This window comes from Nuphar pumila, chromosome 14 (assembly GCF_984573655.1).
Source record: "Nuphar pumila chromosome 14, dmNupPumi1.hap1.1, whole genome shotgun sequence".
NCBI lineage: Eukaryota > Viridiplantae > Streptophyta > Magnoliopsida > Nymphaeales > Nymphaeaceae > Nuphar > Nuphar pumila.
In genome coordinates this window covers 91747901-91819989 of record NC_143262.1, presented here as the reverse complement: position 1 = coordinate 91819989, position 72089 = coordinate 91747901, and the positions used below count along the sequence as shown (strand labels likewise).

General features: G+C 37.8%; 1 protein-coding gene across 2 annotated transcripts; it reads right to left on the bottom strand.

Moving 5' to 3' along the window:
- Positions 1-29397: 29397 nt before the first annotated feature.
- Positions 29398-57218, bottom strand: LOC149817419 (uncharacterized). Of its 2 annotated transcripts, XM_089986552.1 has the most exons (6): positions 56658-57218; positions 55014-55089; positions 31162-31292; positions 30993-31063; positions 30604-30685; positions 29398-29647 (listed from the first exon to the last, which is right to left on the bottom strand). In XM_089986552.1, the coding sequence occupies exons 1-6, from the start codon at positions 56961-56963 to the stop codon at positions 29627-29629; spliced, it is 687 nt and encodes a 228-aa protein (XP_089842678.1). In that variant the 5' UTR covers positions 56964-57218; the 3' UTR covers positions 29398-29626. The 2 variants fall into 2 exon arrangements, with proteins under 2 accessions (XP_089842678.1, XP_089842680.1); XM_089986554.1 differs by lacking the exons at positions 29398-29647; positions 30604-30685; positions 30993-31063 and adding an exon at positions 52902-53150 and having other exon boundaries at positions 31161-31288.
- Positions 57219-72089: the final 14871 nt, after the last annotated feature.

The window sequence follows — 72089 nt, the reverse complement described above, 5'->3', positions numbered from 1 at the left end:
CTTTCTCGGAGGTGGAAGGAAGCCTCATCATGCCAACCGACCACCTCACGACGTTGGAAGCTCGACAGCACATGCATGGTCGGTTTAATTAGTATTACCTTCTTTTGACCTTTTTGTTATTTTAACATTTCTTTCATGTATCTGTCGCTATTATTTAGCCCAAATAATAACATCCAACTTCTTGCCTAAACTGACAAAAACAAAGCAAAGGCTAATGCATAACTGAAAGCACCTGATTGAAAAAACCAAAAGAAAAAGCAGTAAAAGCATGATATTAGCTTCACGATGGATGCTTTGTTTGTTTAAATATCAAGTTAAGTTGGATGATAAGAAGAGAAACACTGGTGGTAATAAATGAAACGCTGAACTTAGCATGTGATATGTTTTATTTTTTTATTTTTTGAAATATAGAAAATGTTGAAGAGCTAGATTCGCACAGTGGAGTTCGGCAAATATCCGCCTAACGTCTCTTAGTACTTTGACTAAAAGTCCCCATCAGCCTAACGTGCATCCCTCCAGAATGGAACGGAGACGGGTCAAATTTTACTTCGTGGCCAATTGAAAATCCACGGACCAACTGAATGAATCGGCATGGACTCCCGCGGAGAGTTTCGTACCAGACCTTGGGCTGGAGGATCCAAGAGAAAAGGTGGGGGTTTGCTGTAACGCGTGTATATGTATTAGCTGAATAAAACCCAAATGCAACATACGACGCTAGCTTCATGACTTTTTAATATTCTACTAAAGTTCTTTCAATCTTTACTTCCTTTATTAGCTAATTGAATTTTATTAGGTTTTGAATAACTTATAACAAAAACAAAATACTTTATCAACATCTTTTGAATAAATTAACCATTTTCTAAATTATTGACAATTTTCTCACTTTCTTTCATTCCAACATCTTTCAAATTTTTCTCATTGTAGGTAATAGTATCATCATTCATTCAAGTAATTTATATTTTTCTTATTAATAACAAACTTATCAAGAGAACCCTATTGAAAAGAGACTAAATTTTTATTTTTTTTGCATTTTTTATATTTAGATTCAATATTTACTAAAAGACATAATAATTTTAATAAGATAAAAAATATAAATATAAATAAAAGAACAATAAAATCTAATAATTTTCTGAGAATGAATGCAACAATTGTTAGGCACACCACACATGTGAGAGACCTAGTAAACCTGGATATGGAACACATGAGATTAAAATTTTTATTTTTAACATGAGCATCAAATTAAAAAAAAACACCTTATGGTCTTGTATACATGAACTGATGAACAAAAAATTTTGCACACTATTAAATATTAATTATTTAAAATTAAAATTAGAGAAGAATATATTATAGGAAAATTATTTGTCTAATCAAATCACTAAGAAACCAATTTTTTTCAAAGTACTACTAAAAAAGATCATATTAATTATTTCTAATAGGTATTTAACAAATGAATAAGAACTTGAATCAATTCAAATATTCAAGATATGCAAAGTGAAAATAATGAAGTTTATAAATATAGCGATAATGATGAGTCTTGCTGATATAGTTTTTTAGAGCCTTTTGATAAATGAAGTCCCAAGTATAAAATACCAACCCAATGTTTATATTGTAAACATATTGATTAAGCATTCATTATTGGTTGCTACATTTATGCTAATTGACAATGTCTGCATTTATGCTAATTGTTAAAAAACAAAACCCTTAATATTTTAACCAAAATCAAGCATTCATTATTGATTACTCATGGATTTATGTCTAATGGTAATTTAAAAAACATAAAAAAACCCTTAAACTATAACTAAACATTTATGCTATTTTATAAAAAAACAAATCAAAACCTTTAATCTTAATAAGCATCATTCATATATAGGCTAATTAAAAAAAACTAAAATTCTAACCAAAATTAAGCATGTGAAATCATGCTAAATATTAATTAAAAAACACATAAATACTTAATTAAATATTTATCTTATTTAAAAACAAAATAAAAGAACATTGGAAAAAGTTTTGATAAGGATTATTGCCATTGTTAAGACTCTTGCAAAAAATAACCTAGCATTTCATGGATGTAACGAGAAGATATATAAAAAAAACAATATAAATTTTTTAAGTTTAATTGAAATGATAGCAAAATTTGATCCAACAATGTAAGAACATATGCAACATATTAAAAATAACGAAATACAAAATCATTATCTTGAACATAACATATAAAATGAATTGATATTATTGTTAAAAATGTTATTATTTCAAAAATTAAAGAAGCAAAATATTTTTTCAATAACACTTGATTATACACCCGATGCCAGTCATCAAGAACAAATGACACTTATTTTAAGATGTGTTGATGTTTTCATTATTCTAATACAAATAGGATAGTTATTTTTAGATTTTTTAGATGCATTTTTTACATTTGGACAAGGTCTTTTTATTATACTAATAAATACAACAAATGGTCTTGGACTTGGTATTAATAATGTAAGTCTAAACATCATATCAATTCGTTTATTGTTTTTCTTTTCCGCCTTTTATGAATCAGTCATTGTGTAAATTATGATAGAACATATCGTTCACTTAGACAAAGCTCATAAAAGCAAATCACGATCTGTTCACATAGACAAAGCAGAAAGCAGGTTATATGTTCGGCCCCCGAACACGTCATTTATAAAGTAAACATTGGTTCGTTTGTTCCTTACTCACGAAGCAAAGGGAAGCAACACCCTCCTGAACTTGTGTGACGTGTCATTCATTTATAAAGAAAATGTTGTTTCACATCCCTCCTGAATGAAGGGCGTGTCGCGACAACGATGTCTTTGTGAATGATATCGATATGTAATATCGTGATTTACTCATATCGATTTGCAACTGTTACTAAAATATTGTTTTAGTATAAAACTTAAATCGGTATCAAGTTATAAATTGATTTGTATTTATGAAGTTACCTCGATTTGTATCATTGAAGTTACCTCGATTTATACTTTACTAAGTCTAAACAACATGTCAATTTGTTTATTGTTTCTCTTTTTTGCCTTTTATGAATCAGTCATTGTGTAAATCATGATAGGACATATTATTCATATAGATAAAGCTCATAAAAGCAAATAACGATCTGTTCACATTGATGAAGCAGGTTATATGTTTGGCCCCCAAACACGTCGTTTATAAAGGAAATGTCAGTTTGTTTGTTCCTTACTCACGAAGCAAACTGAAGCAACACCCTCCTGAATTTGTGTGACATGTCATTCATTTATAAAGGAAACACCGTTTCACATCCCTCCTGAACAAGGGGCTTGCTGCCAAAATGGTATGTCTTTGTTTGTCTTTATGAACGATATCGATATGTAATATCGCGATTTACTCATATCAATTTGCAACTGTTACTAAAATATTGTTTTAGTATAAAACTTAAATCGGTATCAAGTTGTAAATCGATTTGTATTTATGAAGTTACTTTGATTTGTATCATTGAAGTTACCTCGATTTGTACTTCACTAAGTCTAAACATCGTGTCGATTTGTTTATTGTTTTTCTTTTCTGCCTTTTATGAATCAGTCATTGTGTAAATCATGATAGGACATATCGTTCACATAAACAAAGCTCGTAAAAGCAAATCGCGATCTGTTATAGAAAGAATTATATAATTATAGAATGTTATGTTGCAATAAAGAATTATAACTGGTTGCAAGCCAATCAGTATCAAGCAAATCACGATAGCACGTAAGCTTCATACGTACAAATCGTTTCAGCCTTTTATCAATCATTGTGTAAATTGCGATAGGAAGACAAAGCTCATAAAAGCAAATCATAAATTCCACAGTACACAAAGGGCAAGAAGAAAATCTCATTAGGACAACCAGCCCAATCTGCATCCATGTATCAGTCTCAGAGTGAACTAGGTTTTTTTGGGGCTAACATCGCCGAGCTTGCGAGACTCGACGATGTTTAACTCTACGGGGTGCCATTCATAAAGAATGTTCGCCCTGACACTATGTAGTGTAGCATAAAAAAGAATTTCTACCTGCTCGTCGCTTCAAAAAAATCTATCTAACAAGGCTATACATGCCTTAAGAAAACATTCATCCTTCTTATTATTTACGCAGGTAAATGAAATAAATAACTAACTGCGGACGGTTGAGATCGACAATTCCACGAAATTTCTTTCCTTTCCACTCAGGATTTTTTATTCCTAAGGGGTAAAGAAAAGGAACTGTCGAACAAACATAGTCGTACAACTTGAACATTACACCTTTTCTAAATAGAATCTTTTCTTTGGCTTTCCTAGAGGGCTTAAGAGGAATGATAGGAGGTCTGATTAAAGCATCAAATGACAACGAATAGTCTAATAGCGCTTCCGCTTCAGAGTACCTTTCTATTTAAGCCACATACAGAACCAAGGTCCAAGGTCCAAGTATGCAAGACTCTTTTAGATAATCTCTTGGTACATCAAATTCCCGTAGATAACAAAATCCGTTGGTTTCATCTAATCTTATGTAACAAGAAATACCTCGCCAAACCTTACCTATACGGTGATCCCGAACATCGGGAAAGAACCACTTGGAATGCCAAAAGCCTTGGAATGCCACCCAGCTCGAGCCATGAACTGGAGGGAGGACCATCCGCTTTTAATGCATTGCTCGAATCATCAGATTGGGTGCCATAGGCCAGGAGATAATCAATATGAGGCGGTAGCCAGTCCCAGTATATTGGAGCATCACCACATCTTCGATGTCAAGATTATTAAGGATAAGATAGAATCTTCGGTCGTTCCCTTTCTGCGTATCGCCGGATCAAAACAAGGAATGAATGGAAATATCTATCGGATGGAGCAGGGCATTAGACTAGATAGACTGATTAGAGGAGTTACGACCACTGGACGGTCGATTGCAAGAGAGATCAGCCTCTGCAGACAGTTGACAGATAGGAAGGCCTTTTTCAGGAGATTGGCCACTCCCTCCAAAAAGCAAATGAATCCATAAATGAAATGGATCTTAACGAAGAGGCATCAACGTCATCAAGGAAGCTCTTCCTTTTTCCAAACCAAAAAATAGAGGAGACATTGATTAACTGAGGAGTGGGGCCGTCTACCGGTTCATTGAGAAGTGAGAAAAAGGTTGAATTGAGCCCTACCTATTAAGTCATCACGTAAAGAGAGTGACTGGTCAGTCCTCCACAATGGGTACCCCCTTCGGGGAAGCCCAATCTCTGTTTCCTCCCCTCCCTTCAATGGTCAAAGGGACCGTACTAAAAAAGAGCTCAAGTCATTCTCCTTCTGGGCCGGTGATGAAGGTTTCTCAACCGTCTGGATGGAAGGGTGGCGTAGGTTCGATTGAGGGTGATTTCACTGCTCCTAGTCTGGGCTCTCGGTCGATAAAATCTTTTGGATTGTTTCAGAATCAAATGAGGTACTCTTTAACTCTGTCTCTGGAGCCAACAGATTTTTTATATGAGCAACTTCTCAGGAGATAGGGTCAAAATACATACCAAACAATGTCTGGTATACTGCCACTTTCTCATCGGGACAATGTCATCACCTAGGATAGCGTAATTAGTCAAAGGGGCAAGCCCAACTACTCGTCTTGCTGCCATCCACACTAACATATGATGTTTTAGTGGGAATATAGGCCAAGAGAAACCCTCAAGGTTGGCCTCTAGTAAACATGTTCGGTATTCATTTTTTTCAGGACACTGGAAAAGTTCATGAGTAAGAACGACCCTCCAAGCCTGAGCAAACCCAATGCCAAATCCAATAATGTTTCCATGTTGGCAGCGAAGGCAGCTATTGGAAAATAAGATTTTGCTTCAAACGGAATAAATTCTTTATTTTCTTTAAGAACCTTGATGTGACGAAGCGGGTCGATCAAATGTACCATCGGTAGTCTACCTTCGACAAATCTTCCAACCCTACAAGTCCATGATCGGGTTTCCATTCCAATAGAAAATCTTATTTAGCCTATCAAGTGGTCTACACTTGACTAACTCCACATGTTTTCTTTTCACCCAAGCTTCCCAGTAATCGGCCATGAATGGAAGAGGCCTTTCTTCTGCAGCCGCTTCACACCAACCCGCCAAAAAAGAAAAAGAAAGAGCTCCAACATGGTTCCATGTTCAGGAAAACGTCGTATTTCTTCACCAACATAAGCTAAAAATTGACCACAGAGATCAGATCCCCAGTAGTATGACATCTGGATCCATTGGATGTCATGCTAAAGCATCAAGTGGGATGGTGTGGAAAATTTTCCATTAGTTGGTACTTACCCGACGATTCTCTAACACTAGTGTTGCTATTTCTAGTGTTACGACTAGCTTATTAGGGGCCCTGACGACCAAGAAGGTTTTTTTTTTTATTTCACATAAAGAAAAGAATGAATAGGAATATCATTCCAAATCGGGGACTTCCGGATGTATTCATAAGCCTTAAAGCTCATGAATGAATTGACGAAAAGGATTACCAAGCTCCGTAAGTGGACAAAGAGATGAATAGTCTCTTTGGTCTACCTTAGGCTTTTTTGGAAAAATAGTTAATGCCATTTGGTCTCTTCTACCTTTTCTATTACGGTGAAAGGTAGGTATGATGCGAGGCAAGGTATTCCCAAAGCACTCACTTCGGAGCTGCAGGCTTTGCTTATACGCAAAGAAAAAAGCAATTCAGGCTTTGCGATTTCTTTAAGTTGTTTAGTTTGCTTTGCTTGTTCCGCTACCGAGCTTTGCCTTCCGCTTTGCGAGGCTTTCTTTATAGGATGATCGGACCTCAAAGCTCTTTTCACCGAGCATTTCACCCTCTCGACTTTGCTACGCTCAACGGCTCGCCAATAGTTCCAATTTCTTCTTTGTTGGGAGAATAGTTCCAATGGTAGAACAATGGTCTCCAAAACCACAGGTTAAGGGTTCGAATCCCTTTTCTCCTGATCCAGAAACTCTTCTTCATTCCTCTGGGGGGAGTTCGCAACCAAAGAAGTGCTTGGACCCGACCCCTTTTTTTGTTATGTCTGAAGCCCTACCCTACATACAACTAGAGCTACAGAGTTCTATTTCCAATTCTAGAAAACAAAAATGTGTTAGCTACTAGCCATTTTAAAGACCGGGCGACCACCCAGGCTAGGCTTATGAGGATCTCAAAAAATAGTCTTTTTGGATAGTGCGGCTACTTGAGTACGCAAGCCCTACAAAGTACGCAAGCCTTTTTCATTGAAGTAGGGTGACCAGTTTGATAGTGACTTATGTAGGGCAACTACTCTTGCTAGGGCTTCTTACTTTGATTTTATTTATCTATGGAAGCCTGCCTGTTATACAAGAGGCGCCCCTTATTCAAAAGGCGCTACTGTGCCACTATCTAACACCACTTATAGACTATGGAAGATGAAAAAGTGCTACTACATCTAATAGAGTAAACCGAAGGTTCCCCTTCTAGCTTGAATCCCAGACCCCTATGGATAGTCAATAAATATAATATATATCGTGAAGCACTAGCCTTAACTAGTGAAGTTCACTCCATTGGTTCTTTTTAGCAGCAGAAATTGCCTTCTTCTTTGCTGCTACAATGGAAACCCTATGGAAGTACCAAGGGCGAACAACCCCTCTTCCAATCAGAAATGGAATACCGACGTACTACAAAATGAATTCCTTCCAACCGGTCGCTTTGATAGCACAACTTGGAATGCCACCCGGATTGTGCCATGAACTGGAGGGAGGACCATCTGCTTGCTTGTATGAACGCCCATTCATACAAGCAAGCACGATAAAAAGAGAAGTGGAACTAGGGGAACTACCGGTGAAAAACGTTGGCTCATTGGCTTCGTTGGCTCAGGTTGTTAGCAAATTAAATTCTTTATCATTCACAAGCAAGTAAAAAGAGAAGTGGAACTCTTGGAACTACTGCTGCTTAAACACACCTTCGTTGGCTTCATTGGCTCCAGCGGTTAGTGGGGTAGAGTATATAATAGGTTTGCCTAGCCGAATAGACCGGGAAGCGCAGGCAAGCATGACAAATATACTTTCTGACAAAAGAGAGGAAAGGATTAACCTAACCAAGAGAGAGAGACTGACCTACACACCAGGCTAGAAAGATTGATCCCATGGTGAAGACGGCTCAGCTCTGACACCGCTCCCTTGCTAGAACCAAAACAGACTTACTTACCGGAACAAAGGAAGGAGATACTGACCAACTGACCGAAAGGAAAGAAATAGGATATCTTCTTTATGATAAATGCATGTGAACAACGCATCGTTACTCACAGGTTACTCACAGATAACAACTGCTCTCGCATTATCCTCAACCCAAGAGTAGCAAAGCTACCGTACCGCTACTAAGACATATGGTTAAGGTACTAACCTTTGGGAAAGAAGCAAGAAAGGAAGGATAGACTGACTTACCTTAGTGGAAGGAAGGCAAACAAAACTTATCGCAGGAAGGGACCTCTCCTTTCGCTCGCTCGCGGGGGCCACCAACACGCCTTCAACATGAGTTGTGACGAAACAAGACACACACACAACAAAATCAAGCTGGTTTCGTGTGTGAGGAAAAACATAGGGTGGGAGCAAAGTTGATGACCAATAGTTGGCGCCCCCTGATAAACTCGCATTGCGTGAGAGGTTAAGGGGAAAGAATCCTAAATGGAGCGCTTTGCGCCTCAAGACCATGATAAATTGGGGCTAGGCTTTGCTGCTTGCTAGCTAGTATCGACTGTCAAGATCGCTGGGAGCAATTTTAGTATCTGCCATTGCTGGTGGGGCGGGACTGACACAAAAAAAATGAACTTAAAAACCCGAAAGCAATGACTCAGGCCCTTTCCATCCATCTTGTGGTTACTATAGTAGTTTTGCGAGACCCAACGAGCAAAGCCCTTACACAACCTTTTAATAGCTGCCGCTTTTGATAGCTGCGAGTGCTTCTATTAAAAGTTTTGGGAATGCTCTCAATAAGCTAACGAAAGACTACAACGTAGTCAAAGAAAATGCTCTGCTTTTGTTGGCTGCTCGTGCTCGATTAATGGGCTCGCTCACTTTGTCAAGTGCTTGCCCATTAATCATGTGTAGATGATCACTTGTAGCTCGTTGTCTACTCTCGAGCCTTGTCTATGAAACTCACTCTTACACACAGAGAGCGAGCGAGCAAAGACAAGTCGCGAGCCATGAGCCGCCTATCGGTAAGGCTCCCTTACTTCACTGAACTCATTCACGTAGGTCCAAACCAGCGCTAGCTCAACTATAGCTCCTTTACGAGATCTCAGCTCTTTAGAATGGTTGGAGAGAGCCCTGCCCCCTCTTGTCAGGCACCGGGCCCGAGGGGGATTGGACTACTTCCTGAAAGATCGTTTTGTTCTGGCCGACAAGAGGGCCCTTGATCTATCCAATGAGGCAGCAAAAAATGGGCTTTGCTCCTTACAATAGGAAGAAAGAAATAACAGTCGAAGTTTAGACCGCTCACAATAGTTCTACCTATAGAAAAGATCATGAAAGAGGCGATCAGAACAGTACCCGAATCCATTGTATTTCCCGAGTTTCTAGAGACATCAAACTTTCGCCCAAATCGAGGCTGCCACTCGGCCCTAAGATGGATCAAAGAAGAGTGGGGAACCTCTCACTGGTTTTTGGAATTCGACATCCGGAAGTGTTTTCACACCATCGACTGATCCCAATCCTTAAGGAAGATATCGACGATCCTAAGTTCTTTTACCTCACTCAGAAACTCATTTCCGTCGGATGACTCATAGGAGGTGAGAAGGGCCCTTGCTCCGTCCCACACAGAGTACTACTATCGGCCCTACCAGGCAACATCCACCCACACAAGCTCGATCAGGAGATAGGGAGGATCCAACAAAAGCACAAAATTTTGATTGTTCAGAGAATCAGATCGGTTCTATTAAGGATAGGTCGTATTGATGACCAATCAAACTCTGGAGAAGAAGCATTCACTTTTTGTTGGGTAAAGAGCATCCAACGCAAAGCGGCCTTTCATTCCCTTGTTTCGTCGTGGCACCCCCCTCCTCCCCCCCCCCCCCCCCCCCCACACACACACACAAGCACCCTGCAGCGAAGGGGGGAACTAGAAAATTCCTTTCATCCCCCCTGCCCTTCGTCAGCCCTTGCCGCCTTCCTTAACAAGCCCTCGAGCCTCCTTTGCGCCGCCTTCCTCATAGAAGTCGTCGGGTTGACCCCGAAGGTTGAATTCTATGGTAGAGAATGTTGTAATAATAATAATGGGGCCATGAGAGACCTTATCAAGTATTGCAAAAGAAGGGGCCATATAATAGAGCTGGGCGGAGAGGCGATACTAGTTCTCAGGTCAGAGAGACGCCTGGCCCGTAAGCAGGCCCCCCTCAATTACTCATACTTAATTAGGATTTCTTACGTGCGATATGCTGACGACTCACTATTGGGAATCATGGGTGTCGTAGAGCTTATCATAGAAATACAAAAATGTATCACCCACTTCCTACAATCCGGCCTGAGCTTTGGGGTAGTCTCTGCAGGATCAATAACCATAGCTGCACAAAGTACGATAGAATTCCCCAGTACGGTCATTCAGGAAGTCCCTCTGAGGATGACCCCCATACCATTTTTTGCGAGAGCTGGAGAATCATCTATGGGTAAAGTACCATATCCATATAACTGCTTGCCACCTACGCTTTGCCATCCATTCCCAATTGAGGGACCTAGGTTTAGTATCCTGATCCAACAACTGACGAAGGGGATGAGCGAAACAGGGAGTCTACTGGATGCGATTCAACTAGCAGAGACTCTTGGAACAACTTGAGTAAGAAGTAAAAAAGTGAGCGTATGTTGCGTCAAGCACATCCGGCAAGGATCAAGGGAGATCGAGTTCTTGCATAGCCCAGGTCGGAGTAACGTGCCATCAGATGTTCAACAGGCAGTCTCACGATCGGGCATGAGCGTTCGGAAGTTATCATTGGATAATCCCGCAGGTCAGAAGGCAGCAGGGGAAGGAGGGGGACACTGGGCGTGATCTTTCTGTAGTGAATTTCCCATACGGATAGAGGCGCCTATCAAAAAGATACTCTGAAGGCTTCGGGATCGAGGTCTCATTAGCCAGAGAAGACCCTGGCCAACCCACGTGGCTTGCTTGATGAACGTCAGCGATGAAGACATCTTAAATCGGTCTGCAGGCATCGCGATAAGTCCTCTATCCTACTACAGGTGCCGCGACAACCTTTACCAAGTCCAAACAATTGTCGACCACCAGATTCGCTGGTCTACTATATTCACCCCTGCCCACAAGCACAAATCTTTGGCACGAAATATAATCCCAAAGTACCCCAAAGACTCACATATAGTCAATCAAGAAGGTGGTCAGACCCTTGCCGAGTTCCCCAACAACATAGAGCTTGGGAAGCTCAGACCCGGTCAAGATCCGAACAACAAGGAGCACTCAACTACTATACGTCAGTCTATTGAAGTAACATCTAGTAATTTTCTTTTTTAGTTGAGTTACATCCTTTGGAAGCAAAGCAGATAGTTCACAATGCTCATTCTATCTCAACCTTTTCAACCAAACCATGATAATTCACTTATGATAATTCACTTGGAAACTAAAAAAGAAACAACTACTATAGCTAGTCCTACGTTCATTTTTTTTACTAAAAATGGAGGGGGAAACTCTGTACTCATGGAGGGTATTTCAGACATAGCCTTCTCGAGTGTAGTGACCCATGTAGACAACTCAGAGTTTACGGTGTTGGCTAGACATATGAACCACTCACAACATAGTCCAAACCGATTCAGACTATTGACACAAGTATTGCAGCTACTCGCCAGTTGCAAGCCGGGAGCTAAAATGCTCAATCGTTAGCTAGTCCAAGAGCTAGGGTGACTATACCTACCCCCAAGGTACTCAAAGAGTTATACCTGCCCCCAAGGTGTCTCAAGGACCTATAACTGCCCCCGAGGTGTCAAGAAGCTACACTTACTCTCAAGGTTTTGTGGTTCATGCTACATCTTATATGTGTCTAGTGGGCAATATTTTAACCCCTAAGGGTAACCTAGAAATGTCTTAAATATTTTTAAGGTACACACGAGGTACACACCTCAACAATGCCCTATACCATGCCTCCTAGGTAAATTTTCTTATTAGGCTTTGTGTGGTTATCTTATACACATCATTCTCTCAATATTCATATCTTAAAGTCAGTACGTTATACAATCATCAATGTATGTCTACTAACTACTTTTTAATATGTATTCACATGTCATAAATTTAAGGATAACATCTCACCACAGACTTATTAAATCACGACACTTACAATGCCCCTCCCAAGGCATACGCGTGACATTCTGAGGATAGTTCTTACCCCGAAACTCTGGAACTCTACTCTCAATTCTCATCATCATACATCAATCTTATACATGCAGAAAAGTTATGATTTTTTTCATACATGATACATTTATAATTAAATCATGTTATGAATCAAGAAACATGCAACATGTATCATCATATTTAAGCATCATATTGAACATCACAATTCATGGATCCCTAAGCATGCTAAACATTATTTTATTCAAGATAAATAAACTAACATACTTAAAACACATGGAATCACATTGAAATATGCAAAAACCAACTAACATGTATTTTATTTCACTAATGAAGAATTTATAAATGTTCACTTACCTGGAACGCTTAAATTCCCACTCTAAGAAAATGCCTTAGCCTTCTCACAAGTTTTGATATGAAAACAATGAATATAATGTATTATCATTTACAGTCTCGTCTTTATAAAAATAATCAAAATACCCTTGAACTTAAATGCCAAACTCTAACTCCGTTCTTTAGAAGTTTGTCATCACATCCTCTGCTAATGGATCCTACTTAAATAGAAGAATTCAAGGATCCAAAAATCACTTGAATCCGACTTCGGGGTACTAAATTATGCCTTGTTTACTAATCAGGCATACGAATGGTAAAATGGTCTTTTTATTTTTTGTGTTAAATTCCGGATTCAGATCCACCCTGATTTCAAAACTGATAACTTAGGTTTTTCAATTATCATTTCGACTGGATCTTGGATTCGGTACACCGATCCAAACCTTTTTATGATGATTTGGCACATGTATATTGTCTACACTGGACAATCTTAGATTTGGACTAAACTCCACTAAGTCCACTTAGTTTTGAATCCACTTAGGTGTTCATGATCCGATTTGCATTTTGGATCCAAACTTGGATTTGGTGCATATTGGAAAATTTGAGATCTTCACTGTCTCTCTCTCTCTCTCTCTCACACACACACACACACACACACACACACACACACACACACACACACACACACACACACACACACACACACACACACACACACACACACACACACACACACATATATATATATATATATCAAAATCTGATTTGACTCGGTCTGGATTGAGTCAGTTTGACCAACATCGGGCTTGACTTGGTCTGGATCAAGTCGATCCACAGAAATAGACCCGACTCGGTATGCCCTTAACATAATTCAGGCTCGGTCTGTTCAGACTGAGTCAGTCTGACAAGAAAACAGACTCTGCTCGGTCTGTCCAAACCGAGTCGGTCTGTTACAACCAAACAAACCTGACTCGGTCTAAACAAACTGAGTCAGTCTATCAAATTACACAGACCTGACTCGATCTGTCCAAACCGAGTCAGTCTATCAAATAAATTTTTTCCCCATAGCTTGGCTTAGTCTAGGCACACCCAGACCGAGTCATAGCCCGATCTGTACATTACCCGGCTCGATCTGGGTCATGCCCAGACTGAGCGATATGGCTGACTCAGTTTGTTTAGACCTACAAGATATGTTGAAATCTACAAGATATGATGAAATCTACAAGATATGATGTTAACAGAATTCGGCCATACAATAAGACTCGCGTTCATGTCCATTTCTTAAAAAACTTAATGGTAGTTGTTCCAGTTGAAAAGAATTAAAATTTATAATATAAATAGAGTTTAAGACCATTGTGTACATTAAAAATTGTACAAAGTTGTTCAACGAATACCTTGTCAGCTTCATAAAAAGGGTATAACTCATTGTTTTCAAAATACCCAGTTGTCCCATCTTGTTGCTCTCTAGTTGCGATCATTTAATATGAACAATCAATGTTTAGTAGTTAGTTTTTATAAGTCAGTAAAAAAATAGCAGAAACATCGCTTTTTCAGATTGAGAGAGAAATATAGGTAAGGTAAAGGGTTCTTGGCAGTTTCGCTCATGTTTTCATGTACTCGTTGTGAGTCGCTTGGAGTATTTTTATGAATCTTGCTAGATGCTACATTATCAAAATATATAATACATTCATGTTATATTCAAATGAGTCTACATACAAACATAACAAAAGAACAAATAAACAAACATGCAAACCTAATACTTAGGTCACTTTTCAACATATATTCTTTGTCAAATTCATACTCTTGCACCTATTTTTGTTGTTGTACAATTTTTTCTTCTTCATTAACATGTTCTCATTACCAATTGAAATTATATATAAACACATACATGTCAGTATCACCGGTTGTATACACACATGACTCAGAACATTCATTATACCTCAAGCATCTTTGCTTTGGGGTGAGGATGAGAGTTTGATTCCCTTTCTTCTGCCATATTTTTCTTTATGTTTATAAGTATTTATCTTGAATTAACTAAGATATACATAAAAGACATAAGACATTAAAACAATTCATTCAAAAACACTAGAAAAATATAAAGAATACAAAGAAATGATTAAATAAACAACTTTTAACAAATATATATTTTAGAAAGCATTTAACATACTGTGACCAATCTTACTATATACATTGCACTTATATGATACATATTTGTGTTATGTTATTCGTCTCTTCACCTTAGGTCACTCTGTTTTATACGAATCACTTTTTGTGGATAAACAATTGTAAGAGTTGATGGAGCGATATGTGGGACATTATCTGCCATCAAAAGAAATAAATATTTATTATATATAGTTCAATACGATTCAACTGTGAAGAACTTATCACTATAATTATTTGATAGTGTGCCCTCATACAAAATGCATGTGATCGCATGTTCGCATAAAATCTTGCTAAGCTACCACTCTTCACAAGAGCACAAGTGCTTATAAAGATCAACATTGTAACTGTGAGATCAGTCGTGGGTTCCGTACTGACGTCGATGACAATGCACTACTTGTATGCATAATTGTTGTGTTTTTCTCTTCAATTATTCTAGCTTTTCTTTTTCCTTATGCACCACAAATACCTGTCATATGGTAGCCAATTTTCTTTTTTTCTCAAAAAGTTTCATCAGCATGAAACAAAACCTTCTAATAAGAAAAATTAGGGGCTTGTTATGTATGGTAAAAATTCATGAATTAAAGCTCTCTGATATATTAGACATTACACAACCATATCTTTTCGTTGAAAAGTAATTGTTAGCTTAATGTTATGGTTTCACATCAGTGACAACATAATTGTATGCGGCTTTGTCTTGTTCTCAATTTTTTTGAAGAAAATAATTGTATTGTCGTTTCTTAACTGCTCAAACTACACTCTATCAAAATGCATAGAATGACAAACCAAATTTCTAAAAAAAGTTTTCATTAAATGCTTCATGTAATATCCAACATGACATGTAGGCTATGTAGGAAGGGACATCATACTTTAAACCTTCATGCCTATATGAGATAACAATAAATTGTAATCTCACTTAATATTCATCGAAGCGTATGAGTTATTCTTTTAGAAGCTTCAAAAATTAAACCCATGAATTCTTTGACTCCTCTACAATTGCAAATATTACCTAAAACATCTAACCATAAGGATTAATATTATGGATCAACTATAATATATCTATGTATATTTCTTTTAAGAATGTGTCATCTACTATAAAAAATTGGAGAGCATCCTTTTAAAAACCCATCAATGCATAAACAGAAGGATAAGAACAAGTACTGAAATCAATCTTTCTGATTGGTCTGAATGTACTTTAGCGATCCTCGATTAGACTTCGCCAAATATTATAAGTATGCGATAAGTATGTTAAGGACTCTTCGAATGAAGATTGCAGAGGATGTTGTCGTCTCAAGAGTTTACGACTTCAATGAGGTGGAAAGGTGCCTTGAATTGTGAAATCAGCTGGAGGGGCACCCCAGGGACATTCCCTGGATTATCTCCGAGGCTGGAACACCACTCGATGGATGTATGAGTGAGTGAGGTCGAAATTGGGCCATATAGACAGTGAAAAGTTCATCGAAACGATCACTCGCTGCGGACTGTTTGAAATCCAACCCTCTAAGGGCTCAATGACCTAGAACAACAATAAAAAAAGGTATCACCTTCCGGGCAGGAGGCCTCGATCGGTGCCTTGTCAATGAAGCTAGGATCCAATAGTTCCCAAACATAGAGGGCAGCCTCATACCGAAATCCATCTTAGACCACAATGGTATCATCATCAAGTACACGAAGCACATCAAGCCTGCCACCCCTTCAAGTTCTTCAATTTATGTTCTTCTTTGGAGGGCTGTGAACAAACAATCAAACGAAGCTAGGAAAGGTTAGAGGGTGTGCTATGTTCCTCCTGGCAACCCGCCTGAAGATTACGAAGAGGAACCTAGTCCAATGGGCCAAAACGAGGGTTAAACCCATTTCAGACATAATCAAAAGTATCAAAGCAGCCTTGGAAGAGTGCCAGAAACAACAGGACACTGGTAACCTGGAAGAGATCTTGGTAGAAATCCAACTGAAAGATGTGCTCCAAGGTCATGTGGAAGCAAAATGCCAAGTGAACATGCCCAATTCAATAAAAATGTCAGAAAAAACTGCATCATTTCCTTGGTTCGAGAAGATGGTTCTCTAATCCATGCCCAGGAGGACCTCAAATCAGACGCAGTTAACTACTTTAGTAAGCTTTTTCAAAGGTCCACATTTGATTCTAGCATTTTAGGAGAGGAGGAGCCCAGAGTCCGGACAAAAGAAAATGCCTTCAAGCTGAAATCACAAAAGAGGAAATCAAAAGTGTTGCCTTCGAACTCGACCCCAACAACGCCATTTGGTTTGGACAGATTCCTATTCCTAGGCTTTTTTTTCTATTTTTTTGGGGAATAGTGGGAAAGGACTTTACCAAGGTTGTGAAGAATTTCTTTACTACAACAACAACAACAACAACGCCTTCATCCCAAACAATTGGGGTCGGCGATATGAACCAAAAAGAAAATCATTTTGGGTCCTCCACATGAATCCTTCTCCTCCAATCATTTATATCCAATGTCATGTCCTCGGTGAGGTTCAAAGCATTCATATCCTTTCTTATCATCTCCATCCAAGTCTTCTTAGGCCTACCCCGACCTCTTTTAGCTAATAGATTTTCCCATTTCTCCATCCTTCTAACCGGAGCATTATTAGGCCTTTGCCGAATATGCCCAAACCATCGTAAACGATTCTCACTCATATTATTTTCAATGGATGCAACGCCTACCTTCTTACGTATTTCCTCGTTCCGAATCTTATCTTTTAGTGTATTTCCACACATCCATCGAAGCATATGCATCTCAGTTACACTCATTTTTTTGCAAATGATGTCTCTTGGCAGCCCAACATTCCGTACCATATAGTAAAGCGTGTCTAATTGTCATCCTATAAAACTTTTCCTTCAACCGCAATGGCATTCTACGATCGCACAACACTCCAGTTGCACTTTTCCATTTCATCCACCCAACCTTAATCCCATGATTTACATCACCATCAATTTCTCCATTCTTTTGAATGATAGATCCCAAATATTTGAAACAGTCATCTACCGCTATTTGTTGCTCACCAAGCTTCACTACACTCTCATCACTACTTTGTTGCTCACTAAACCGACATTCCATATATTCTGTCTTACTCTTACTCAACGTAAAACCTCTTGCTTTCAAAGTCTGTCTCCATAATTCTAACTTAGCATTAACCCCAACTCTAGACTCATCAATCAAAACAATATCATCAGCAAACAACATACACCACGACACATTTTCTTGAATTGATCTCGTAAGTTCATCTATCACTATAGAAAAAAGGAAAGGGCTTAATGCAGATCCTTGATGTAACCCAACCGTTATAGGAAAGTTGGTTGTCACCCCTCCACAAGTGCGGACATTGGTTACTACTCCTTCGTACATATCTTTAATTATACTAATGTACTTGAGAGAGATACCTTTCTTCATCATTGTCCACCAGAGAACATCCCTAGGTACTCTATCATATGCCTTCTCCAAATCAATAAAAACCATATGCAAATCTTTGTTCCCTTCTCTATATCTCTCAATAAGTTGTCTAAGAAGATGTATAGCTTCCATAGTTGATCTTCCAGGCATAAAACCAAATTGATTCTCCGATATCATGACAACCTTCCTCAACCTATACTCAATCACCCTCTCTCAAAGTTTCATAGTATGACTCATGAGTTTTATACCACGATAGTTTGCGCAATCTTGTATATCACCCTTATTCTTATAGAGAGGCACCAAAGTACTCTTCCTCCACTCATTAGGCATCTTATTTGTCAGCCAAATCTTGTTAAAAAGATTTGCCAACCATACTAAACCTTTCTCCCCCAAGCATTTTCAAGCCTCGATAGGTATACCATCCGGGCCAACTGCTTTTCTGGATTGCATTTTCTTCAAAACCTTTGCAATTTCTTTCTTTTGAATCTTGCGCATGAAGTCACAATTCATTTCATGTAAAGGAATTGAGAAGTTGCCAAGATCTTGGGCATGCCTTCCATTAAACAACTTATCAAAATAATCTTTTCATCTCTCATTAATCTCTTCATCTTTAACTAAAACCCTTTGCATTTCATCTTTGATACATCTAACCATACCCAGATCCCTCGATTTTATATCTCTCATCTTTGCAAGCTTATAAATATCCTTGGTATCTAACTTGTCATAGACCTCCGTGTATACCTTATCCCTCGCGTTTCGAACTACTTTTTTAGCTTCCTTCTTTGCTACCATATACTTCTCCAAATTCTCATTATCACGACTCTTACTGAGATTTTTATAACACTCTTTTTTAACCTTAATAGCTAATTTGACATCTTCGTTCCACCATGATGTATCCTTACCTAACGGTGCACTGCCTTTAGACTCACCCAAAACCTCCTTCGCCACCTTTCGCATGCAACCCGCAATCTTATACCACATTGATTCTGCATCCTCTTCGAGACACCAATTAGCTTCCTTAGCTACATGTTCTACAAACATTCCTTGTTTAGCTCCTTTCAGTGCCCACCACTTAATTCTAGGATCTATCCTATGTCTATGCCTTTTGTGGCATTTTCTAATTTTAAGATATAAAATTAAGACTCTATGCTGTGTAGCTATACTTTCTCCCAGTATAACCTTACAATCGATGCAACAACCCCTATCTCTCTTTCTGAGTAGGAAAAAATCTATCTGACTCTTATTAACCCCACTTTTAAACGTTACTAGGTGAGACTCCCTCTTCCTAAACCATGTGTTGGCTAAGATCAAATCATAGGACAAACCAAAATCTAAAATTCTTTCTCCAATTTCGTTTCTTTCTCCTATACCATAGCCTCCATGGATACTCTCAAATCCATCTCTACTAATGCCTACATGTCCATTAAGGTCACTGCCGATGAAAATCTTTTCTCCATAAGATATCCCTTGTACTACTCCGTCTAAATCTTTTCAAAATTGATGCTTAATGGAATCGTCTAAACCGATTTGAGGTGCATAAACACTAATAAAATTAATAATATCCGTACATACTACTAATTTAATAAGTATAATCCTATCCCCCTTCCTACAGACCTCAACTACATTATCTATAAACTCACGACTAATAACAATCTCAACTCCATTCCTATTTCTATGTATTCCTGTATACCAAATCTTATATCTCCAAGGTTGTATCACTTTTGCTTTCTCACCTACTCATTTGGTCTCTTGTAAACATAAAACATCAATCTTTCTCCTACACATAACATCTACTAACTCTACCAACTTACTAGTTAAAGACCCTATGTTCCAAGTGGCTAACCTAATTGTATGGTCTTGAACTATCGTTTTTACCCTCACCCGTCCAACAAAGTGCGGGAACCCTTGCCTATTTGACCCCACCCCGGGCACCGGTTTGACGCATCGCTTCTGGGCAAAGTCCTAGCTACCCTTGCCCACTTATCACAGCCTCCGACCTATAGAGTACAGAGCGTCGCTTAGTAGGGAACGCCCCAACGAAATTCGCATATTGGTTCATATTTATAGGGTGTGACTAAGTTTTTACGCTAGCTGTCACTGGCCTACCGCAACCCTCCTTCGTTATTCGGGCTTGGGACATACAATGTATAACTAAAAAGTTATGCACAGGATAAAAAAAGCAAGTTTTTTTTAAAGAAAACGACATGAAAACGCCAACAAAAGGAGAATTTGGTGGAAGTACGTAAAAAATACCTTGAATCGTCGCTCGTCGATGAGGGCTTCCTCCGTCGCCCGTGTCGGATCTCCCAAAGCGTGAAAACCCCTTCCTTGCCGCTGAGAGAGGGAGAGATAGATGGGCGTTGGGAGCTTCGTCTACCTCCAGAGACCCAGGTTTCGACGAGCTTCCTGCGTGCGAGAGGGAGAGAGAGAGAGAGAGAGAGAGAGAGAGAGAGAGAGAGAGAGAGAGAGAGAGAGAGAGAGAGAGAGAGTCCCGTATTGGGGAGCGGGAGAAAGCAATCGGCCCGGTGATGAAGCCAGCTGGCCACAAGGGTGGTTCGGCAACGGGAATTGCAGCGAGAGGGAGACGACCAGGGTCAGTCAAGGAGCCTTCGGGATGCAGAGAGGGGGTGGAATGCAGAGAAAGGGCAGTCCAATGGGTGAGAGAGTGGCAGTGGCAATAGGGAACAAAATGCAGAGAAGGGGTGGGTGAGAGAGGGGTAGTCCGACGACGGCACTGCAATGAGAGGGGAGCAGTACCGCGGTCCAGCGACGGCGTTGCAGCGAGAGAGGGGTAGTGGCAATAGAGAACGGAATGCATAAAAGGGGTGCGTGAGAAGGGCAATCCAGCGGTATGATCCGGCGATGGCGTTGCAGTGAAAGAGGAGACAGAGAGAGAGCCGTTGCAGTCCGATGGCGTTATCACCGTGCGTGAGAGAAGGGAAATCCAGCGGTACGATCCGGCGATGGCGTTACAGAGAGAGGAGACAGAGAGAGAATCATTGAGAGAGGTAGACGGCCAGGGTCAGACGGAGAGAGAGCCGTTGCAGTCTGGCGATCCGGCGATCCGGCGATGGCATTGCAGATAGAGAGGAGACAGAGGGAGAGTCGTTGCCAAGTGCTGATCCCGAAAAGCGTAAATTGCACCGGCATTCTGCTGATCCCGAAAAGCGCGGGGGCGAATTCCCTTAAACAGTTTCGTCCCATAGGCCTCTGTTGTCATGGGCCTATTTCCTTCAATGGGCCAGCGCGGCGCGACGGTACTTCCTTACCGTCGCAAGCCTACTCGTCAGCTCGCTTGCCGATCGCGGAAGCTTGTAATCAGAGTGCAAGAGAGAAAGAGAGAATAGAGGGAGAGAAATTGCAATCACAAGAAGCAATCACAACGAGGGTGAACAAAAGAAAGCTCAACACATTTACTTCATTCACAATTTTGCCCACAGGCTATTACAGTTCAAGTATACGGGCTGCCCCTTCGGGGTATTGATTCACCTGAACCGGGCAGCTTACATCAGACTCAACAAAAGCAAAATAGACTCTAAGCGCAACTGTACACTGTAAGTCGCAAGGGAACATGCTCCCCCCTTCAAATCATGCGTCGTCCTCGGCGTCATCTGTTTCGTGGTAGGCCCTGACTTCAGTCGGGTAGCGGCTGTTCATTCGAAATGCATGCTCCCATGTTGGTTTCGTTGTTTCCTTCCACTGCACCAAGTATTTCTTCGCTTGTCCCAAGTAGTTGACCTTGTGGTGAAGGATCTGACTGAGGTGCTTCTCGACCCGTTGTGTTGCCGGGGCCCTCTGCATGATGGGAGCGCGTTGCGGCACACTGCGTTCCGAGTCTCCATCATCTGGATGGAACTGCTTGAGGTTGCACACGTGGAACACCGGGTGCACCTTGAAGTCTGGGGGCAACTCCAGCTTGTATGCCAGCTTGCCCACCTTCTTTGTGATGGTGAAGGGTCGCTCATACTTTCTGAGTAGTCTGCAGTGCCGCCCACGGAAGATGCCTGTGCGACCAGGATATAGCTTCACCAACACTTGGTCCCCAACTTGGAACCCTGCGGGCCGACGGTGTTTGTCCACCCACTTCTTCATTATCTTTGCCGCTTTGTGTAAGAATGCCTTCGCTAACTCATTTTGCTCGTGCCAGTCGCGAACAAACTGATAGGCGAATGATGGCCTTCCCTTTTCCTGTGTAGCAAGAGTGTGCGGGGTCAGTGGCTGCTGCCCCGTGGCTATTTCGAACGGACTGTGGCCTGAAGACTCGCTCTTCTGCAGATTATAACAAAACTGTGCCACATCAAGGAGCTTCACCCAATTTTTCTGATTGGCACTAACAAAGTGCCTAAGGTACTGCTCCAATATCCCGTTGATACGCTCTGTCTGCCCATCTGTCTGCGGATGGAAGCTTGTTGAAAACAGCAATTCAGAGCCAAGTAGCCGAAATACTTCACGCCAGAACTTGCCCGTGAAGCGAGCATCGCGATCACTCACAATGCTCTTTGGTATGCCCCAGTGCTTCACCACATGCTTTACGAACAACTCTGCAGTCTTCTCTGCAGGGCACTCCTTGGAAGCTGGGATGAAGGTGACATACTTTGAGAAACGATCCACCACAACCAAAATAGAACTGAGACCCTCTACCTTTGGCAGACTAATAATAAAGTCCATGGAGATGCTATCCCAAGGACGTTCTGGAATTGGTAGAGGCTCAAGGAGACCGGCAGCCTTCTGGTTTGTCCCCTTATCTTGCTGACAGATGAGGCATGTCCGCACATACCCCTCAACGCTGTCTCTCATCTGCGGCCAATAGTAGCCGCGCTCAAGGAGTGCTAAGGTCCGCTCCTGACCAGGATGGTCGGCCCATAGTGTATGATGGCACTCCTTGAGTAGCTCTCGGCGAAGGCTTCCCCACCGTGGTACAAAGATGCGTCCCCCTTTTGTTACGAGGAGGCCATCCTGTAGCCAAAATCGCCGAGTCTTCCCTGCCTGCGCCAGAGAAACAAGGTGTTGTGCGGTCGGATCCTGCTGCATACCCTCGCGGATGCGGCTCAGCAATGCACCCTCCAAATGCACTTCAGAAGACTTCGCACGCGCAACTGCCAGTTCAGCCCTACGGCTCAGGGCATCCGCCACAACATTGGTCTTTCCAACCTTGTACTCCAAGGCAAAGTCGAACTCAGCAAAAAACATCTGCCATCGAGCTTGTTTAGGCGTCAACTTCTTTTGTGTCTGAAAATAGCTCGTGGCCATATTGTCCGTCTTGACAACAAACTCGACACCCAAAAGGTAGTGCCGCCAGGTCCTGAGGCAATACACAATGGCGGTCATCTCACGTTCGTGCACTGTGTAACACCTCTCTGCATCCTTCAGCTTACGACTCTCATATGCGATCGGATGACCATCTTGCATAATAACTCCGCCAATGGCAAAGTCTGAGGCATCAGTGTGGACTTCAAAGGGTCTCGAATGATCAGGCAGTCGCAGCACTGGCTCCCTCACTAAGGCTTTCTTCAAGCCATCGAAGGCATCTTGGCACGCTCCTGTCCAGAGCCATATCTGATTCTTCTTTAACAAATCTGTGAGGGGCGCAGCAATGAGGGAATAACCTTCGATGAAACGTCGATAATAGTTTGCCAAACCAAGGAATGACCGCAATTCTGACACTTTGCTTGGCGGAACCCATTCCTGGATGACCCTTATCTTCTGCCCATCCATACGCAGCACACCACGCCCCACAACGTGGCCAAGGAAGCTGATCTCCTCCTGCCCGAAGAGACACTTCTCTCGTTTGACACAGAGGTCATTCTCCTTCAGCACCTGAAACACTGTTCGCAAGTGCCCGACATGTTCCTCCATGTTTCTGCTGTAGATCACGATATCATCCAGGTAGACTACCACAAACTTGTCTAAGTAAGGGTAGAAGATCTGGTTCATTAAAGTCGTGAAAGTGGCTGGAGCATTTGTCAACCCGAATGGCATTACTAGAAATTCGTAAGCACCATAGCGGGTGACGCAAGTTGTTTTCGGCTCATCACCTTCGGCAATCCTCACCTGCCAGTAACCCGATCGCAGATCTAGCTTGGAAAAGATACGGGCACTGCCTAGCTGATCGAACAAGTCTGCTATCAATGGCAATGAGTACTTGTTCTTCACCGTGACCTTGTTCAAGGCACGGTAATCCACACATAACCGTTTAGAACCATCATGTTTCATCTGGAAAAGGACCGGGGCACCAAATGGGGCTTTTGATGGACGAACAATGCCTGCGTCCAACATCTCGTCTAGCTGTCTGCGTAGCTCCTTCAGCTCAGCTGGCCCCATACGGTATGGAACCATTGCAGGAGGCTTCGCTACCGGGGTCAACTCAATCTTGTGGTCGACCTCGCGTCTTGGCAGCAGACGCTTTGGCAATTCCGGGGGCATCACACCCCGAAACTCCTCCAATAGTGGGACTAGGGTCGGCGGCACTGCTGCTTCTACCTTCCCTTCATCTGCACGCACTGCAACTAAGAATGCCTGCTCCTCATGCTTGACACCCTTCTTCAGTTGCATTGTCGATAACACGGAAGACTTGCCTTTCTGCATAAGGCATTGCACTGTGTGTGACAGGTCTGACCCCATGATCGTCAACGTGTTAAACTTTGGCAGCATCATAACATTCTGGCTTCGCAGAAACTCCATACCCAGAATCACCTTGAAATCGTCCAGGGGCACCACAGAGAAGTTGGCTTTGCCGACCCAACTCCCCACTTAAGTAGCCACATCTCTTGCTTCACCAAGGATGGGCTTGACCTCAGAGTTTACTGTTTTGATAGTCCTCTGCTTTGGCTCAGTTTTCAAGCCCAACCGCTCTGCCTCTTCCCGCGAGACAAAGTTGTGTGTGGCCCCCGAGTCAACCATTGCTGAAGTAGACTTTCCATTCATAATGACTTCTACGTACATAAGTTCCTTACTGACCTGCATGTTCTTAGCTGCGCAACTTCTAGCTGCGTTAATCGATCACATGGCCCCCATCCTTGGTTGCATGGTCTCAGTGTCACTGCATTCAGTATCGCTGCATTCCTCCCGTGCAACATTGGCTTGCCCGTCGTCCTTTACAAGGCGCTTTGGGCACTACCTGGCGATATGTCTATCGCCGCAGAACCAACATGTCACAACCGCACCCTTGTTGCTGTTGTTATGCTTTGTGAAGTTTTGTTTCTTTTCGGATTGATGGCGTGTCGACGCCTCACCTTTATCATTGCGCTGCTCATCCTTCTTGCCTCCGTGGTCAGGCTTCTTCCCAACTTTGGTTGATGGGGTGAAAGGCTTGCGCTGAGTGTCAACTAAGCGCTCAGCTGCCACATATGCATCTTCCAAAATACGAGGGTTGCTCCTTTCAACTTTAGACTGTGCCCATGGCTGAAGTCCCACAATGAACCAGTTGAGCATGTCGTCTTCTGGCATGTTAGGTATCTCCAGCATAAGCTTCTGGAACGTTCTGACATAGTCTTGCAACGAACCAGTATGTTTGAGCTCACGAACCATCCGGTAAACCTGTCTCTGCGCATTTCTTGGCATAAAGTAGTTGCGCAACTCTACTTTGAAGTCATCAAAGGTGTCTATCACACATTGACCCCTCTCCATGTCATTGCGCTTCCGCCTCCACCAAGCGATAGCATCACCATCAAGTAAGGCCGCTGCAGCCTTGATCCTCAGATCTTCGAGGGTCACGTTCTGTATATCCAAGTAGTCTTCTACTTGGAACAAGAAGTTCTCAATGGCCTTGCTGTCGCGAGAACCATTGAATTTTGCGGGTCTAGGTGCATCAATCATTGATGGTCTCTCATCATTTTCGCCATTTAGGGTCACCGTCCGCTGCAACGTACGGTTCCTCAACTCAAGATCGGTCACTGTAGTCGTCAATGAAGTGACCTGCCCCATTAGTAAGTTCACCTGCTCTTGCAGGCTCGCCACCACATCATTCAATCCATTGAATGATTCACATGCGCGTGAAATCGCTTCATCATGCGAAGTCACATCTTCCACCAGCTTGTTAACAGTTGCAGCCAACTCTTCATGGCCACGAGGTGAACCCATCTCCTCAGCTTCGGCAACTGCCTTGCCTTTGGTGTTGCGCAAGTGTTGATAAGGCGCCACGATGTCTTGCTCACAAATCGCAACCTGTCGGCGTGTCTGTCGACACCGACTCCGGAGTCCCTTCCCCAGCACGAGAACGGGCTCTAGTACCACTTGTCACGGGCCTATTTCCTTCAATGGGCCAGCGTGGCGCGACGGTTCTTCCTTACCGCCGCAAGCCTACTCGTCAGCTCGCTTGCCGGTCGCGGAAGCTTGTAATCAGAGTGCAAGAGAGCAAGAGAGAATAGAGGGAGAGAAATTGCAATCACAACGAGGGTGAACAAAAGAAAGTTCAACGCATTTACTTCATTCACAATTTTGCCCGCAGGCTATTACAGTTCAAGTATACGGGCTGCCCCTTCGGGGTATTGATTCACCTGAACCGGACAACTTACATCAGACTCAACAAAAGCAAAACAGACTCTAAGCGCAACTGTACACTGTAAGTCGCAAGGGAACATCTGTAATCACTAAGATAATTGTAAATAGGGTGAGGGGTATTCTTGACCGGATCATCAGCCCCAACCAACAAGCTTTCTTGAAAGGAAGAAGCATCCACGAGAGTATCCTCATGGCCCACGTAATGGTGGACTAAATAACCCCCAGCAAGTAGAAGGGAGCGATTTTCAAAACTGATCTAGCAAAGGCATATGACAAAGTGGACTGAAATTTCTTGGAGACCCTTAAATACTTCGGATTTGATTCCCCCCCTTATGCGATCATTTGAATGACGAAGCAAGTAAACTCTTCTGGGGGCAGGGGCATCAGACAGGGAGACCCCATGTCTCTGTACCTGTTCCTGTTAGTTATGGAGCGACTCACACGACACCTTAATCAGGCAGTAGAAAGGGGTCGCATATCTCTTGTTTTGATAGGAGGTTTTTGGTGGCATCATTCATTTTACGCGGATGATGCAATGTTTTTCACGAGGGACTGCAAGCACTCTATAGACCGTTCTATGGACAGTATGGACATGTTTGAGCATGCGTCACAAATCAGTAAGGAAAAGTCAACATTCAGAATAATCAGCATTGCTAATAGAAGTGGATGGAAGGAGGTAGTAAATCTTTCGATGACTTATCTTTTACCTATGTTCAAAGGGAAACTCAAACGGGTTCAGTGTGACCTCCTCCTGCCCAAGTTCCATACCAGACTTGAAGCTTGGAACGGCAAGAAGTTGTCGATGGCAGCAAGTGTTACCCTCAAGATCGATATTTCAATCCTTTCCTATTTTCTGGATGGGGGCTTTCCTCCTCCCAGCCAGCATTATCAAATCAATTGAAAGGCTTACCTGTGATTTCCTTTGGCAAGATTCGGAAGACTGCAAAGCCACTCATTTGATGAGCTGGGAGAAAATATGCAGGCCCCTTGAAGAAGGCGACCTGGGTATCCGTGGTGTTAAGGATATGAACATGGCATGTTTAGCTAAGTAAACCTGGAAAGTGTAACAAAATCTGGACTCGACATGGGTTGTACCGAAGCAGAGAGTCCACATGGGTTCTCGAAAGAGGTGTGAGGGGATCATATGGATGGAAAGGCATTCTACTCACAGCTAAGACGATTCAGGACCACATCATCTGGAAATTCTGGTTCGACCCGTGGTGTCTGGATGGGCCCCACATCATTTCTCTTCCTCTTAACACCTGGCAAACTATGTATCACAGCCTGCAGGGGATCAAGGTGTGTGACCAAATTCAGAGATCAGGCTCCTAGATGCAGCTACAGGGATACACTCATTCGAGTCCCACAGGAGGTTAAAGTGAAGGTCAATTCTCAGACATGGGACCCCCACAGCTCAGACGTGTTGACCTGGACGCCAACCAAGGAGTTCTCGGTGAGGTCTGTCTGGGACTCAATCGGCCTGAAAGCCCAGAATAACCAGATTTACCAGTTCATATGGACAAAATGGGTGTATCCAAGAGCAGCTATCACACTAAAGTGGGCCATAGAAGGCCGACTCCAAACCCAGGACAAGCTGCGCAACAGCGGCCAGCAACTGCCAAGTGGCTGTGAACTTTGCGAGCATGTTGTAGAGGACAGGAACCATCTATTCCTTCAATGCCCGATAACAACCAGACTTTGGAAAAAAAATAGCGAACCTGTTTGGAATACTTTGGAAACCATCTGGAGACATGTAGCAAGACATCAAATCTTGGTTCTCTATCAAACATTAGAACAAGGAAACAAGGTGGAGTTGGCAGTGGGTCTTCCATATCATAATTTGGGTTACATGGCTGTTAAGAAATCGGCAGATCTTTGGGGAAGTTAGGAAGAACACCTTGCAGCTATTAAGAGAAGGTGTTACCACGGTCAGAGAACATGTCCTCAATATTCTGAAAAACCAGGTTAACAGAGCAACCACCAGCTGGAGGCCTTGGTTTTCTGGAGTCCCCCCAAACCAGGATGGTTATTCATACAAATTTGTGGCATCTCACAGGAGCAGTGGTACTTTGGTTTTACCAACCGAACCTCAACAGGCCACTTCACTCACGAAGGATGTTTTTCTAAATATCTTCAGTCAGGTTACAAGGAATGGAGCGGATGGCCTGACATACTGGCCCTCATTGAGGGAGGCGCTAAGGTAACTGTAGAGTCAGGTAGATTTGATTTGGTTAGAAAACTAAACCATTTTTTGTAAGGAAGATCCTCGGGAACGGATATTCCTGAAAACGGTCATATCTTCTTTGTACAGTTTTGATAGGATTTTTGCACAAGTTCAATAGGTAGTGACACGTCCAACTACAAGCCCATGAACTGGAAATGCAAATGTGGAGACTTCATGTACAATCCATGATGACAGTCAAGTTGAATACACTAAGAGATGAGGGATTGTGATTATGCAACAATAATGTCATGAACTGCTTATATTTTACAGTTCTTTCTTTTCTCTCTTAGTGTATATTAAAAAGTTGTGGTTTTTAGCATATAGTGTTAGAATAAAAAACAGTATTATAATGCAAATCAGCTGGACTTTCCCTCCCCCCCCACCCACCACCACCATTGGATTCCCTCAAGGGACGATTTATAGAAACTGTAATCAATTCAATTATATAATGAATACTGGTAGGGTCTGCCTAACCCCAGCTGGACTTTCAAAAACAAAAAGGTTAATTGCGGGTGATATGACAATATCATCAACCTTTCCAATATAAATATCAAAAGCAGTTTCATGTTTTTAGTCATTTGCGGATGACCATTGTTTACAACAACGCCATCAGCAAGGTCAACCAACAAAACTTATGGCAGTATAGGGTGAATAGCTACACAGATACCATCATCCCTTGAAGCCACTCAGAAAATATCAAGATGTGCACTTTACCTACACTCCCATCCTTGAATTTCACTTAAGAGGCTTTAGTCCCTGCAAATCAAAGAGATTTTATTATGAGCCACAGGATTGGAGATAATAAGAGAAATGCATCTCTTAGTTAGAAAAAGCACAATCGTCTTCTCCAATGTGTTCATAATGCTAGCAAAACCTGATTCTTGCTGGGGGCACCAACTTTTCACACCAATGAACACAGGATAATGACAGGTTTTGTGCCCAAATCAAGAGTAATTGTCATCACTGACAGTGTGTCACCTATAACTCAACAAGATATAGACCAGTTTCCCTGACCAAGAGAATTTCGCAGGCAAATAACTTTATAGACCTGTATAGATCAATTGGCCATTGTAGTTTCACTCCTTGCTATCAGAATCTTGTTACACAGAGTCCCATACATCATCTAAAAAAGAGCTGCAAAGGGGAATTGGAGAATGCTAACATGTAGACATTCTTTACATTTTGTACCATTCACTGCATTTCTTATGCACCCCTAGGCGAAGTGACAAGACTCCCCCAGAATTTCAGGTGGCTACTGTCATTTTCCTTATCTATCAAAACATAAATAAATCAGGAACTTCCACAGATAGATAGATATTGACACTTTAGATAAAATCATAGCAAGATCTTTAACAAAATCAACATACATTTAAAAGTCCAAGAATTGCAACCCAGTTATCAAAGTTAATTTTCCATATTTCAATAACTAACTAGCATTTTCGTCCTGTAGAAGTCTAGATGATTATGTTCATTAAACTTAACTATTTGAACAGGCAGGGCATTGCCGACAACAAAAATGGCCAAGAAGTATGAAGGCCGTAAGCACTTTTTATTATTTCTCAATTAAACATAAAAGCATTCAAGCTCTTAATGAAAGTTCTAATGAATGCAGAACCAGAATGGGTTATACAAAATTGAAGACAAAGTGTAGATCATAAAAGCACCAGTATTGAATGTCAAAAACATGATATCTAAACATCTATGATATCTACCTTGGATGCTCTCATCTCATTGACTGCCAATCGCAGCGTATCATCTGACAATATCAACCTTGACAAAGCCCCTGTGCTTAATCTGCATTATGAGACTCATTGTCAATGTGACAAATGCATTACTTAACATACATTGTCTTCCCAAAGCTGTATTTCCAAAATCAAATAGTATTCTAAGATATACTGCACTAACAAGCAAAGCAGTGCAGCTGAATATATGACATCTTCTGGAGAAAGAAAGCATCAATTGAGAACTCCAAAGAACAATTTTGAGTAAATTACTGCATGATAAAAATTACACAATACAGCCACCTCATAATTCAAATAAAAGTTAAGGCATCACTACATGTTGCTATCGAAATATAAATCATAAATACAGAATTACATACCCCAACATTTTGGCCACATTTGAAACTGATCCATCAACAGCGTATAGTAGATCCAATAAAGCTTGCATTCCCTTAAGCGTAAAAAATCAGTGTCAGTTGTTAAACTCAGACAGTTTGTGTAGAGCAAAATGGAAAAAAAGAAAAAATGTACTAGGGATTATACACATACCAGAACAAACTTTGGATTATTGGGTCCAATCTGGGGACCTGCACTCAATCCTCTTATTGTAGATTTTGCAGGAAGAATTTGGATGAGGGCAGGTGGAGGTGAGTATTCATCAAGAACGACAGGATTCCTGACTAGTTTCAAGACAAGAAAGAAGCCAGCAGTATAAGTATCAACATGGGAAACCAGAAGCCAGGACCAGCAACCTCTAATGCACTTTTAAGGAAGAAATACAAAAAGTTGCACACTTAAGTGTACACATGATCAGAAGACAGAGAAGCGTACATCCCATATAGATAGCATCTACTCCGGTTAACAATCTCAGTTTTAACAAATCAACTTCTAGGACGTACAAGATTCCATAGTTCAAATATTCATTTGATCACATCACTGCAAGCTTGCATTCTTGACAGAATGTAGTCGCACATAAAGATCAAAAGGTGCTGAATAACAACAAAAACAACAGTAGCAACAATAATAATATTAAATCCCACATTAATGAAGATATAAAGATATCAAAAAATTTCCTGTTTCATGCATCTGGAATTGGTGATAGCAAAAAGACAAAGGGAGGACAGATTAAGGTTAAGTTGTATATATATATACATGTGTGTGTGTGTAATTTTTATAATGTTGTAATAGGAAATACCCATTAGGGGTATTTTAGTTTTTTCACAGCATTGTAATAGGTTGTGCCCATTAGGGGCACAATAGTCTTTTGTATTTTTTCTCTTGTTATTATATGTTAGTAATTTAGCTTGGAGTTAAGGGAATCTATGTAAAAGGTACATAGAGTCGTTGGGACCTCCCCAGCGGCTCTATTTCTAGCTGTTGGGGAGAGTCCCAATGGCTCTATGTGAGCCTTGTTGTGTATAAATAGGGGTATTCCCCTCCTTGTAAATGTAATGTTTTCTCAAGCATTTTTACTCAATAAATCCTATATTTTTACTTGTGTTCTTGGCCCCTAAGTGGCCTATGTGCATGTGATCTTGTATTGACCCATAAGTGGTCTTTGTGTTCTTTACTATTGCGTTCACGTAAGCCCATAAGAGGCACTCTCTTGTATTATTTTGCTTATTTCATTACAATTACTACATGTGCCACTCTAACTACTCATTCTCGACCAACAAGAGCAGATGCATAATTGGGACAAGGCTTTCTTGGAAAAAGGCCAGAGATGATAAAAGATGATTACTGACCTACAGCATATTGCTCCATACTTTGGTATTACAGCCATGCAGAACTGCATGCAAAGTCATGCCACATTGATGTCATACCCTAATATGTGCAGATTACCTCATAAAGACATTCAAAGCAAACATCTCAAATATTGGTAGAACTGTATTTTTAAATAATCTAAACTACAAAGGTGTTTAGGGTATATTAGTACATGGTGTAAATAAGTGATATGGAGATTGCAATGGAGCATTTGATCGTCTGAAGTCTTGGATCAAGATATAAAGCTGTTATGTCACTTTTCAAGTCACGTTAGAAGAAACAAGTCTAGAAGCAGAAAATCTGTGCTCAAAGGCAGGCCGGTTTTGGCAAGGTTGAGAATTGAGGAAGTACATTCGTGATTAGAAGTTTATGGTTATTGATATATGGTTTGACGCTCTATGTAATTCAAATCTCCTTCTTAGGATTGGGGATTGAGCTTGCTCAGTGAGACCCTCTTCTACCTATGTTGATTATCTCAGGTCTCAGACCCAAGGGGAAACTGATAAAATATGTTCTTGATGTCACCGGATCTGGATCTGATCCAGATCCGTGCATCTATTCATATTAAGAATGTGTTTTTATGTAATGGCAATCCTGTATTACAAAACCCATTGTAATACTTGTTTCATACATGAGATTAGGGATAGGCATCTCTTTAGCCTGGCTGTCGATTTTCACTGTGCATCTCCCTCTCTCTTTCTCCTTCTCTCTTCCCAGCTGAAACGCATCTCTGGTGATTCATACAAATCTTTCATGGTATCATAGCAGGGCTGCGGTTTGTTTCCAAAAGGTATGCCCATAGAGATCTAAAATTTGCTCTTCTTGTTGGAATCTCTTTCTTTTCCTCTATCTATTTCTAAATCTTCTTGAAATCTCTCATTTTCTCTTTATCTATTCCTAAATCTTCTTCTCGTATCCCTTTCTTTCCCTGTTTATCTTTTTTATTTGCTGTTTTCTTATCTTAAACAGGGTATTTCTCTCATTTGACGTTAAGCTTTCCTTAAGTCTCAATATCTCTATTGACATCAAATTGATTTTTTCTTTGTTTTAGATGCCCTAATCTGAAAATCTCTGATATTCTGGTATTAAATCAGTTTTATTTTGGGATCTGATAACCGATCTGAAGAAGGTCCTTGTTGTCGACATTTTCTTTTGTCGACATCTTTCTATTGTTGAATCCATTTTTCCTTTCATTATTTTAGTATATTTTCAATCAACTCTTATACATTGGCAGCACATTATTGTGATAGCCAGCCTGGTTGCAACAACAACAACAAAAATCGGACAGAGTCCGAAACAATGCCTTAATAAAAAAAAAGGGGCACGTTTTATTTAAAATCTTCAGTTTTCTGCTTATTCACGAAATCATTTTTGTTGCTGCGTATTTATTCTTGACTGAATCCGTGTCATTCTTCCTTTGCTTTATCTTTATTCTCTCCTTTATTAATGGATTCCTCCACCTTCACTGTCCTTTCTTCGAACTTTTTAAATCAGCTTGTTTCCGAAAAGCTTAATCACTCTAATTTTCTAACTTGGAAGAGGCAAATTGTTCCTTTCGTAAGGAGCCAAGATCTGTTTGGGCATCTAGATTGATCAATTACAGTCCCACCACAGTTCGTTCCACAGGAAATGAAGGATGATAAAGGAGATTCTCTTGTTCAATATGTTTCGAACCCTGATTTTACAGCATAGATGAAGCGAGATCAAACCTTGGTTGCATACATTACTTCCACGCTATCGCAGGAAGTATTGATATCAATACCGGACGATTGTACAGTTGGACAACTATGAAACCAACTTGCACAAACATACTCTCAGATTTCAGAGGCAAGAATCTTATTCTTAAAAAGGGAGTTTCAGACCCTCAAAAAAAAGACTCAATTTCTGTTATGGAGTTTTTAAACAAGGTGAAATATGTTACAGATCAGCTTGTCGTTGTTGGAAGTGCAGTTTCTAACAAAGAAAAAGTGCACCAAACTCTCAATGGACTGAGTCCTGAATATCATGTTCTCTCCACTTATTTATCAGTTCTACCTGTGTTACCCAACTTTAAAGATCTTCAAGCTAAACTTCTTCAGTATGAAATGAACATAAAACGCCTGACAAAAGGAAGTGATCATGCAGATTCACATAATGTTTTAGCATCTGATATATCTCATAGTTTTGGGCAAGTAAGTAACAGTTTTCAAAGTGGTAGAGGTCAAGGTCATTTTGGTCAAAGAGGACGTGGTATTCTTCCTACTCCGAACATGTCAGGATTTTTCAATGCAGAAAATCAGAAAAGAGTGCCTACATGTTTTTCAGTGTAATAAGAAAGGACATGTGAAAGTTGATTGTTGGTTTAATCCTCAAAACAAAGGAAAGAATAATAAACCTAGAAACAAAAAGAAATCTTATGGACAGAGATCTTCTGGAGATATGCAACAACTTTTGCTTGCAGCTTTATCACAGATGAGTTTTAAGCAAAATGATCAAGGAGAATGGTATGTGGATTCTGGAGCGGCCACTCATGTCATTGGTAATGCTGGTAAGCTCTCAAATTTATCTCCTTATCTCGAAAAATGTAGTATAGTCACTGAAGATGGATCACATCATCACATTTCTCATGTTGGAAGTGCACAAATTTCGTTGTCTAGTACTTCTCTTAACCTATCCAATGTTCTTTTTGCTCCCAATATTAAAAAGAATATCACTTCTGTATCTAAATTTGTTGATGATACAAATTCTTTTGTCGAATTTGCTCCATATTTTGTGTATGTTAAGGATCTTCAAATGAAGGAGATATTTGTTGAAAAGGAGCGACAAGAAAATATGTTCATCTTCAAGGAGGATCCAACTTCTCATCCTTCTTCTGCCTTGAAGTCATCTTTTTTGGAGCAGACATCTTAAAGTCTTAAGCCTTGTCATTCAGATGTTTTTAGTCTTTCTTAATGTAATAAGCCAAATTTGTGTCACAGTCGGTTGGGTTATTTTAGTCATGGTTTCATTAAGAAATTTGTCAGAAAATTTGATTTCAGTGTCCTGTCTACATTCTATCTTAGATGTTAAAAAATGTTCAAGCTATCAGTTATGTAAGAGTCATGTCCTTCCCTTTAATCATGTTAATGAAAGAGCCTCAAAAGCCTTTGAAATTGTGTATTATGATGTATGGGGGCCGACTCCTGTATGTTCTTCATCTGGAAGTCAATATTATGTTTTATTCATTGCCAGTTATTCTCGTTTCACTTGGATATATTTGATGAAACACAAGTCCAAAGTTTTTAGATTGTTTCAAGACTTTTGTGCCCTTGTTAAGAATCATTTCTCTTCCAATGTTGTGCATTTTCAATGTGCTGATAGAGGTGAATATTCTTCAAATGACTTTCTTGACTTTCTTCGAAATAATGGGATAAGTAGGCGTGTGTCCTGTCCACACACCCCTCAACAGAATGGAGTTACAGAAAGAAAACATCGACATATCATTGAAAGTGCCATAGGTATGCTTTATGATAGTAACATTCCTATTAATCTTTGGATAGAAGTTTTTCATACTGCAGTTTATGTGATTAACCATCTGCCCATGGGAATTTTAGAAGACAAGTCCCTATATTTTACCCTTTACCCTTCTTGGAAAGCATCTTGATTATAATAACTTGCACACTTTTGGTTGTGTTTATGTTCATATTGATAAATCTCTGAGGAATAAATTTCAGGATAAAGCAGTGAAGTGCAAATTTGTTGGGTATGCAGATGATTATAAGGGATACAGATGTTATGATCCTGTAATCAAGCGTATCAAGATCTCATCTTTGATGAACAAAATTTTGAAAGCATGTCATCAGTTCAAGAGCAGAACTCATCTCGAAATGTTGAAGTTTATGATCCTTGGTTAAGTGTTGAATTGTTTGAGAGTGAAAAGAGATCTTGTCAGCCATTTTGTAAAGAATTGAATTCAAATGAACGATATCTCAAACCTTCACATCTTTCTGAAAACGAAGTGCCTAGAGAATTTCAGGTCAAGTTTATGTCAGAAGGGCAAGAGATAATGTCACAGACAATGTTGTGCATGATATGGGTTAACCTTCTTTGAGAAGATCGGAAAGGATACGTCATCTTATTAAAAAATGGGTTAGTTATGATAATTTTTCCATGGATTTTCAGTTATTCATGTCTCAAGTAGAGAAGCATGATGAACCTGTTAACTTTCATCAAGCCATTAAATCACATAAATTGATAGAGGCTATGAATGAAGAAATGGAAGCTCTTCATGAATGTCAAACCTAGGAAATTGTTCCTAGGCCAGAAAAGAAAAATGTTGTTGGGTGCAAATGGGTTTATAAGATTAAGTATAAACCTGATGGATGTATTGAAAAATATAAAGCACGACTTGTGGCACACGGTTTCACACAAGAATATGGGCAAGACTATGATGAAACTTCCAATCATGTTGTTAAGATGGGAACAATACAGGTTATATCTCTGGCTGTTGATTCTAGTTGGCAGTTAAGCCAGCTTGATGTTAAAAATGCCTTCTTACATGGAGAATTGAAGGAGGAAGTTTTCATGGAGCAACATTCTGGATATGCTGAAGGAGAACTTAAAGATTATGAATGTAAACTGAAAAGAGCACTTTATGAATTGAAGCAAGCCTCTCATTCTTGTTTTGAGAGTTTTTCTCTCAAAATTCAAAATTATGGTTTTCGCAGATGCTCTCTTGATCATTCTCTCTTTATTTTCAAGGATAAGGATGTCACTACTTTATTACTTATCTAAGTTGATGACATTATTATTAGAGGAAGTTCTAACAGTCATATACAAATTGTGAAAGAATTATTGATGCGAAATTTCAAGATAAAAGATCTTGGTGACTTAAGGTATTTTCTCGGGGTTGAGGTGGATAGAAGACATGATGTTTTAACTCTTACTCAACATAAATATACTCTTGATCTTTTAAGCAAAGCAGCTATGTCTAATTGTAAACCCCTAAGCACACCAGATATTCTGCATCAAAAACTGAGTTCTAATGATGGAGATTTATATGATGATCCGACCAAATATCGGAATATCGTTAGAATGCTTCAGTATCTCACTTTTACCAAGCCAGGCATTGTGTACTCTGTTAATCAAGTTTCTCAATTCATTCATGAACCAAGAATTGGTCATGTTGAAGCCGTGAAAAGAATTTTAAGATTTTTGAAAGAAACTATTGGTGACGGTCTTCTTTATCAAAGAAATTGGATTGAAATTTTTGGTGTTGTGGAGTATCAGAAAACAAAGAGCCATTGCTAAGTCCAACACTGAAGCTGAATATAAGTCTATGGCAGCTGAGACAACTAAAGTTGCGTGGGTCAGACATCTTGCAAATCTCGGAGAAGGAATCTCACAATCATTTCTATTGTGCGATAATCAGAATGCTATTAACATTGCTTATAATCCTATACAGTATGGTCGCACAAAGCATATTGAGATAGATCAACATTTCATCAGACAGAAGGTTGAAGACAAATAGATTGAGCCTCATCACATTCGTACAGAAAGCCAAGTTGCAGATTTGTTCACCAAAGGTCTAACAAAGAATCAATTTTGGTTCTTGAAGAACAAGTTGTCCATGGTTCATGACCATGTACAACTTGAGGGAAGGTGATGAAATATGTTCTTGACGTCACCGGATCTGGATCTGATCTAGATTCGTGTGTCTGCTCATATTAAGAATGTGTTCTTTATGTAATGGCAATCTTGTAATTTCTTTGTATTATAAACCTATTGTAATACTTGTTTCACATATGAGATTAGGGCTAGGCATCTCTTTAGACTGGCTGCCAATTTTCACTGTGCATCTCCCTCTCTCTTTCTCCTTCTCTCTTCCCAGCTGAAACACATCTCTAGTGATTCATACAAATCTTTCAGAAACCAGATCCTACAATTGAGATTCAAAGATCTCACATACTATGTTTTTTAATTGAATCTCAAGTCCACTGCTTGATGATGTGTGTGTGTGAGAGAGAGAGAGATTCATGAATTTATGTGCCAAACCTGTGGGCCACAGAGATTCATGAACCTGGGGTTACTTTTGAATCCCAAATTCAAGGATTTCAAACCCATGTTTACAGAAAACATGAACTTAATGAAGTAATGAAAATACAAAAAGAGTATAAGTGGGTGCCTTAACACAAGATCATACATAATCAAGACCACTTATGGGTCAATACAAGAGCACAACCACACAAGCCACTTAGGGGCTCAAACACAAGTAAAAAATATAAGAATATTATTAAGAGAATGCTTGTGAACAAGCTTAATATACAAGAGAGGTTACACATATTTATGCACAAAAGAAAGCAAAGAAGAGTCATTGGGAAATGCTCCCAACAGCTAGAAGTATAGATATTGGGAGCACTTCCCCACAACTAGAAATATAATTGTTGGGAGCATAGTTATCAAAAACGCGCCTTAAGGCGCAAAAGGTGCGCCTCGCCTTGAGGCGCGGCCCTCTGTGCCTCAAGGCACAATTTTTTTTTTTTTACTTTCCAACAAGATTTCTGAGACATAATCAACAAAGTTTTTGTAGGTTAATCTCATATATTTTCCAGTTATTTCAGTTATGTAATAAATTTCTTAATATGTTACTATATTTTAACTTTTGTTGGTTAATCTCGTATATTCTTCAGTTATTTCAGTCATGTAATTAGTTTCTTAATATATTTTAACTTTTGTTGGTTAATCTCATATATTTTTCAGCTATGTAATCAGTTTTTTAGTTACTTTTATATGTTAATCTCATATTTTTTAGAATAATCTCATATATTTTAACTTTTGTAGGTTAATCTCATATATTTTCCAGTTATGTAAACAGTTTCTTAGTATATTTTAACTTTTTTTGGTTAATCTCATATATTTGCCAGTTATGTAATCAGTTTTTAGTTACTTTTATATGTTAATCTCATGTTTTTTAGAATAATCTCATATATTTTAACTTTTGTAGGTTAATCTCATATATTTTTCAGTTTTTTCAGTTATGTAATCAGTTTCTTAGTATATTTTAACTTTTGTTGGTTAATTTCATATATTTTCCAGTTATGTAATCAGTTTTTATTTACTTTTATATGTTAATCTCACATTTTTTAGAATAATCTCATATATTTTAACTTTTGTAGGTTAATCTCATATATTCTTCAGTTATTTCAGTTATGTAATCAGTTTCTTAGTATATTTTAACTTTTTGGGGTTAATCTCATATATTTTTCAGTTATGTAATCAGTTTTTTAGTTACTTTTATATGTTAATCTCATATCTTTTAGAATAATCTCATATATTTTAACTTTTGTAGGTTAATCTCATATATTTTCCAGTTATGTAATCGGTTTCTTAGTATATTCTATCTTTTTGTTGGTTAATCTCGTATATTTTCCAGTTATGTATTCATTTTTATAGTTACTTTTATATGTTAATCTCATATTTTTTAGAATAATCTCATATATTTTAACTTTTGTAGGTTAATCTGATATATTTTCCAGTTATTTCAGTTATGTAATCAGTTTCTTAGTATATTTTAACTTTTTGTGGTTAATTTCATATATTTTTCAGTTATGTAATCAGTTTTTTAGTTACTTTTATATGTTAATCTCATATTTTTTAGTACTTATTTGAGATTTTCTATTTCTTATTGGTTGTTATTTCATCAATAAAGCATTTCTTTATTTATTTGTATTTTTATATATTTTTTTATAATTTTTTTAAAGTTTTCAAAAAAAATTTGAGGCTTAGGCTTTATGCCTCGCCTCGGTTTTTGGTGGAGCGCCTCGCTACGCCTCAACGCTTTTCACAACACTGTCTATCATTAAGATCTTCTCCCCAATCAGAGTTAGTATAAGCAATTAATTTGAATAGGAGGGAGGAAGACAAAACAATCCCCTTAGAAACAGAATTTTGTAAATACGCATAACGACACTCATGTGCACAGTGGTAGGGGAATGCTAAAATTGACTTGAAGTATGGACTCCATCCGAGATATCAGGTTTGATAATGATCAAGTATGTGAGGGCCTCAAATAATTTGGTGGTAAAGATTAGGACCATCCAGCAGTGTGCCATTATCTATGTTCATTTTTACATTTATTATTTAAGGAGTATCCACCATTTTCTCATCTGCAATGCCAAGCTTGTCTACGATGTCAGAAGCAAACTTGGATTGAGTTAGAAAATAGCCACAAGCAGAATATGCAACCTCAATCTCTAAACAATATCTAAGAAAGCCTAAATCAATTATTTCAAAGCTTTGCTTTAAAACATTTTAATAAAATTAACTCTCTGTTTATCTCCACCAGTAATGAGCATGTCAACATAGAGGAAGAGGATAACAATACTTGCATCAGATCTCTTAATAAACATAGCAATGTCAGTATAACAAAAAATAAAGTTAAGTTTAATCATAACAGAACTAAAACGATCATACCAGGTTTTAAGAACTTATTTTAAACCATACAGAGCTTTCCTTAAATGAAGCACATTTTCAACATGAACCTCATATCCAGGTGGTGGGTCCATATAAACTTCTTCCTTCAATTTACCATTGAAGAAGGCATTCTTGACATCCATTTGATAAATAGACCAACACTAATAGCAGCTACATCTATAAGGGTTTTAATAAAAGTCATTCTAGATACTAGAGCAAAAGTTTCATCATAATCTGTCATACTCCTGAGAGTAACCCTTGGCTGCTAATCTAGCCTTATGCCTCTCTAAAGTTCCATCACTTTTGGTTTTAATTTTAAATACTCATCTACAACCTATCGTCTTCTTTCCATGAAGAAGATCTTTTATATCCCAAGTTTTGAACTTCTCTAAAGCTAGTATTTCATCATTCATAGCATTCATCCATTCAGGATAATTCTTGGCTTGCTTGTATAAGGAGGGTTCAAAGAGAAAATTTTGGCTAGACAAACTCTATAGAGTAAAGCTTTTGCAGGATACAAACCTATCTGGAGGCCTATGTATTCTTTCTGATTTCCTAAGAGCGTTATGTTCGGGATTTTCTATGCTAGAATATTGTTCTAAGGCATAAGGATGTCTATCATTTTGTATTGGATAACTAAAGGTCCATCATTAATATCATGGGACTCACCACACTGGATGTCATATTGAGTTGCATCATTAACAACATCATTGTTGTTTAACACTTCATCGTTACATTTAAGAGATAATTCCAAAAGAGAGTAATCATTTTTTCTTTAATAGGCATATTTAAATAAAAAAAACTTTTTTTTCTATAAAGGTAACACTCCTTGATATATAAAGTTTATCATGTTTAAAATCATAACATCTAAATCCTTTTTGACTTTCCCCGTGACCAAGAAAGACAAGGAATGACTCTTGGAGAAAGTTTGTCATTTTTATTGGTAAGAATAAAATATTTACATCCATAAAGGTAATTTTATAAAGTCTCATAAGGAAAAATATTTTGAAGTTTGGATGAAGGAAGTCTATTTATAAGGTATACCGAAGTAAGCGCAGCTTCAACCCAAAAATATTTTGGAAGATGTTTGGAAATAAACAATGTTCTAATGGTTTCTATTATATGCCTTTATTTCCTTTCAGCAAAATCATTTTGTTGAGGCGTGTTTGCACAAGATCGTTGATGAAAGATGCCATGATTTTTCAAATAATCTTTGAAGTCATTTGACATGTATTCTCCTCCCGAAGTAAAACAAAATATAGAAATAGTGGTTTAAAGCAAATTTCTAACAAGGTTATGAAATGTTTTGAAAGTTTCAAAAACTTCACATTTGTGCCTAAAAAAATAAATCCACGTGAATCGAGAATAATCATCCAAAAAAATTACATAATAAGCAAATCCTTCTTTAGAGGCAATAGAAGCAAGACCATAAACATCCAAATGTATTAATTCAAGTGGTTTGGAAGCAAAAAAAGTTCTCTTGATAAGGAATTGCTTTCATTTTCCCAAGAATACAATCCGTACATTGAATTTTTTTATTACAACTTTTTCTCAAATGAGATATATTGGATAATTAGAGATGTTAAGATGACCTAGTCTGTGATGCTACAAAAATATATCCAATTTTTATACACTTAAACCAAAAGTATGTTTGAGAATAATCAACCGGTCCATGTAGTAGAGGTCTCCTTCTCTATGACCTTCCTTAATCTGCTTGTCGGACTGGATATACTACAACCATGGTCAATAATTTGGGAAACTAAAAGAATATCTAAATTAAGTTTTGACACAATTCTGACATTTGGAATAAAAAATTTTGAAGAATTTAAAAAAAATTCAATTCCTTCAATTTCAATAGATGATCCATCCACAGAAAAAACATTAGATCTACCTGAATTAATATTATACTGAGAGAGTATAGTTTCATTAGGGGTCATATGAAATGAAGCACCGGAATCTAGGAGCTAAGAGATCTTACCGAGAGGCGGCAAAGAGGAGACTGGAGCACCGATTAAGGAGGATGAGCCTTTGAAGAGCAGTTGTAGAGCTTCTGCGAGTTGAAACAAAGATATATTTTTGTAACTGGCAGTGTTGTGAAAAGCGTTGAGACGTAGCGAGGCGCAAAGCGTAAGCCTCAATTTTTTTTTTGAAATTTTTTAAAAAATTATAAAAAATATCTAAAAATACAAATAAATAAAGAAATGCTTTATTGATGAAATAACAACCAATAAGAAATAGAAAATCTCAAATAAGTACTAAAAAATATGAGATTAACATATAAAAGTAACTAAAACCCGATCACATAACTGTAAAATATATGAGATTAACCTACAAAAGTTAAAATATATGAGATTATTCTAAAAAATATGAGATTAACATATAAAAGTAACTATAAAAATGAATACATAACTGGAACATATATGAGATTAACCAACAAAAGATAAAATATACTAAGAAACCGATTACATAACTGAAAAATATATGAGATTAACCAACAAAAGTTAAAATATATGAGATTATTCTAAAAAATATGAGATTAACACATAAAAGTAACTAAAAAACTGATTACATAACTGAAATAACTAGAAAATAGATGAGATTAACCTACAAAAGTTAAAATATATGAGATTATTCTAAAAAATATGAGATTAACATATAAAAGAAACTAAAAACTGATTACATAACTGGAAAATATATGAGATTAACCAAAAAAAGATAAAATATACTAAGAAACCGATTACATAACTAGAAAATATATGAGATTAACCAACAAAAGTTAAAATATATGAGATTATTCTAAAAAATATGAGATTAACATATAAAAGTAACTAAAAAATTGATTACATAACTGGAAAATATGAGATTAACCAACAAAAGATAAAATATACTAAGAAACCGATTACATAACTCGAAAATATATGAGATTAACCAACAAAAGTTAAAATATATGAGATTATTCTAAAACATATGAGATTAACATATAAAAGTAACTAAAAAACTGATTACATAACTGGAAAATATATGAGATTAACCAACAAAAGTTAAAATATACTAAGAAACTGATTACATAACTGAAATAACTAGAAAATATATGAGATTAACCTACAAAAATTAAAATATATGAGATTATTCTAAAAAATATGAGATTAACCAACAAAAGATAAAATATACTAAGAAACTGATTACATAACTGAAATAAGTAGAAAATATATGAGATTAACCTACAAAAATTAAAATATATGAGATTATTCTAAAAAATATGAGATTAACCAACAAAAGATAAAATATACTAAAAAACTGATTACATAGCTGAAATAACTAGAAAATATATGAGATTAACCTACAAAAGTTAAAATATATGAGATTAACATATAACAGTAACTAAAAAACTGATTACATAACTGAAAAATATATGAGATTAACCAACAAAAGTTAAAATATATTAAGAAACTAATTACATAACTGAAATAACTAAAAAATATAGGAGATTAACCAACAAAAGTTAAAATATAGTAATATACTACGAAACTGATTACATAACTGAAAAATATATGAGATTAACCTACAAAAATCTTGTTGATTATGCCTCAAAAATCTTGTTGTAAAAAAAAAAAATTTGTGCGCCTCAAGGCGAAGCGCGCCTTTTGCGCTTCAAGGCGAGGCACACCTTTTGCGCCTCAAGGCGCGTTTTTTATAACACTGGTAACCGGAGTTGTCAGTATCTTTGTCTTCTTGAGGAACTTCTAAGGTAGCTACTATTTTCTAATCCTTTTTGAATTTCAAGCAAAAATGTTTGATGTCATCGGTTCTCCACAGTTATGACAAAAGATTTTCTCTTTTTTATTATAAGTTTTTCAATCATATCTACCATCATTGTTCCTTGGCTTCCAATTATTTTTGTTGAAATGAGAAGGCCTATGAGGATGAATATTGGCACTGGGTTTAGAAAACACTAATACATTATCCTTGGACTCCCTAGATTCGATCATGGATTTTAGCCTTGTTTCTTCCATGCAAACTTGGGCTGAAATCTTATGTAAAGGTGGAAGCTCCTCTTGATTTTTGTTTGGGTGGATGATAGATACTCGAACATGTTCAAACTCAGGCCTAAACCCTCCCATAAATTAAAAAATTTGCTCACCAAGGATTTGATTTTTTCTACGGCGAGCATCATCAATGGTATCCCAAATTGGCTCCATTTTGGCCATTTGGTCCCAAAGTCTTTTAATAGTACCATAGTACTCTCTAACACTTTTTTCACCTTGCTTGCAATTATAAATCTTATCTTGCAAGTCCCATTTATGGGCACCATCTTGTTGGGTGTAGATTTTTTTGATATAAAACCATGCCTCATCAGCCCTCTCAAATTCTAATATATTTTCACAAGGTTCTTCACACATACTTGCCATAAATAGGGATAGAACCTCGGAATGACCAACATCCCATGCTTTTAGTCTAAGAGAGCTTTTTCTCTCTCTTTGTCTTTAAGAGTTTCCTCTTTGATTTCACCATCTTTCTCACAAATAGATTTTGTGAGAATAGGTTGAGGTTCCGATATGGAGCCATCAACATAGTCCCACAAGTCTTTGCCAACTAAGATTCTTTTCATGGTGGTAGCCCACATATTATAGTTTTTCCCATCAAATTTGAAGCAAAGAATCATTGGGAAGTGCTCCCAATAGCTAGAAATATAGTTGTTGGGAGCACTTCCCAATAGCTAGAAATATAGTTGTTGAGAGCACTCCCAACAACTCTGTTCCAAGGGCATTATAAGAACTATAATGCCCTTGAGGAAAAGAATAAAATACATTAAAAAGGAAAACCCTAAAGTGCCCTCTAGGAACACTAATTATATAATATGTAATGACCAAAATACCCTTAATGGGTTTCACTTATTACATAAAGAAATATATATGTATATATATACTAATGTGTGTGTGTATATATGTACATACGCAAACTATATATATATATATATATATATATATATATATATATATACACTTTAACAAGTGAGAGCCCCATGCCATATTCAATACATGGGTTAGAAATTCATAAAATTCACTTAGTGAATTAATTTTGCGTGATTTTGTATATTTTCTAGTTTAGTACATAATCTTAAGATTATACATTTTCCCTTCAAATTCCAACAAGGATCTCCCATAATTCAAAATTCGTAACAATTGTTATTAAAGCAGGTAGACCGTATGGGAAGCAATCAACCAAAAAATTTCATAGATTCTATAGTTTTTTCACTTGATTTAGATGTCACATCTATAAATGTGACAGCTGATGATAGATATTTGACAAAATGGGTCCATCGCTAGATCCCTAATCATGCCTTGACTTCTCCACCTTGAAAACTATTCTGAAGGCCCCAATCAATTCCAATGCTCGTGGTTCGGACCATTCAACCATGGCAACATTACTCACAATTTTCTAAATAACCTTGACATTATGGCCGCAATTACAGTTCTACAATCTTCAGCATAGAAGCATGGCATTTAAGCTATCATATGATAAAAGCCTACATAAATAGTATTTGAGCCTTCCACCACAGATGGCCCCAAAATATTATTACCTTGATAGATATAATTACGATGTTTCCCAATAAACTTCATAAACATGTTAACTTGTTCATTTTGTGGTGCATATATGTATATGTCAATCTACAATCTATTTTATTAACAAGCTAGCATAGCTTGTGGTGCATATTTTCCTAGTAAGATACCCTCTCTCTCTCACACACACACATTCTCATCATTAGCCTCAAGAATATGTGTTAGGGTATAGGGTATAGGGTTTAGGTAGGTTTTTGGGTTGATATGGACTGTCACATGGATGTAGATGCGAGCATGAGCCACGATGCAGATACGCTTGGTACAATATGCCAATTTTCAAAAAATAGGATTCAGGGACATAGTCATACATATATTATTATTATTATATATATTTATATAATCACACATATATATTTTAAAAAATATATATTTATATTTTTACCATGTTCAGACACAATGTCTGACCGACGTGTCGAACACTGTGTCAAACACATTGTACACCGTGTCGAACAAGCCAAACACCATGTCAACCATGTCGGGCACAGTGTTGACTGTGTTCTATGTGAATCATAACGACTCCCATGTCCAAATCCATGTTGTGTCGTATCGACACATGATTCGCCCCCTAAGTGGCATGTCCTTGTGACATAGGATATGGGTCAGTTTAGGCATATATTGGAACAGTTATAGGTTCGCGATTAAGTTAGGAGGGTTAAATTTTGAATTAAACTAGCTTTAACCTAAACCAGTTCCAAATACCAATTCTAATGGGAGGAATGGTGAGTTTATTGGCAATGAGGGTGAACTATACTAGTTCTATGCCAAACTAATCAAATGGATGGGGTTTCCCACAATGAAAGGGGCCTATTGGGTTGGAGTTTGGAAATCCACCAACCACTACCGGTAACACAATGGCAGGTGGGGGGCCCACAGGCCAGACTTGACCAATAGTGTTGTTATACCAACTGAATTTTCAGATAAAGGGAGAGGTTGAGGTGGGATGTCAGTGGTGGATTGATGAGGCCTGCCAGCTATTAGGGAACATCCACCTGTTAGTGGAGGCAAGCTGCTTGACCAGTCTAGCGGGTGGGTCACCGGCCTAGTTTTGGCCATTGGCATCCTCCCATATAATCGGATAAGGTGCTAGGTGTAATGAAATGGTGATATTCAAATATCACCTCCAAAGTCCACCAAATGGATACATAAGTGGACAATCAACGAAAGAAAAACTCACAATGCAGTTCACACACAAAACCCACAAAGGGGTATTCTCACAAAAGAGATAAAAATAATATTATTTTATTAATGAGAAAATGCAAGAATGCATTACAACAAATAGGGGAATCATCCCCTTTTTATATACAACGAGGCCCATAGAGCCGAGCTAGTCCAACAGCTCTAAGCCTTTCTAGTCAACTTAAGTTGACTAGAATAAAAAGAAGAAAAAGAAAATACTATATATAGAAATATATATACATAATATATATGTGTAAATGTATTCCTACATATGTACACATACACATATGATATATATATATATATATATATATATATACATATTAACACTAGGAAAAGGAGCGGACTGCAGGATTCATTGCAGCCGACTGCACTTGGATACCAATGAATCAAAGGTGCCAGCATTGCACTTCTGGTTGGTTGGATCAAATATCAAAATGGTTGGGTGACCGTGAAAGCTAGGACCTATTGGCTGAAACAGTGTCAGGGTGTTACTGGAAAACAGGAAATAACCGAAAATGAAAAGTACTAAAAATTAATTGATCACTCAATTTTCAAACTGCGTTTAACTTATTCAGATTGCCCGAGTGGCAGTGAGCCTGAGAAGAAGGTGTTGACCCCTTCTTAGTAGGTTTGACTCCCACTGGTGTGCAGTTGCCTTTAACTAGTGGGCTCTATAAGGGCTTGGGTGTCGATGGCCCCACCTAGGGTTTACCTTGCAGGGAGGGGGCTTATTAAGTGAACCGGTTCTCAGCAAGGGTTCCTCATCATAAAAATTAATAATAATCCCCAAAATTTTCATCTATATTTAGTCAAGGAATTCTATCCCGGGATGAACCAAACTACACATTTTTATAAAAGTCTAGTTCTAAAAATTTCTTAGTTATACTAAACTTCTAAATTTGGACATAAATTAATTACATAGATCCTATGTCACATGGGTGCGGGTGCGGGTGCGGGGATTCGGCACTTCCAAAAAACCCGGGTGCGGGGATGCGGCAGGGGCAAAAATGTAAATATATATATATATATATAGAAGGGGGTCCGGGGGTTCCCCCAGCGCGGGTCGGGGGTCCAGCTTTTTTTTGCTAGTGTGTTTGTTTGAAGACTTGTTACCCACGTTCTGCTTGTTGTGTACTTTGGCACAACGGGACAAAATTCATGAACCGAAAGGATTGGCAATCTGATCGACCCAGCCTGCTCCGTTCTGCTGACTGCCATGATTCAATCATGTCTGAAACTCCCTGGTCTTCACGAAAAAAAATATAAGCGAAAGGTTTGATGTGGTTTGTTGGAGAAAGAGTCTTCACGAGGCCTACGGCTCCACTGCCACGCCACTGCCTAGGGTTCTTCAAATTTCATTTTATATACAGTTGCACACAGATGACAACTAAAAGAAATTTATTGGATTAGACATGTGGAAAAGAGAGGTCTACACAAGGCTACGGCTAGAGCACCCATCTTGTCAGGAGAAAAGTGAATACTAATAGCCACCAAGGCTACCACCACCATTATCATTTATTATGGAGAGAGAAAATCCTTGACGAAGAAGGATCTGGATGGTTGAAGGATAAAGACTTCAAAAGGCTCTTGAATTTTGGTTTTAATTTTTGAGGAAGATGGATCATCATTTCCAAGTTAACAGTATGTTTTCCAACGCTGCAAATTAATTGTTTGGAGGCAGGAATAGCATGGGATGCCAACAAAGCCCGTCATATGTTGTGGACACAAGTGCCCCTTTATAAAACAAGAGCAGCAACTGTCATCAGAATTTTTTTTTGTTAAATTCAGCAGCCCATTTCATAGGGCAAATTTTTTTTTAAAAAAAATCCAAAAAAAATGGACCAAAATGACCTTGGGTGTTGTCAACGCACCCAGGATCGGGTTGACTACACCCGGTGCCACACCCACGTCGAGTCGCATCGACGCGGGTGCGGCACCCTGCTAGTTGAATCCCTGTGACATAGCATAGATCTAATATTTATTACATAAGACCCAAATAAAAATAAAATCCAAACTGTAGACTTGCATCATACGCTCCTACTACATCAAGAGGCCAACAACAACAACAACAACAAAGGAGGTGGAATGCACATGGTGGTGTATGAGAGATGATAGCAAAACCCAACAAGCAAGATAAGAGGGAAAGGAACGAGGGCCAAAAGAGGCCTGAAAAGTGTGACAAGCTTTGCAGAAGGATTCATAGGGGACACAATCACCAAGATGATGTAAAGTGCCCAACCATATGGACAATGTGCATTGTAACAGATGCCAATCATGCCATCTTTGAAGCAGACATGACGCAATGATGAACAAAGGTGGTAGAACGACCATTCTCTATGTTGTGATATCATCTTTGTGATAGATGGTCTCTCATCCTAGTTTATGTAACTAGAAATAGGAAAAAAATAGACTTATTAATGATATGCCTTATTGGATTGGGTCTATTAGGTTAGATATCTAACTCAAGTGCATACTATAGTAAATCTCCTCTATGTACAAGAATCTGACTAGCTGATGTTATTTTATGACAGGTCAATACATGTACATGAATCTGATCATATGCATGAATCCGATCAGTTGTTGCTTATTTCTTGAATGGTTGTTACATGTACATGAATTTGACCGGCACATTTAATTTGTTGCATAACCGATTTGTGTCCAGAAAACTGATCATGTACACGAATCTTATCAGCATTTGAAATTTCTGCATAACCAATTCATGTACATGAATCTCTTCAGTACTTGTATAATTCTGATTAGCCGATTCATGTCCACGGAGTTGAACATGTAAATGAATCTGATCAGAAAGTATGAGCCTATTCATGCTTAGCCAATTCATGGTATATGAAGTTGATCATGTACATGAATCTGATCGAAATACGTATTTTCTAATTTGGTACATAAATCTGATCCTAAACCGATCAGTTTGCAATTTCAATATCATACGCATGAATCTGAATATAATTAGATGTTTGCATGACTGTGATCATATGCATTTTTGGTTGATCATACGTATAAATTTGATCATGAATAGTGTGGTCTGCAAGCTTTCTATTTATATGTATATGTGCTTGGCTAAATGTGCATTCTTTTTGTGTTTTGAATGTACATTGTAAACATGAATTGTGAAACTGTGTGTTTATGTTCACTGAAATTTTGCAATTGGCATAAATCACTTTTTGAGATATGTTAGTGGTTATGTGTGAACCACTGTAGGCTAGGAACATATGTTGCTCTAATGTTATTGAATTGTTGATGTATTGCAAAATAATTTCTGAAAATTTAATAGTTTTCCAAATTTAATTACACTATTAAATTGTGAGGGGCAGGGCCCGAAGTGGTTTTTGCATGCTGATTTGCAAAACAGTTCTTATGTAAAGAACTTAAAATTTATTTGAAATGGTAAAAGATACCACAACAGTGTAATTAAACTCTTCCTTGATGTCCCTTTCATAGTGTGAGAATATTGGATGACGATCATGGGAAACCGTGAGGATACTAAAACTCCGTGTGCAATTGTCCCCAGAACCTGATGTGTAGTTCATTTGCCGGCTACGGTTTTAAGGAGCTTTCAACTATTTTGCCTGAGGGTGGTGGTGTTGACTCAGTTGTAGTTATTGGTATATCAAAAAAGTAGCGTCAGTGGACGTTGATTTTCCAGATGTTCCAGTATTAGGTGTCGATTCCTAATATTCCGATTGATGATTTGATTCCTGATATCGGTCAAGGAATAAGTGTGGAACTCAGTAAATAAAATACAAATTGTGTGTTAAGCTATAACTGATAACCTAACTTGAACTTCGGGAATTGGGACCATTTTGAGTATAAAGTGAAAATTAAACTTGTGTGCATTTAAATAGGGACATGCATGCAAAAGCAACTCTAATAAATAACTTAATAAGTTATTCATGCATGTGCATTAAATCATGCATATTTTATTGTTCAGCATTAGTTCATGCATCTCTGCATATTGGATTTTGCATGATATTTGGTTAAATGCTTGAATAGTAAGATAATTGTGGTAAGTTATTGGTTGTGATTTCCTCTGAAATTTATGCCTAAGTTAATTTATGTTATTTCCTTTACTGGTGGAGTTTTAGAGGAATTTGTACAAAAACTTCGGTTCTTACCCATTTTCTAAAAACTATTTTACAGGCACAGATGCTCAGTGATGTCATGAACTGGCTAACTGGAGAACGAGAGACTGTGACTTGGTGTTTGGGTTCTGACCAAAGGGCATGATTATGATAGTCGATTTTATGTTTTTGGATATTTCGACCTTTTAATTTAATTAATGAAGTTCATTTTATTTCTTTAAGTTGATTCAATGTATGGAACAATTTGTGATTTGGTTATATTATATTTGTGATGTACCCCAGGTCCACGGGAGGTTTTCCACAATTGTTTAAAAAAACTTCCATTATTTTTCGAGGGTCAGTTGGGGTCGTTACAACTACAACATCAAAGATTACTTGAAGACATGGGAGTTTACCTGCAAACACCCTCAAGACTATGCTATGACAACAAGACTGCAATATACATTGCTAGCAACCATACATTTCACGAAAGGACTAACATATCGAAATTGATTGTTACTATGTGCGTCAAGAATTTTTTAAGAAGACTATCACTTTACCTTATGTCACCTTCGAATATCAGTTGGTCGATTTCTTCACCAAAGATGTTTCGGCACCTCGATTTCACTTCCTACTAAACAAACTTTCGATTAGCACATTGTAAGTTTGAGGGAGAGTATTAATTTGTATGATAAATATATATAGGTATGTATTTTCTCTTTATTGTGATATATATGTAATAGGTTATGCCCTTTAGGGGCATTTTTGTCTTTTCTCTTATGTAATAGGCACAACTCATTAGGGGCAGTTTTGTAATTTATTTTATTTTAATTTCTAGCCGTTGGGCTAGTCCCAACGGCTAGTTGGGCTAGCACCTTGTTCCCTTCTTTCTCTATATATATGGGATCTCTCCCATATTGTAAGTTATGTTTTTCTTTGGCATTTTATGTTGAATAAAAATATTTATTTTTTATATGTTGTAGCCCTTTGGTGGCTTGTGCTTATGTTATCTTTTGTGAGATTATATCTTGCCCATAAGTGCACACTTGTGTATCTTTATAGCCCTTGGAGGCATCTATTTGTGCACATTCTTGTTTTATTATATTACCCACATCAATGGTGCTTAAACTCTCTATCTACATAACTACTACAAGATTTTAAAAAAATATATATTGCAAACTTGTAACAACATAGAATAATGAATGCTTGATTTTCGTACCTTTGAAATGTATTGGCAGAAAGAATCTAATCTACTTATTTGCCTCAACCTCCGCATACATGTTGGACAACACGTGTACTCCATGATTGTGAGGTTCCAAACTGAGAACTTGTTCAACCACGCTCTCGGTGATCTCAATGTTACCATGCATCCTGCATGCACCCAGTAGTGCTCCTAGAACCACCACATCTGGCCTCAAGTCCATCCCTTGAATAAGCTCCCCGACCTCCCTCAACCGCCCCGCTCGACCTATCAGATCAACCATGCATTCATAATGCTCAATCTTAGACTTGATGTTGTGAACACGAAAAATTGCTCGACCAATGTCGACTAGCACAATGTGACAACAAGCAGATAGAACTCCAACAAAGGTGATGTCGTTGGGCAACACTGCTTCTTTCATTTTTTAATAGAGATGGAGTGAATGCTCGGCGTGCCCGTGCATGGCCAGACCACATATGAGGGCATTCCAGGTGGCACCACTTCTCTCAGGCATTTCGCAGAACAATATGCATGCCATTTCGATCCTACCATTCTTTGCAAACATGCCAACGAGAGCAGTGCCCAAAATCACCCTGATTTTGATTCCTTCTCGTTCTAGAAAGGAGTGGACCCTCTCACCAAAGCTCCAAGTCTCCAGATTTAGCGCAAGAAGAGAGCACAAAACAAAGGAAGCCTAGACAAAACCAAAGCGCTCTCTGACCAGCAATTCTGGGCATACCCACTGATCATGGTAGTCTAGACAACTACATTTCTCTCAGACATGTCGTTGAACAGTTGATGGGTGCGCTCCAAGCTACCGCAACAAGCATACATGCAGAGTAGGGCATTGCCCACATAGACATCAGAGTTGAAGCAGCATCGCAAGACGTGGGCATGGACTTGTTCACCACAAGAGAGAGCAAGGACATTGGTGCAAGCCTTGAGAAGTGAAAGGTGTGCTTACCGAGCATGATACCTTCGCTCCTCCTTATTTGTCTATAACATGAGATGGCATTATATGGAGTATGGCTCAACGTGTGTGCCCTAATGATGGTATTCCACATGAAGGTGTTCGGGTCATGGGTGTGATGGAAGAGCCTTAAGGCATAGTCGAGATCTCCGCCTCTAAGAGAGCACAAAAGGCCATGATCCTGCTGGCTGCAAAGTTGTCCTTAATGCAACCAGAGACGATTATTTGGGCATGTGCTTGTTTTGCTTGTTCCATGCACCTTCATCAGTCCACCATAAGGGAAAGGTGTGGGTGTCGGTGGTGCTTGGCCACTCCCCCCCCCCCCTTGAATAATGTGCTAGGAAAGTAGCAGAAGCAACGAGTAGTATGAGTTCCCTTCTCATGAGCTGTGAGGACCAGAATGATGTTGAACAAGGGCTGGCCATTGGTGGTATTGGCATTTGTTCCCACACTTTGGAACCTAATTCAATACTCCTTGATGTCATTTCATGTGATAGCAACAAGATAAAAATAGTATTTCCCAATAAACTCTGGAAATATGTTAACTTGTTCATTTGTGGTCCATATATGCATGATGAATCTATTTTATGAACGAGTCAGCATAGCTTATGGTGCATATTTTCCTACAATAGACTCTCTCTCTCTCTCTCTATATATATATATATATATATATATATCACCATTAACTTCAAGAAATCACATATTTTGGATACAAATAGAGAAAATTTTCCATATTTTCATACTGCAGCATGAAAGCTTTCAACACATTCATGTTATTGCATTAACTTAATTAGCATAGTTGATGTTGGATAGGAAGAAAATCTATACACCATACTTATAAAAGTATTAAATAGGTACTCAAAAATGTCCATAAAAGCTTAAGTTGCACCAAGAAACAAATCTGAAATGGAAATTTAGAAATCCTATGTAAGATTTATTCATATTTGAAATTTATTTTTCTTGACAAGTATTCTAAAATTAGGATTTTCATACATAAGTATGACAATGTGTGGGGTGTCCACATAGTTATGAAGATCATAGATGAAGCAAGCATGAGAGCACTGTTGACATTTAGATAACTGAAATTCTTTGCATGATGGCATGTAAGAAGAAAAACCACAGGACAACGGAACTTTATCAAGGAAAACCAAAAGACCAACCTTTAAGAGCCAGCAAAGTCCGTAAACGAGCTAATGCTGACACACGATTCTTATGTTGAGAACGGTCCTCCACAGCCTGATATTTGCAAAAGAAGCATTAGAAACTCATAATTGAACAATGGCTGGGAAACATGAAACAGATGCATAAAGTCCAAGCACGATAGTTTCTCTATCAACCTGGTTACCAATATGACAATGCCATTAAAGTACAACATGTACATCAGTTAATAATATGCTCTTCAATGAAGACTTATGATACATGCAAGTACTTAAACCAGTTGCACAGCAAGCTTCTCAGTAACATCTCTGTGCATCAACAAAGAAAATATAATGGCGTCATAGCTAACCAGTAAAGGGAGTAACAGAGGCGAGATGGGATGATCCTAATGCTGCACAAGAAAAGAATGTGTAGTTGCCTAAATTCAGGAAAAAAAATCAATAACATATGAGCAGATACAAACTGGAAACATACATTGAAATGAGATGGTTGAATCCAGCAAAAGAGTAACTGCATTCAAGTTACTCCTAGTTCAGCCATTTAGGTACTTAGCAGGCAGTAACATGGGCCAAACAGATAAAATTGGGCTTGCAAGTAGAGAGCACTTTGAAGCTAGAAGCCCTAGAACTACTTACAGCAAATCGAAGAGAAAAAGAGAGACGGCATACCTATGAATAAATATGCTGATAAGGGAGTGAAATTTGTTAGATTCAATTCTGAATCGTTCTACTGAGTAATCCTAAAGAACGTGAGAATAGGCGAAATTACTCGGCAGACATCAAATGATGACAACTTTATCTTCAGTAAGCAACTTTTTGGTGATGAGAGAATAACCGTGCCTATTCAGTGAAAAAGCACCCAGGTAATCCCAAATGGTTGATACTAAAAAATATTGAAAATTGATGACTAAACAAATAAATTTCTCACGGCAAGTTCTAGAATCCAGCTCCTAGATTGAGAGAACATGTATGTCTGCGACCCCTTCATTGAATTGAAACGGACGAGAGTAGTCATACGAAAATATGAGCAACTTGCCTCACTGCCTCATGTGTTCAAACATTAAGGGAGCCGATGCCTTCATCTAGTTGCTAAGACGAGCAACCAAGAAGAGAATCGGGTCTCTTGTCATGAACCACATGACCGAACATCTACATGGAGCTACTAAGCTGTGGGTGCGCCTGTCCACCTAAAATTCCAAGTCCTTTTGCTGTCAAAGGCAACGACCTACCGACTGTGATTTTCTGTGAGATAATTGGCTGCGTTTCCCATCTTAGGCAACGGCAATGATGCTATAAACAGAAAGAATTGGCCTCAAGTCTAGTACTCCCCCAACGAGCCTTGTTATTGTTGGGGCCTATCCTTGTCGAGGTGTAAGCGAATATCATCCTTCATACGAGAAGGCGGTACAGAGCCCAAACTGGCACCGCCATTAGATCAACAGCGGAGTTTACCCCAACTCTGATCGATTGATTAAGCCACAAAATGGGAAAGGAAAGAAGAAAGAATAATAATAATAATAATAATAATAATAATCAAAGAAAATGGGTCAATCATTTGCAAGGAGTACAAGATAATAACATTAGTACGCCATGCACGATGATCGTTGATGAGAAGGGGAAAAGGTAGGAGAGAGACAGCAGACATGCCTGGGCTATGATGCCGGTGGGGATGTGCTTGAGCCTGACGGCACTCTCCCTCTTGTTGCGATGCTGGCCGCCGGGCCCAGAGGCCTTGAAGGTGTCCATCTCGCATTGATCCATCAGCTGCTCATCCGACAGCGACGGGAATCCGGAGGAGGAGGCCTTGATTTTGGTTTTATCAGAACAACAACGCAGCGTGAAGAGGGATGGGAACGGGAAGAGGAGGTGCGTCCTGCTGCGGATGCTACTGCTCATCGTCCCGGTTAGGAACGCCGACGCAACAGCAGCATGTCTAATCTGCAACACAGCCATACCGGAGGCGAACTGATGCTCAAGGTTATGCTGATGGCGGGGCGGGCTTCCGGCTTTCCGCTTCCATCCGTAAAAAGAACATCTTTACCCTACAACGGACGCTAAGTCGCTAACGCCAGCAGAGTTGAGCGTGAGGTGGGAACCGTGGGAGGGGGTTTTCCCGATTATTCTCAACTTTCGTATTGGGAAAATTCGGATATAACAAGAAGGCACACAGGCAGGGGTCCGGCGCAGTGGGAGGGGCTCAGCAGCATATACAGGTGGTCAAGGTTTAATTCTTCCTCGCTATAAAAAAAAAACGGCAAGAGCATTATGTCCGAAGCAAAGAGTGCGTTGTTCGATGGCTCGTCCAATATTTGATAGAACGATCGAGCGTAACAACTATACTATGGCCAATGTTTGTTTGGACTGTACAATTGTGCTTTTTGTATCCAATGTTTTATGCTGTGTGCAGACAACATGAACATACACGGATAGTGTGTCGGATAACTTCATTTTGTGTTGTTTCACTCGAGCCACCCAACAATATGAGTGTTTTAACATGTGTATTATGGATTTTGGCCCAGAATGTAGATTTAAGATTGGATTTAAAAACTAAAAAATATTTGAAATTTGAGTAATTTAAGAAAAATAAGAATTAATATTTTTTATATATAAATGATTTAATCAATGACGTTTTACATGAAAGTTTACAATAAAAATATTAAACCCTAAAATCAAATTATCAAACCTTATTAAATCATAAAACCTTAAAATACAAAAAAATAAATCATAAATAAACCAAAATACCCTAAAATATAAGAAAAATAAACCATAAAATTAAATAAAAAATCCTAATTAAAACTCTAATCAAAGAAAAAAATAGCCCTAATCAAATACAAGAAAAGCCCTAATCAAATTAACTAAAATTTTTTATTCAATGCCCTAAACATAGAAAATAAACAAAAAACTCTAATCAAACTAACTATAAAAAACCTTAATTTAAATTTTTTGATTCAAAGCCCTAATCAAAGAAAATCAAATAAAAAAATCCTAATCAAATTAACTACAAAAAGCCCTAATTTAAGAAATTTGATTCAAATCCCTAATAAATGAAAATCAAAGAAAAAACCCCTATTCTATAAAAAACAAAGAAAAAAAACCAAATCTATGAAAATCAAAGAAAAATACCCCAATTAATGAAAAAAAAACTAAAAATGCTCTAAAAAGAAGAAGAAAAACAAAGAAGAATAAGAATAAAAAATGAAGAAGGGACAAGAGAGAGAGGAACGAAGAAGGGAGAGAGAGAGAGAAACAAAGAATGAAGAATGAAGAATGAAGAAGTCATCGCCAGCCTCACCACCAGCGCCAGTGACCCTAGCGTAGCCTTTGCCATCGGCCTCACCCCATCAATTGCGATAGAGAGAGAGAGTCAGGGAACCCCTCCCCCGACTTTTTTTTAAAATGTTCTCCCCATCCTCATTCTAACTATAACAAGGGGTGGAAAAAAAATAATCGCATAAAAAGGATGCAACATATATGATCTTCTCATCCATCGTTGTAAAGTCCACCATTTTTTGGGATTTTTTTTTTTGAAAATAATAAGCGATTATCTTGGTATTTTCTGAATAGTTAATTGACACTTAAGTATCGATGTGCTTTTTTGGATTTTATCAAGTATTTAAGATTTATGAGCTTTGAAACATCTTTTGGATTTGGATCTTGATGAGGGATCCACGAGGATTGACCCTCATGAAAAATCTAGTTCAAAATGTATAATTGGAACACTTAGGATCCACTAGATCTCAAAGTTTAAATGAGTTTGGATCTAGAGAAGAATATGAATTTTGAAACCAATATGATAAGGACTCGGTTCCCTTCGATGGACCCGGTCCAAGTTAAGAATAATTTTGAGTTTGGATCTAGGAAAGAATTCGTATTACTCAAACCATAGGATTAAAATTTGGATCAATTAGGTAGATCCAGTCCTAAAACAAGTTGGATCCATAAAAGTTCCAAATTGTTTAATGCATTGGGTTTAGAATTGGATCCACATAGATGGACAAATTCTAAATATACTAAAATATAAATATACAATATATATAAATATACAATATATATATATATACAATATATATATATAACTAGTTGTGGATCCTTACTTAGGATCTTGTAATCAAATTGGATCCATTGGATGGACTCAATCCACATCAACATAGAAATCAATAGATATTTATATAGGTAAGTATATATATATAAAAGAGTAGATATATAGGATTATAGATATGTACATATATTTGAATCCAAGATCCAAATAAGACTCAAAGTGGGTCTCATTTAAAAGCCATATTGGTTGGGCCCATTTGGATCCAACCCAACCTAAACTATCCACCCACATCACACCCTCACCTACCCAGTTTGGGTTGGATCCATAAGGATCCAACCCCAACCTACTATGACCCCCCTAATACCCAATTTGAGTTGGATCCATTAGGATCCAACCCAAACCAAAAGCACACACTGCCACTCCCCAAATCTTATAACCCCCGCCCTTGTTTATTTTATTTTTTTTATCAAACCTAACACCCTCTCACTTTCATCGCCTCACCCTCTCGGTTCCCTCACAGGTGCATACCCACGCACCACCACCACCACCTTTTTTGGTGAGCCCGAGCCTATCGATGGCACTATAATGTCGCCCAGGTGGGTTACACCCACCAGGGATGGTTACGCCCCTCTCCCTCTTCCACAAATGGAAAGTGGGGAGAGGGAGGGGGAATACATATCCCTCAATAAGGAAAGAGGGGGGTAATGTCTACCCCTCACCCATGGTTATAAAAGCCATGGGTCCCCTCTCCCTTCCCATATCGATTTTGGCAAAGAGGGGAGAGAGAGGGGACACCCAGAGAGAGAGAGAGAGGGATTCATAGATTGAGAGGGAAGAGGAGAAGAAGAGAAGGCACAACGACACCAAGGAACACCACTGTTGGCCAGTTAAGCACCTCTTCCCCATTCCTTAAAAAAAAAATAGAGGGGGGGCGACAATCGTGCAGTTACCGATGATTTGCAGAGGCACAGGGACAGAGACGAGCCTGTCTCTACCTCTCATATCAGTGGTGAAGGCAGGGGAGTTCCCTTTGTCCTCACAACCGGCAACCAACAGGTTGCCAATGATGGGAAAGAAAGAAACGACAGGGGCAGGGGGTGAACCCTAACGCTTGTCGTTCGCGATGAGGAGGCGTAGAGGAGTCCATCCCTCTACCCTCACCACCAGCTAATTGTCGACATTTGAAGGATTCTTTAAAAAAAAAAAGAGAAAACGCAGAACGTGACAATGCTATCGCGTTCAGGTGGATGACAGGGGGTTGCCCTGTAGCAACCGCCAACAACCGTGAGGTTGCCGGAGGCAACTGTACAACGAAAACTCAGTCTACGCTTAATGGTAGACCAAGTTGATTGTGTCGCTCAGTCTGGGCATGACCCAGACTGAGTCGGGTCAGTGGACAACCAGGATGACTCGGTCTGGGCATCCCCAAATCGAGTCAGTAGAAAGAAAAAAATAAGCACACTTTCGACAGACCAAGTCGGGTCTGAGTATTTTTGACAGACCGACTCGAATTGAATAGACCAAGTTGGATCTGACTTAATGCGACAGACCGAGTCATGTTTAATTTGCTGGTTTAGACATAGCGACAGACCGAGTCAGGTCTAATTTGCTGGTTTGGACATATTGAGTCGGGTTTGCAGTTGGCAGACCGACTCAGTCCAGATTGAGTTAGACCGACCTAGTCTAGACCGAGTCGGTCAGTTTTAGAAAATATATAATGAATAACTATGTATATATATATATATATATATGCAAAAGCAAATATGGACATGTGCACGAAGAGGGGTGAAAATTGTGAAGGTGAAGACCTCGATTTTCCCAATACGAGTCGGATTCAGGTTTGGATCCAAACTTAAATCTAATTGAGTGTACATAAAGTGTATCCAAAACTAATTGGATCTAGTTGGGTTTAGTCCAAATCTAAGTCTTTTTTACTGTTGTTGTCATACTTGTGACAAACCATCATGAAAAAGTTTGGACTAGTCATACTGAATCCAAAATCCAGTCAGGGTTATAGTTGAAAACTTAAATGATCCACTTTGGAATAAGAGTGGATTTGGATCCAAAATTCAATCAAACGATCAAGTTAAACTAAATATGAACTATAGTGAATGTGAATTAGGTATGATATAAAGACAAAATGAATCAGAAAAATTATATGAACCCAGGGATGGTCAAAGAGTAAAAAGACTATTTTGCCCTTGATATACTCAATTAGTAAATGAGACATAACTTTTCACTCTGATATCAAATTCAAGTGATTTTTGTATCATTGGATTCTTCTCTTCGAGTAGGATCCATTAGCAAGGGACATGATATCAAACTCTGAGTTGATTTACTTAGCCAAGATTTTAAATGATGATACAGGACATTTATCTATTTTATATCAAAACTTGCGAGAAGACTAAGGTTATTCCTCAGATTTAGAATTTAAGTGTTTTATGTAAGTAAACATTTGCAAATTTCTCCTTAGTTAAATAAAATGCATGCTAGTTAGTTTAGGCATCCTTCAATGTGATTCCATATGTTTTAAGTATGCTAGTTTTATCTTATTTTGAATAGAGCAACTGTTTAACATGCTTAGGAATCCATAACCTTGATGTTTAGTATGATGCTTAAATATGATGATAAATGTTACATGTTTCTTGATTTATGACATGATTTAAATTATGAATATATCATGTGTAGAGAAAATTATGACATTACTGCATGTAAAAGATTGATGTATGATTTTGAGAAATGAGTGTAGAGTTCCAAAGTTTTGGGATATGATTTGACTTGAGAATGTCACGCTTATGCCTTGTGATGGGCATTGTAAGTGTCATGATTTAATGAGTTGACTCTATGGTGGATCGTTATCCTTAAATAAATGACATGTAAATACATGTTAAAAGTAGTTAGTGGACATACAATTAGGATTCTATAAGGCACTAATTTTAAGAAATGAAAGTAGAATGAATAATGTGCATATGATAACAATACAGAGCATGATAAGAAACTCTACTAGGTGAGACATGGTCTAGGACATTTTTGGGGTGTGTACCTCGTTCGTACCTTAGAATTTGCTCAAAAATTTCTAGGTAATCCTTAGAGGTTAAAATATTGCCCACTAGACATATGTAAGATGTAGCATAAACCACAAAACTTTAGGGGCAGGTATAGCTCTTTGAGTACCTTGGGGGAAGGTATACCCACTCTAGCTCTTTGGCTAGCTACCGAAGAGCACTTTGTGGCTCCTAGCTTACAACCAACAAGCAACTACAACACTTGTGTCCATAGTCTAGGCCGATTTGGACTATGTTGTTACGAGTAGTTCTTATGTCTAGCCAACGCCATAGACTTTGAGTTGTCTACATGGGTTGCTATGCTCAAGGAGGTTATTTTTGAAAAAGCTGATTATAGTAGAATATGAATGTCTACTTTAAGAATGATGATAGAGAACGGTAAATGGGGTAAAATTCATAAATAACATGAGTGCTTAGTTAGCAAACTAAACTAAGATTAGAAGCTTAGAGTTCACTATAGTTGTAACGGTCGTGTCTAATTTGTAAATAGAAACTTACTGAGTTGTAGACTCACCCCCTCTCATGGTTGCAATTGTAGGTTCAGGGACTGCTGCCAACAAAAGGAACTAATCGTGGAATTGTAACTCAATTGCCATAAGACTTCACTGCACTTGAAGTATTACTTAGTCTACATTTTTTATTCATTTTGCTCATGTACTTGTGACAGTTTTGAATGATAACAGTTATTATTGATAGATGTATGGATCTTTACTTCTTATGAAAAAAAAAGAAAAAAATATTATGGCATGGTTTTGATGTTATTTTGATAAAAAAAAATTTGGAAACTTGTAACGGGCCGAATGATTTCAAACCAAAAATACCAATTTTTTTCTTAAGTTTATGAAATATTGATTCTTTATTTTTTTTGTAAAATATAATAATGCAACGATTTCATCAGCAGACTCGTTCCAACCATACTAAGTACTAGATGGCATGCTTGAGTGCAAGCATGAGCGTGTCTTAGCCTCCTAGTACCAGATCTAGTACGAAACCATCATCAATGAATCTGATTGAACCATTACATAACAAAATTTATTAAACCAAGTTTTTCATCATTGGCATCGCCTTAATCAAATTAAGCTCTAGATAGTTAGCCTATGCATGCACTGGTGTTTAATAGTTGTATAGAATAAAGTTCGAAGTTAAAACATCCAAATGATAAAAAAATTATGTTATTATTAGGTGAGTAAACACAACGAAAAAAATATTGATTTTTGAAATCAATTTTATAAACTAGTTTCTTGGTTAAATCTCTGAATACATTACATTAAGTAAACTACTACAATCGCATATCTGAATAGACATTGACTATGTACAAAGTAATTAAAATTCAGAATTTAACTAATAATCAAATGTCCAATTAAATAGTATTTTAGCAATTTAGAAAGTATTAAAATTCAAATAAAATAAGAAACCCTTGAGATCATCGAAAACATCAGTGTGGACAACCCCGTCCAGCTTCATGCACTCGCTCTAACCATCACATATCTCCTAAAAAATATTTTATTTTGAAAGAATGAGACTTTGAAAAGTCCCAGTAAAACTCACACATCTAATGCAATGTACAACACATAAAGCTTGCATGATATAAGTATCTCAGAATTTACATCAACTATCAACAAGGCAGATATAAAATTTCTACAAGCTATTCATGCATCCATAATCTATAAGCAAGTATGAAATTAACAGTCTTAAGCATGCTAATATCAATTCTAGATGAGAATGAAATATATCTATGAGTATGAATTTACCAACTTTCAGGACCAATAATAGTTTGCAGTAATATAAGGTAAAGTAAAGCAAAGTGCAGTAAAGTAATGTGAGCAAGTAATTTATGTTTCATCTTGATTTTTTGGTCTACCTGGGTATAACGTAGACCAACCCAAAATAGGCTGACTACCTCGGGTGTTTATTATGCTATGTATTTTATTATGCCTGAGTAGCTCCCAGAGTCGTATCCTCTAAGGATAGAGCCCAAAACTGTGAGAAGAAATGATCGCCCCAAGAGAACTCTACTCAGGAGTGTGACACCTGCATCACAACGATGATCATGATCACTCACTTATGCAGAAGTAACCAAGAACTGCCACTTAGGATGAACTGATAGTCCTGGTCCCCCTAATCTCCCTGGCTAGAGGACCTGGCAAGAAATTGTCTCTCACAAGTCAAATTGAAGGGTCAAGAAAATTTTATACATTCTACCATCTCTAAGGTAGATCGTTGCCAAGCAACCAGTTAAGCATACCTCGATGAAACAAGGCATACCCAGAAGCGCTCTCACTGGTATCTTTAACTTAGGCCATAAGTAACACATGCAACTACCATTTAGGCTAGTGTACTTTCTATCTCATTGTTCCCTCTTATGGAATCATTATTATCTTAATTTTATCAAGCACACCAAGTACTCATCAAACCCTGTGGGATATCACACTTCCTGCATGTATTTATAAATACCGCATACCAAAATCATAACATGCATTATCAAAAGTCCATAATCATGTTAACATGCTATTTAGCAATCCACTCATGCAATATCATATTATTTTCAATATTTCAGGATAAACATGCAACAATATCACATATACATCACTATGCATTCACATTTATGGCCAACATGAAACAACATTAACATGTTCACTATTCATTTTTCACATGCTTTGCAATTACAGTAATGCTCATAATCAATTTATCATAAAAATTATATAATCAAATTGTTATAATTGAACAGGTCCACAAATCTTACTTGCAACATATATAGAAACAATAAATCTTACTATTAACTCTATCACAAATATTTATCTCAGAACAAATATGATTTAAGCACTGAATTTATGAAAAATTTAAAGAAATATCAAAACATAATCGAAGTCATTAACTCGACCTTCCCGCTAAGAGCTCCCATAAACCTTTACCAATCAAATCAATATGACTATAATTAATATTTTGAACTTTCAGTTCTCAAATCATATTAAACCTAATTAAAATATCTATGGTAACATACACGTTAAAGAACTCATTACAACTGGCCCATAACTAAAAACACGTCTTTTTTCTTAATCCAAGCCCCCATAATCCCAAACCAGAAAGACTTACATATTTTTAATTACGTTCAATTGTAATAATGCTTAAACAAGGTGAATACACATTACTTAAACTCAGTTCATGCCATACAAATTACCAACAATTCATATCTCAATGAAATATGCCTTTTAGAATTGATCATAATAATATATTTGCAAAACAATATGAAATGAGTCATGTATTACACATATGATTCACATAAACATCCCAATCAGATCTTCTCACATGGCTAGCTCATTAATTTTGATGCAGTATGACATAAAATCACTAATAATATGCAATACATGTCAAAAATATATCAAAATCACAAGTTTCTAACACGTTGCTAATTAAAAACAAGTATAAGTTGTTGAAACAAATTTGGGTCTCTGGTAAGCAGACTTTATAAAATATGTCAAAAATAACAAAACACTGATAAAATTACGGTATTTTTACCATGGATATCTGTACTTATCAAGAATGTAACCCAATAAACAGTTTGCAAAACAAATAAATACATAAATAATTAAAAATCTTTTAGGAAACCCTGTTCTGATAGAGTTTTGGTCCAGAATTTGTAATCTGCAGGATTTAAATCAGTTTAAGGTATTTCTTGGATTTTTTTCAGATTGTTTTTGACAAAACCCTTTTTACACAGTCTGATATTTGGTATTAAGATTTACCCATTTTTTTATAAAATATTTAGAGTCATTTTTCACAAGCATTTATAACATTTATCAAAAATGGATCAAAATCATCATGTAAACAGAGCCAGAATTTGAGACTCTATTAAAACAAACATATGATCTAAAATGTTAAACAAGATTCTAAATTTAAGATCACGATGTGTAGATAATCATAGTGATTTTATTTAAATTTTTTGGATAGGTATTCATAGACTTATCGATTTATTTCCGAAACTGGTCAGAAAAAATTTATCAGACATCATAGCTTTAGGTTTCTCAAAAAATGATTTCGTAAAAACCCTTTTTAAGATTATAAAACCTTTAAAATCTGATTATTTTTTGTTTGATCTAACTTAATAGAGGTTAATACGTGAATAACACCATAAAGAATTATGTTATGATGAGATCTAATATAAAATAATAATAAAACCCTAATTTTGCATGTTTCTTAAAATTGTTTTTGGGAAAAATGCAATATTTGTATTTTTAATTCAAAAAATGATTTCTTCAACCAAGAAAATATGTAAAACAGGTCAAGAACATATTCAAAGTTGCTAAAAATCAAAATACTTCAATCATACATGCTCCAAGGGTGTAAAAACATCGACTATGTAAATCTTACTTGTCTGCGATCGATTTTCACAGTTAGAACAAAGAAAACGTATGATCCGACTCCTATTCCACCACCACCATTTGACTAAGTGCAGATCTAATGTCTGCACAAGGGTTTTTTCAAGCCTCCTACACGTTTTGGAGGTGAGAGAAAACCCAAAAAATAAGAAGAAAAAGAAAAAAATGAGAGAGAAGAAGAAAAAAGAAAGATTTTTTTCTCAAAAAGTGAGGGGCATGTGGGAGGGGTGTATTTTTTATACTCTCCTCAGCCCTATATCAATAAGATCAATACTCTCCCTCTCCAAAAACGTATGGAGGGGAGAGAGGACAATTCTAGAAAAAAAAAACAACTTCTAGAGTCATAATTGTTATTTATTTTGAATTTTTTCTTTCTATTTTATATTTTATTATTTTGTAAGACAATAAAGTTTGACTTTTCAACATTTGACTCGAGCTTGAAAACTCATGTGGATTCTTCTAGATGTGTGGGACGTCCCCTATATTTAAAACTTTAAAGACATTTAATTTAAAGGTCTTAATTATCCCCCATTTATTTTGCTTAATTTAAATTTTTATGATTTTGAAACTAGAGGTTATGGAATCTATGTGGGCTCTTGGATCCAAATGGAGATCTACATTGGACGTCCTCCATGAGGGTCCAAAACACATCCATTGTGTCCAAATACTAATTAGAATTGGATCCAAACCAAACTAAACTCAGATCCAACTTGGATCTAAATAGCGATTTTGGATCAAGAACCGAAATTCGAGATCCAAATCACAACCCAAAAAATTTCTTATGACTTATCTTTTTCAATTATTCTTGAAATATTATTCACATATTAAGACAAATATTTATAATTATTCGAAACCAAGAAAATCAAGAAAATTGAGAAATTCAAGAAAATCCAAAATTTTAAGAAAATCAAGATTATCACCAATTCAAGATTTTCAAGAAAATCAAGACAATCAAGAATGCCCAAATATAGTCATAATCACATCAATACCATCATATATTCATTTTAATTATCAAGAAAAAATCTAGAGTTTTACAGAACTAACGTCCACAAACCCATGCTCGAGAGGCCCTAGATTGGGTCATTACTATTGGTATCAAAGCCAGGTTTTGAAAAAGGAAAGATTGTGAAAAAGGAATATCATGGATTGAGGATTATTAAGATATTAAGGTCCTATAGGAAGGATAATTTTAACCATCCAAGTGAATGAGTAGCAACGAGTCATAGAAAAGTCTATGTAGTTGCTTAGATTTTGAACGTATTGAGTATTTCATGTTAGCAGGTATGGACGCTAACAGTAGTAATAAAGACAAGAGCGATCGAAGGAGTGATAGGGATGCAGAAAGGTGAAAGCATCCTGAAGTCATTCACACAGACCAAATGATCACTGTCCCCTCGCTTTTTGTAACAACCATTATGGATGTGACCAGGGCAATCAGGAGTATGACACCTCTCACTCCTCCCCCCAACTCTAGTCGTAGTTATAATAAATGATCGGAGGCAAGGATTTGAAGCAGAAGGAGTGGCACTACCCCAACTATCCTTTGTGAGATCGCCAACATCGTAGGGACATCCTCTCTATGGGCATGTCAGGAGAGGAACAATGAGAAACTGTGGAGGTAAAGGTGCAGCGGCCTGTTGTGTAGGTTGTGGTAGGCCCCGCTACGACCACTACGGGTAGGGCCGAATAATGCTACACCTACCAGTAGCGAGAGAAAAAGTTAAGAGCAGCACAAAACATCTTGTCACGAAGATGTTAGGAGGACAGTAGTGCAACATGACCGTCATAACCTCTTCGGGGCATGTCCCTACCTAGGAAAAGTTAAGGGCATATGAATAGGCATGCATACCTACGTGCCTTTAGCAACAAGCAACATTGACACCTGTTAGGGTTCTTTCAGACTCCGAGGATGAGGAAGAACCCACGTACACCCCAAGTACCCCAACCCCTTAGTGGGTTCTATGGTGATCGTTGAGTGTCGTGTAGTAGAGTAATAAAGGTCTGTTGTGGCCTAATTGTTAGTAAGGATTCACGGGTTGTATTACGAAAGAACTCGTGAAAACATTGTAAAGATGTCTTTTAATACATAATAATTTATGTGTGATGAATGCATCTATTTACATAAATATTGAATGATTAAACAAGTATAACTACTCAATAATACAATCTACTCTTAATTGTAGTATGAAGACTGGTCAGGGTATATCATACAAATGCAAGGACTCTAAAGCAAGCAGAAGTTGGGCAAGCCCTTCTTAAGTAAGGCAAGAAAATGAGGGTTCTGCAAGAAGGGGTATTGCAAACCCCAACGATCCTATATCTCCACAAGCATCAGAAAATCTACCTCCAAGGAGTATCGAAGCAGAAGTTGGAGGAGCTTCACTCAAGCAGGAGCATGCTATGGTAGAGAGTGGTGTGCCTCCTGGCTATACTACAGAAAGAATTTTGTATGAGTTGTTATAAAATTCACTACAGTAGAGCCAGAACCATGTAGCATCGAAAAGCAAATTTTGGGTTGCGAAGTTCAAGAATATGATGGTGCCTAACTTTGATGGAACTCTTGGAGGAGAGGTGGTAGAAAAATGGGTGATGCAAGCAGAGAAGACACTAGATATGATACAGTGTCCAGAGGACTAGAAGGCTTGGGTAGCAACATCTAACCTAGTTGGTGACACAGAGTACTGGTGGTGATCTATTAGAGATGTCCTGGGTAATGGAGAGTTTGTTCTTTGGAATTTGAATCCAATTTAATTTTTATAAGATATTTCTTATAATTCATCTTACGCTAATTTGCATTTTTATACTTTTTTATCATAAAATTTATCATTAATATTATTTTATTTATTAAAAATACACTAAAGAAACACATGTATTACATCTGAATTCAATTTAAATTCCAAACTCAATTTCGATGAATATTCAAATTAAAATTCAATTAAGTTCAACTTAAATCCAAATTAAATCAGATAAAAATCAAAACCCTGATTCAGAATAAATTCTCAACTTGAAATTTATTCTAAATTCTGATTAATGATCAAATTATAATTTAATTTTATCTTAAATTTATCATTATTTTTCATAAAATATAAAAAATTTATGGGTTTTATATCCTTCCCTTCTTAAAGAAATTTCGTCCTTGAAATTTAAGTAGGGCTACTTATTGACAAGATTCTGGATCTTTTATTTTTATCATTTATCTGTTTAATAAATATAGAAAATTTATGGGTATTACATTATTTTCCCAAAAAAAAAAACTATCCTTGAAATTCACTATCAACTTATTGAACTTGATAAATTAAAAATATAAATAAATTATATGTCATAATTCAAAACATGTATATTTCATAACATAAAACATCCAAACCTCAAACATACATATTTTCTACATACGTCATTCAAGTTATACATATATAATTCATGCAGGTTTTATCAAAGCTCATAGACATAAATAACAACTCATAAACCTATATAAATTTTTTTATTGATGTCCCTATTTGGCATCTATGTTCTGAATTTGCAACAACCATGAAATTTAAAATAATTCATAAATTTATTTTTATATCATTGCACAAAAAACATTAAAAAGGAACATACTCATAACGATGTCAGTTAATTGAATGAGTTTTGCTCCAATCTTTTCCTTCTACTCTAATACCAAGTTGTCTTTACTTAAAGACAAATTGGTATCTCTAGATAACCTAATCCTTGCTTTGATACCAAGTTGTAACACCCCAAATTTTGTATCCTGAAAATCATAATTTTTTTTGAAATAGTTTTATAAAAACTGCAGCGAAAATCCAAACGAGACAAAAATTTGGCGTATTACTTTACAATCATATTCCTTTACCATACATGCATTAAATTCATAAATTAAACATCCATAATTGAATTAATGTCTATTACATCTCAAATTAAAATAACAACAGTCCATTTAAAATTAAAATTATGAATCAGAGTCTTGAGCATTAAAGAATGGCCATAATCCAAAATAATAGAAGGGATGAGAAAGGCTTGGCTCAGTCCCCGTTGCAACCGTATAAATTCACTCACTACCTGAAAGCAATTAAATTCAATAGGATTAGACAATTGAGTCTTAGTAGTGTAGAGCTATTCAAAACACAGAAATTAAAACAAGCAGACAAGAAGTACTTCGATCTTTCACATATTCAAATAAAACTAAATACATCAAAATTACATGCACAAATCTCTAATATGTCATTCAAGCATACATTCACGAAATCTCTTTCAAATAATCATGCACTTAACTATGAATAATTAAAGATACATGAATAGTTAAAAATGCATGCACTTACCATTGCAGGAGTCGATTGTATGCATAAGCCATTTATTATCTTTAATTAGGTTTTCTTTCTTAGGTGATGCATACCATGCTTATCTAAATGCACAATCAATTAATGTTACAGTTCTTATCCCTGTGGGTACACACAGGCAGTAGTTCTGGGTCATAGCCATGACACAAGTAGTGTTTAAAAAAAAGGGTGGCTTTGGCCTAGCCTAGCACCATTCACCAGTGTTGGGTGAGAGATACCAAGAGTGAGAGAAGCTCTTGCACTACAATCCCGATGCATCAGACTTTACTCATGAGATTCTGTGCCTGCATGCTGCAGTCTAATTTAGAGGGTTTCTTTATCTTCGTGGGTGGAGAGGAGCAACCTTCTGTGCTCATTTTTTATACCCACGAAGCCAGACTAATACCACTTACCTTATCTTTGTAAGTATCGATATTTTAGTGTTACATGTTTAAACTTCAAATTTATTTGTTTTACACACAACACTCACATAATAGTCCCACTTAAAGAATTTGGCTAGTTCAAGGCCTATGGATGCACATTCTGAAACATTGAATTCAATGTCATTGCACATGCTTCTTTCATTGCAAATTTAAGTACATATATACAATTAAAGCAATAAATTTCTTTTGCAACTAAATGCATCCAATTATTCACATCATCATGTACATGTCAGTCGTATATAAAGAAAATAGCATGCACAATTCATTAACATTCGCATTTAGTTCGCAAGGCAGACATTGTGGTCCATTCATTAGCGAGAGGTCATGAAGGCATGCTTGTGCATTAGCATATTATTTAGTTCATGCCTCATAAATGGGTACTTAATTCCCTGCAGAAAACTTATTTTTAACAGTCTATAAACAATATGTCATTCATTTGCAAAGGCACACACGAAACACTTAGAATTTCCAAGCATATGCTAATCGGGTCTTGAACCGATGTCAAACTTGCGAAAACTCAATTATGTCTAATTGTTATAGAGGTTACAAAAACTTTTACACTTGATGGACAAAGCTAAAATTTTCACAATTTGAAGAGAATTTTGTAAGCTTTTCGTTGCCATAAATCGTTCATAAAAATTCCTCCGAACAAGGAAGATATGAATGATTTAGTGTACACTTATACTTTTTTGTTCCCAATATCACAGTTTTGTGCTCAATCGGGCGTCAGGCCGAAAATACGTGCTAACAAGAAATATGCATTCAGGTGGGCCAAAACAGGCCACTCGAATTCATGTTTATGAAATAAAATTTCAGAAACAATATCACATAGTATTTTAGCTAATC

What these genes read in the sequence shown, in the direction of transcription:
- LOC149817419 (XM_089986552.1), bottom strand. Translation starts at nt 56,963, where the DNA reads ATGGCTGTGTTGCAGATTAGACATGCTGCTGTTGCGTCGGCGTTCCTA. An exon ending in AATGTGGCCAAAATGTTGGG is followed by an intron (nt 30,686 to 30,992) that starts GTATGTAATTCT and finishes CTCATAATGCAG; the next exon opens with ATTAAGCACAGGGGCTTTGT. An exon ending in ATGAGATGAGAGCATCCAAG is followed by an intron (nt 29,648 to 30,603) that starts GTAGATATCATA and finishes TTTGATTTGCAG; the next exon opens with GGACTAAAGCCTCTTAAGTG.